Raw genomic sequence first — 61,536 nt, forward strand, 5'->3', positions numbered from 1 at the left:
GTGAAATCGGTTCACAACCACGCCTGAAATCTTGATTATCACTTTATCATGCGAGAGTATAAAATGTTCTGTGACACCCGAACTTAGCCCTTCCTTACTTGTTTTAATTTAATTTGGTTTTACTTTACATAAATGTCATCTTTTATAGTTTGTTTCTGAATGTTTTATTAAAATAACAGTAAATGTATTCATAAAATAATACCACTATTTTTGGAAAAACATACATATCAACGACAATTATTTTGGGAAAAGAAGATAAAACCAACATTTCAGATAATTTATTTAATGCATAAGCTTCCAATGTTATCATCAAACAAATATTTAGCGCGGCAGCGAGAAGTTGAAGCTGGGTTAAAAGTCGGAAATTTAAACACAATTTCGCTTCTAAGAGTTATAGATATGTCTTCCACAACTGGTTTTCCAAAAACCCAGTTGTCTGGAGATAGTCTACGCAAATAATTTATGTTGAAGGTAGCATCGCAAAATACCTCTACAATTTCGCCAATGTAATAAAAAGGCTTCATACCATTTTCCCCAMAGTTTACCAAAACGTATTCTCCAACCTTTAAATTCTCATCATCCAATAACGAAAATTTTAGCAAACAATTATCTTTGTTGACACATTTCTTTGAGCTGCCTGATCTCCGACTGATAATACTTTCGTCAGATGATGTAAGGTATTCATTTAATGAACGCTTATTTTGTTTTGATTTTTATTTTTAATTTTTTGATTTTTCTTGCTTTCTGTTGAAGATTTTAGAGAACGTTTGGAAAACTGAGTGATTCTCTTAGTTTGGAAATCCAAAGCTCGATTTTTTTCTGGTAACTAGTGAGGATTCGCGAAGATCCACTTTTCTGTGTTATGTTTTGCGCCAAGCGCGCAATAGGCCTCAAATGTTCTGGTGTTAAAGTTTGTGTTGGAGTTACTTCAGAAGCCCGTGCAAGCGATTGAGAACTTATAGGAGTGATCACTAGTGTGTTTGGTAGATATATAATTGGTAAATTATCTTGCTCTTGGTATATATATTATGCTTTCAAGACTACAATGTGAAGCGTGATTATCCAGTAAAATTAAAATTGGTTGCTCTTTACAGCAGTTTCTGTTCTTTTGAATATGCTTCAGTACGTCTGTGAAAAGTTCGGCAACCATCCACCCAGATTTGGAGTTCAAAATGAGAGATCCTGGGAAACATCCGTGTGAAAACCTAACGTTTGCACGTATTCTTGGAAAAACATACACTGGCGGCAGATGGTTTCCACATGCATTCATTATGCCAACCATGGTCACCAAATTCCGCGCTCTGCAGATGCAACCTGTGCAACCGAATGTTGTCCTTTCGCAGCAAGGACCTATAATGAGAAAAGAAAATAAAACAAAGATTTATAGGTTTTTTGCCTTAGGAGTGTGCATGACAGTGGTTACGCCAGTTTAATCTAAATTGTATATGTCTTTAGGCTCAAAAGAATATTGTGCATATATCTGACTCAAGTTTTGAAAAAATTCCTCCACCACTGCTTTTGTAAAACCCCTGAGCCTAGCAAAGCTTGTTTTTTCAGGCTTTCGTAGTGTGAGGGATGGATTTCGCTTCAAAAAGCCGTAAAGCCAACTTTCTCCAGCTGCCTTGTTAGTTTCCCAAGTAGATGGACATGGTATGTTATTAGCGGCAACAAATTCTCTCTTGAACTCTCGCTAGCGTTTGATGGCTTGTGTATTTAGAGTGATAAATTAAATTTTCATCACAGCTACTCTCATTTCCAGAATCTGAGTCGTTCCTCAAAGGATCTAGTTTCTTCAATCGCATGATCAAAGTTGTTCTTTTCAATCCGTACTTTTTCGCTGCTGACTTTTCGCATCCTCACTTATCTGACATCGGTTGGTCTTTTTCTTATAGTTGCGCACCATTGCTAATGTAATACTTAGCATTAGAAAATTTCTTAATTTTTTTAAAATTACCAAATGTTAAATGGGATACACAAGTCAAAGGTGCCCCATTCCACTCACCGTCTCGTTTTTTTTATATTTTGCAAATTCTATTACACTTCAGATAAACACAGAGACTGAAGTCAAATGTGCCCCAGTGTCAAATGTATCCCGTCTTACCTACATGACTTCGCTACGTGTCCAACGGCTCCACAACGTGTACATAGAGACGACCTGTAAACGGGGTAGGAACATTTGTGCGCCATGTGTCCCAGATGGAAACACCTGAAGCAACGGGAAATAGGTGAGTATTCCTGGAGGCGGCATACAGACCACCTGATCTTTATTTTGCCTACCTTGAGCGCAGTCTTGGCGTTCTGGGCACGTTTTTTCAGTAAGTTTTCATGATTAGAAAATGTATCTAAATACTTTCGACAAGATTTGCTGATTTCGTCTTTAACAAAAGGCATATTTAAGTCTTTGTGGATTTCGAAGTTGCTCACATACCAAGGAGCACTTACAATGCTTCTTATAGTTTCCGATTGATATCGTTGGAGGATTTCAATGTTGGATATACTCGCCGTACCCCATAACTGCATTGAATACGTCCATACTGGCTTAAGAATTAACTTGTAAAGTCGAACTTTATTTTCAAGGCTAAGTTGTGATCGCTGACCTAAAAGCCAGTACATTTTTTTAGTTTTAAATTTGAGTTGCTTCGTTTTTTCTTTTATGTGTATCTTTCAAGTCTGTCCAAATAAAGACCAAGGTATTTCACAGTGTCACTTTCCGGTATTATGGAGCCATTTAACGTTACGGGAGGATATTTCTCAGTCCTTAACGTAAATGTTATTTGAACAGATTTCTGTGTATTTACTTCCAGCTTCCAATTCTTTAGCCATTTTTCGACAATATTAAGTTGTTATTTTAAGTGAAGTGAGGCATCACAAGGATTAAAACTGGTGGCTATAAATTCCTATCATCAGCATAAGTTGCTACCTCTAAGCCGTTAGCGATCGGTTGGTCAGCTGTAATTATTGTAAGTAACACGGGGCCCAAGACGCTCTCTTGGGGAACTCCAGCGTCGAATAAAGCTCAGAAAATGCATCTTTCTCTTTGACATAGAACATTCGATTGCTTAAAAATGATTTTATAAGTAGTAGTAGTAAGGCGCTGGAAACCATTTCTTTATTTTATGAAGTAATCCTGGGTGCCATACTTTATCAAATGCTTGTTTAAAATCTAAAAAGACCCCTGCGCAGTATTGCTTACATTCGAAAGCACTCGTGATAATTTTAACAACTCGATGATATTGCTCAGGAGTTCCATGCCCTCTTCTAAACCCATCCGGTGTTCAGGTAATATCTAAAATAGGTAACATTCTCTTTAAAAATATCTTTTTAAATATCTTAGAGAAGGTCGCCAGTAAACTAATTGAACGGTATGAAGAAGGGCAGTGCTCCGCTTTATTGGGTTTTGGAATCATTATTATTTCAGCGCATTTCCGTTGACCTCGGATTGTTTTCGAGTCTGAGCATAGCATTTTAGATGTAAGTAAATAGTCTGATACATTTTTGGGGCAGATGTCCACAAGTAAGACCATCAATTTTATCAAAACCAGGCAATTTTTTAAGTTTAGTTTTCTTTATCTCATCTGGCAAAGCGATTCTAGGAAGTTTTGTACTTCAATAGTGTTTTCATTATCTGGAATTACATTTGGTCCAAAAACTGAATGTAAACGATAAGCAAAAGCTCCGGCTTTCTCTTGATTATCGCTGCACCTGTGACCATAACTATTTTCTAATAATCGTGTTTCTCCTAGTGGATCTCTTTAGATATTTGGTTGCCTTCCACAGGTTATGTTCACGGTTGTTTGCATGGGGATCTAAATTGCTTAGATACTCTGATGTTTCTTGATCTTTTATTTCTCGCAGTTTGGACTTCAAATCATTGGTTGTCTTGTTCTTTTGTTAAAAGGACTCCGACTAATCTGCCATCTTTTCCTAAGTAGTCTTTTCTCTTTTATTAGCCGTCTTAATTCAAGGGGAAGAATTCACTTCATGAATAGTATTTGTAAGATTTTCAACTGCTAAGTCAATTTCATCGTCAGATTTTAAGGGTATATCTAAACTAGATTCACAAGCGAGTTTCCAAATGCTGCTATATCCGTATTTTCCATAATAATCTTGTATGGTTTTTCTATACTTGACACCGTAGTCCCAAAAGTTACAATTATTGGTGAATGATCAGTTTAAATTAAATATTTCCTTAAGGTGGAGTTGGTGTTGTGATATACCTTTGTACACAACAAAATCTAACAGGTCCGGTCTTTTTCGAGGGTCACAAGGCCAGAATGTAGTTTTTCCGGTAGAAATAGTGGAGTAATTGAACTTTGTTATACATTTAAATAGCTCAGTTCCTTTGTGGTTACTCAGTCTAGATTCCCATCAAGGATGCTTGCCGTTATAGTCCCCTCCAGCAATAAAGTGGCTACCGAGACTTTGAAAGAATATTTTATAGTCATCTAATTTAAACGCGAACCGTGGAGTTAGGTACACCGCTGCTATAGATACATCAATATGCATACATTTAATTTGAATGGCTGCTTTAAGAGAGTTTTTAACAATTGCTGCTGCACCTCCATGTACCTTATCAGACGGATGGTTAGCATTTATGACTTCATACCCTTTTATATATATATAATATATGATTTTTTTGTAAAGTGATTTTCAGAAATTAGCATTATGTCAATGTCTTGAGATTTTATGAATAAATTTATTTCATTATTGTGCTTTGAATGTCCCTTAGCATTCCGTATAGCTATACGAATGTCTACATACATAATTTATTTACAAGGAGCATTGTCGTATTAAGTAAATTGCTTATTTGCTCAGCTTGTTTTTCTAGAAGTTTTTAAATTCTTGACAATGCATCGCCTTGATTGTTTATATTATCATTTCCCACTACCTGAGCATAAGTTGGCTGATCGTTGTTGAAGTTTAAGTTATTTAATTGACTACTTGGCCTTATGGAGTTTGGCTGGCTATAATTGGACCGGCTATTTTGAGATTGGCTTTTATCCAAAGCATTGGTAGCAGACTTTTTGTTGGGTATAATTTTTCGATAAATTGTGGAGCCTTTATAATTGGCAGCATGATTCCCGAAGCAATTAGCACATTAAGTTGGAATGTTTTTGTCTTTTACAGTTGTCACTTGGGTGTTGTAGCGAACATTTAACACATTTACATTTTTTATTGCAAAATGATTTTGTGTGGCCGAATTCCTGGCAACGAAAACATTGAACGATATCGGTTACCTTCTTTGGTGATTCTATATTAACAGCGTTCTCAATATGTTTACGTTGTAAATTTCTGCGTTAGTATTATCTGGCTAAAGATCTAAGAAAAACATATTTAGTGTGTTAAATTTTTCAAATACATCTGATTTAGATACTATCGGTATAGCGAGTGCCTTTCTTGAAAAATCATCAACAAACACCAACAAAAAGCTTGCACCGCTGAACGATTTTGTACTAATTGGACCAATCACGTCCGAATGTATAACGTCTAAACAATTTTTAGCACGACTACCAGCCGATTTAGTTGTTATTCTAGTTTGTTTACGCTTACAACATACAATACATTCCTTTTCACTTGCGCCGTTGTAATTAACTACAAGCGTTGAATTCTGCACCATGCTGTTTTTGCAAATGTGTCCCAACCTTCGATGCCATAGTTCAGAATTATCAATAGTTGTCATTGCTTTTCCAACTGGAATTTTAGCACAATCTAATTTGTACAAACCATTTTCAACATATGCTTTTGCAATTAATCTGTTTTTTTTCATCAAGGATTTTACATACATTCCCTTCGAACATCACCTTTTTGTTTTGCTTTGTTATTTGCCGAACCGACAAAAGATTCGCGCAAAGACTGAGAACATACTCGACATTTCGAATATTCGTTTTGACTTTGTGTCTGTTTACATTTAAAACCAGGCGACTTCGCCTGCGTTGTTAACAGGAGCTCGCTCTCTGCTCTCGCTAATTTCAGATCGTTTGTCATATGTGACGTTGCGCCAGAGTCAACATACCACACATTTTCGCCGCTCTGAGAATGCAAACACGAATTCGCTAATATCGCGTTTGAAAACATTGCCGTCTTGCTTTTACTCATTTTACTTTATTCTCATTTACTCTCTTTGATTGCAGAGACTTGTGACACTCTTTACGCATATGGCCTTCCTGACCACAATTGAAACAACGAAACTTTCCGATTAGAACTTTTGTCGTACCTTTTCTGTTGGAAATTCTTCGAATACAAAGCGTTGTCAGTAGGATCTTTGCTACAGTCAAATTTTACATCTTGCAACAACAAACTCTTAACGCTATCGACAGTTAATTTCGCTTTCGAATTCTCCACAGCCATAACGAGTGCTTGATACTCATTAGGCAACCCAGCAAGCAATAATGACGCCAGCAGTTCATCACCTACGTCCAGACCTGCATTTTGCAACTTGATTGACGTCATGACCATCTCGTTCACATAATCCTGTACGGATTGAAATTGTTCCAGCTTTAACTGCACCAGCTGCTTTAAAAGCTCTACCTTGCGAGTTAAACCACTGTCTTCATACGCGGCCATTAACGAATCCCATGCATCCTTTGCAGTCACTACGTTTGCAATATGCGAAAAATTACTCGGCTTCACCATGAGCGTAATCTCCGCCAGTGCCCGTTCATTGCTGTCACGATCTTTTTCCGTTGAATTTTCGGATAAACCGTTCTCCGTTATTTTCCAGCAACTCTTTAGGACCAAATCCGATTTTGAATTCCGCTTCCAATAATCGAAATTTTTACGTCCACGAAGTTTTTCAAATGGAAAACTAAGAGCACTTGTCGCCATTTTCCTTTAAATAAAATTAAATTCAAATAAAATTACTTTTAGCAATAGGCAAATAACTTGTTGAGCAATAGGCCCATAACCTGTTGAACAGAGTTACGTACAAGCAGTTTCAATGAAAGATGACGACTGACTTTATTGAATATAATATACATAAGAACAGTATAAAAGGAATAAGAAGTATAGTGATGCCAGATTTACAATATTTCATAACAAATTTGCTAAAAAAGAAAAAAAAATTGTGATTTCTGGTTGTTCGCTAAAAACAATAACTACAATAATAAGTAACCATTGGGTCGCTGGAAAGTGCAACAGCATGAATGACGACGATGATGATGCCGTTATGGGATGGCAAAAAATGAAAGCGACCAGCGAAAAGATCAATGCAGAATTCTCCAAATGTGACTAGAAAACAACCGGCACTGGATTATGGCGCATGCAATTTAATATTCTAAACTAGATTTTACCCGAGACTTCGTCCGCATAAGTTTTTTCTCTAGGCTGTAAGTCCTCCTGCAACAATGTCCCACTATCGTGTTATGGTCCTCAACTTCACATCAATTCTTAAAAAACAACCTAAACACATAATGGATAGTTCGGAATGTTTCCTTAGTAATTATAAAAAGTAAATAATGTAAATCGGTTTAAAATACTACTAACTACCTACCTGCCAACCCCCGATGTTAGACAGTGTGACATCCCCAACATCGTCTGCATAGGAAGTACTAACTTACCGTGCGATTCTGTACGGTGGTACAGTATCAAGTCTCTAAATTTGATAGAGACAATTTTTGAGACTTGAGACGATTTTGCTATTCTGTAAGTGACAGTCACAAAATCTATTACATTTAATAATTCAGAGATGCTTTTAAACTTGGATGAGAATAAATATGTCGATAACAAAAATTAAATTTTCTATAACATAGTCAAAAAAGATAATTATCAATCAAAATAAAATTATATGTTCATTTATTTTCATAATATTTTCGACATTTTTGTAAAATTGATTTATTTTTAACCTTTTTGTGTTTGAGTTGCTTACAAAATATAAAAAAATGACAATCGATTAATATTAATGATGATCTCTGCTCAGTATATTCAAAATGGTTTTTGGTTTTGTGACTTGTTTGGTAGTTAGGTCTCAAATTTGGGGCAATGTTTCAGGCTAAAGATAGAGACTTTTTAGTGAATAGTAACTAGTCACAAATTGAGATTTTACCACAAAATGTCTCAAATAGAGATTAGAGACTGCTTACAAAATCCCGCTATAAAACAAACCCAAGGTCGCACAACATGTCCACTTGAAAACAATACCATACCATGTAACATAAACAATGTGCTACATACATATGAACATGCACATGAATTGAGAATTATCAAATGAAAGCGACTGCAAAAATAAAGAATAATACGTATCTGAGTAAACCTAGAGATATGAATGATTGGTTAAGAAAATACCTACATCTAATAGCTACCTTAATTATCTAAGAATAAAAATATGACTAAGTACTATCTATCTCTAAATTTCATCAAAATCCGTTCAGCCGTTTAGGCATGATAGAGCAAAACTCCCAGCAAAAACCATAAAAAAAATCACTAATTCAATTCAGTTTTCTGCCTACTTCTTACCCCCTAAGTACGATGACGTGATCATTTCGATCTTATATCCGTTTTTAGGTAACCATCCATTACCTTACTAAATTCCATCAAAAGCCGTTTAGACGTGAAAGAGCAAAAGTCCCAACAAAAACGACTAAAAATCACTAACTCAATTTAGTTATATGCCTACTGCGTACTCCCTAAGAACGATGGCGTGATTATTTATAGCCTATGACCATTTCTAGGTTATCCTTTATCACCATAGCAAATTTCATCAAAATCCGTTCAGCCGTTTAGGCGTTACTTCCGCATTTATATATTTATATGGAATATGGATATGGATAACGATGATAGAGAAACATTCGATGAAGAAACATTAACGAAGAACACAAACCCTGATAATAATAATGTACTTAATGATAAAAATGCAGTTGAACAAGAGCGTGAGAGAAATGAAATACTGGAAACTCCAAAACCCCCACCAATTTTTATAGGCGACGTCTGTGAAATTAGTGGTCTATTAAGTTATCTTAAAACTAAAATGAATGTCAAAGGATTCAGCTATAAATCACAACGTGATAGTAATGTAAGAATCATGGTTAAGACGGTCGATAAATATAGAGAACTCATCAAAGAGATGAGAAAGATAATATTAAATTTCATACGTTTCTACTAAAGCAAGACAGAGCCTTTCGTGTAGTAATCAAAAATAAACTTAAAATAAATTTTAATATTTACGTTCAATTAGAAATCAAATACTTTTTTATTTTGTTTTGTTTCGTATTTCAATGTATTTGAAAAAGTAAATTGGAGCTACACCAGTGATGTTATTTTATAAAATTTCTATTCGTTTCGTATCGAGTCCGACGATCCGCACACTCGACACGTTACGAAATTTCACTCGATACGATTGCTTGCTCAAAAGAATATATTTTGAGCTGCACCGAAATGTGTACTCTTTATTTCTACTCTTAAGACTAACTTATTACATGGTTCTTACTTCTATTTATACTAACTAATATGTTTATTTATTACTAGTTGATAGTTTCTTTAAATACAGATTATATTATTTGTTTAGGATTGTTTGTTGTAGTGATATTGCATTTGAAATTGTTACAACTCAAGGTCGTTTGCATTCTGTTTACTGAAACAAAAGGTTGTTTTTATGTTTGTTACTATTATAAGGAATTCGTTCCTTAAATCTCGAGACTGCCGCGATTCGGGCCCTGATTTGTTTATGAATGTTCGCATCAGCAGAAAATACCCGAAGTGATGCAAACTGATACTTCAATGATTGAAATGATCGACAACGTTCGGTTTGTATATCATCCCCTAAACACTGATTTACATAAGTGAACGATGTTCTATTTCAAATACATATGTATGTACGTATGTATATAAGTTTTCTCCCTACGCACTGGGAGGATTTAAAAAAAACAATTTTTTTTTTTTTTGGAGACGAGCTCCGTTCTTTATTCGATGCAACGAAAATACAAACAGCTTCTTATAATTAATTATTACTTCTATTTATACCATATTTTATAACTTAGTTCTATATTATATTTTGTTGTAGTTTTGTCACCTGAGCCGCGCTGTCACTTCTTGCTGATAAGCAAAAGGTCGTCAGCGGAAGTGCATTTCCGCAAATGCACTAATTTTAGTGAAGTTGGCGATTTCGTAATAAAAGTTATGATTTTGTTTAGTCAGCTTGGAAACAGAATTAATTATATAGTCACATAATAACCCTATATACTTTACCTATACTTATTCTAATCGTACTCTTGATTCTACCTTAGTCTTACCCTTATATTTAATTCGCGCACTACAAATTTGAAATAAAAAGTTTTGGAAAAAAACTTAAAATAAAAAGTTTTGAAAAAACAATTTTAAATAAAAAGTTTTGGAAAAAAAATTTAAAATAAAAAGTTAATTACATAAAGACATAACGTTCGAAAAGAACACGTGTATTAAAATCAAATTTATTGTAATTAACGTGACTCGAAAAGAGAAAAGCTTAAGAACTTATTTTAAGAAAGAAAGTTAAAAAACAAAAAAATTTAAATAAAAAGTTAATTACACAAAAGACAAAACGTTCGAAAAGAATACTTGTTTTGAAATAAAACTTGTTGTGATTAACGTGACTCGAAAGAGGAAAGCTGAAGAATTAATTTCGGAGAGAAAATTTAAGAAAAATAAATTACTTTCAAAAAAATAACAAGTAATAATATTGAAATCCAAAAGAAATTTAAAAAAAAAAATTCCGATATAATTGTAAGAAAAAAAAAACAAAACTGTAATCAAGAAGCCGTTTTAAAAAACAGTCAATAATCCGTTTTAGAGAGAAATCATTCTACGATTATTTGAATGGGCACTCAAAAAGAGCTTACGCCAGAACAGAAAAAAAGTAACCAAATCAAAATTAACTAATAAAAAACAACGAATAAAAAGCAGGAAGAACAAGAGAGGTATTGAAGTTATTACACGACAACGAAGGCAGTAAGAAAAAAGGAAACTGCAAAAACAAATCAGAGCAGTACAACGCTTGCATGAAGATGTATAGTTAGAGCACAAGAGAACAGCACTTTTTTTCTCTTGTCGAGAGGTCAAGATCACCTTTGGCCGAATTCATCACCTTCATCAACGCTGCAGCAAATCTTGGAAAGAAAAGCAATTGGAAGTCAAGAGAAAGTTGGTCATACTTATGTACATACATATACATATACATACACCTGGATACGTATGTATATAATTTGCATTAAGAGCAATACAAACACACCTTTGTGTACATACTCGTTAAAGCTCGTAGTTTTAAAAAAGTAAAATTTATCCATTTATTTGGCATTTTATTTAATTTAGTTTAGCAAATATGGATAGTTTGAATATTAACGTAAAATTTAAGCTCATTTCCACCAACATAAATAGCATTCCTCCATATGACGGAAACAGAGATGCACTATTAAATTTTGTACAGCGTATAGATTACATGTGTCCAATGTTAGACAGTTTTACAGATGAAGAATGTAAAATTCTATTAGTTGGCCAGATTAAAGATAAAATTATTGGAAGTGCTAGAAGATCCATTTTAATTAATGGAAATTCACTTAAATTACCACAAATAAGAAAAGTCCTTATAGATAATCATGGCGAAAAGAATTCAGCTGATGAACTCATTGACAAAATTAGAATTTGTAGATGTACTTCTACAATTGAAAATTTTTATAATTCCCTTAATACTTCATTATGTCGGTTAAATAACGCATCAACTTTTTGTGGCAATAGCTCTTCTAGTATAAATAGTGAAAGCAATCCTAGGATTGGTTTAAACTCATTTAAATATGGTTTACCCGAGCGTATCAAATGCATTATTGTAAGCAGTTATCCAAAAACTTTAAAAGACGCGTATGAAATTATAAAATCAAATGGTTACTTGAACTATAAACATCACCAAACAGCTCATGGAAAGAATAACTGTGAACATAATGTTAATAACATGAATTTTTCTTCTTATAGGCAACATAATAATTATAAAAGAGAAGCTAATATGAGCAATTATGTTAATCAACAGAATAGTCAGCTATTTAATTACAGCAATAGAGCAAGCGATTTGTATCTTTTAAATTGGGTTATGCAGGTGTTAAAAATGGGGTGCGAATAAGGAATTGTCCTGGAGTTGAAAGTTCCAAGTTTGTTGAGTCGTCGCTTATGGGTCTTACTGGCTGAGAATTTAATCAAGTTTCCATGCTAATATTGTAACAAATTCTTCCAAAGAGAATTTCTGCAATTTTACGATCTTTTTTAAATGCTTTTTACGCCTGCTTCCCATAATCCACCCATATGTGGAGCTCCTGGGAGGCTGAAGTGCCATGATGACAATGGAGAGATGTATATAGTTTGAGCTCGAAGTGTATGTAGGGGTTCTCGCCGATCTTTAATTAGCAACAGTGAAGCTGCTATAAAGTTTGTTCCGTTGTCAGAATAACGACTGACGGGCCATCCACGCCTTCAGTGAATACTGCAAGAAAGGCTTTCGTTGTGAGATAGCTAATGAGTTCGAAATGTTTTTGCAGGGGTCCATACCGTACCGTCGATGTCAATAGCAGCAAACGACCGGATTAGAATAGTTCTTTCATTTAGAAAAGCTGCCACTATTTGGATTTGTCGAGCCATCTTTTCGGAAATGTATTTTTTGGGTTTGAATAATTCACTTCATTCGTATTGTTTTGAACTCTTCCGGGGTTATTTCGTAGTTTGAGTAATCAGTCTCTCCTCTCAGTGGTAAGGCATTTACGCTAAACATGAATAATTAAGCGATAAGACGAATAGCTCAAGGGAATGAAGAAAACTTTTCGAGAAAATCTCCTTGGGTTGCTATCGCAAGCGTTTTAACGGGTTTGAATTCCAAGGTAGTGTTGTATGTTTTTTTCCGTTGCTGGAAAATGCTTCTTTTCATGTTATAGCTATTGTGTGTGTACATCCTCTGCTTGACCAACTCTGTGGGATTGTCTTGACTTTCAACATGGTTCCAATTATAGGATCCCAATTTCTCGGTGTCGAATCTTCAGCGATTCGGTGAGAAACAAAAGTTCTCCATGAACATGATGGTTTGTTTAACAAGCGAGAATTATGGTGGAGTCAGTCGAAAAATAACTTTTATATTGAGTTCGGTTTTCTTGGGATAGAGTAGAGTCAACAAGGTTAGCTAGGAACCCGCTCCCCAGAGTTCCTATCTGGGTAGGGATACGGTTTTAATGAGGGCGACTCTTGTTTTCGACACTGAAAGAGTTGTGCATATTTTATGTCCAACTAAAACCCTACTGTAGAGTTTGCGGCATATACTTTTCCTAGAGCATCAGACAAGCCGCGGCATTTAATAATGGCTTCAGGATGAGTGGCTTTAGACTTTCATCCCAGTCCCATTTATCCAGCCATATTTATTGCATTATTATTTTTGCCGTGATTATTATTGGACTAAGCCAACCGGCTCGATCAAACAATTTTTCTATGGCTGATAAAATTCCACGCTTGGTGTGTACGGGTTTTTACCCCACTGAGTTGGCGAAGATGAAGAAGTAATCCCTTTTTGAGTTCCATCGAATGCCCAGGGTTTTTGTGCTTTCGGGTTCAGAAAGTTTAAGTGATTCCGTTTCTAAGAGATGATGCTGTGGAAGTCCTTTCAGAATGTATGAGTCTACTTCATCGGCTAACTTCATGAGGGTACGTATTGCTAGATACCGTGCACAATTTATGCCGAAAGTGACTGTTTGCAATTAGAAGGCTTCTATTGTGTCTGCCAGGGACTTTCTAAATAGGATCCTTTGGAACCGAGTATGATTAGGTTTACAAGTATTTGACGGTACTATTTCCGAATATCCGCATTAAAAAAGAATTGGAAAAATCACCAATTTATTATCAGAATAATAAGGTCTTTCTGCAAGGTAGGACCGAAATGTAGGACGCCATTTAAGCTTTTGTGATTTGACGTGGGACAAGATGCATGTAATACCACTCACAATTTCGTGGTAATACGGTCGGGCTTAATGACTGCGTTGGGTCGTTTTAACAGAAGAGTCATATTTTACGTTCTTCATTTGTCCGAGTTCCAAATATTCCATAATTGCCTTCCATATTCTGCCTTTACCTCTACATTTTTAAGTAAGGTTCGTTCATTTCTCAGGAACTGGGCTAACGCGATGTGCCGAGAATACCACATATCAATTTTGTTGGGTCCTTTGAAGGGTAGGGTAACTACTTACGATGGGTCGTTTTTTGGAAAATTTACTCACAAATTTGGTATGATTTGCAAACTACAGATTGCATTGAGGCAGCTCCTTTTCGTGCAGTCAAAAGCAGCTTTGAAATCGACGAAGAGGTGCCCTGATTATCCCACAGAAGTTTGATGATATGAAGACATTTTTAATTCCAATACGATTACTCTCAACTAAAAGCTAAAATTAGAAAAAATTATAAATATTGTCCATAAGATTGGAGGTGGTACGTGAACATTTAATTAGTATGTGGCATGTTAATAGTATGTAAATAGCTAAAATCGATTTGCAAACATTTACAAGCTTAAATACAATACAAATAAAAATTGGAGAAATTTTTACTAAACCCGTTGAAGTGAAGGAAAATACTCACACCGAGGGAAGGAATGAATGTCGCTCCTTGCGGCATTCAACCTTGATTTGTGTTGGTAGTTATTGATGCAGCCATGAAATTTAATAGACTTTTGTATACCTTGTATCAATTTCTGTCATTTTAATAACTTCAATTTCTGTGTTCTTTTTGACATATTCATACTAATACTGACACAAACTGTGTAGTTTTCTTTAGTGTTGAATAATTCGCACTTTTCGAGGCTAGAGCTTGCATCAGCATTATTGACTTCCGCGCATGTTAAGGTGAAACATGTTGCATTGAAACATAGAGAAAACGTCTAAACAAACGCAATCATTCCACCTTTATTTCTGATGTATCAATTTGCAAATTTTTAAGTTTGTATGAATTTCACGCGAAAAAAAATAAAAGCAAAATAATTTAAAAATAATTTAAAATCAAAGCATGTAAAATTAAGTTGTTGTAAAATTTTTCTTCTTCGGCGTAGACACCGCTTAGGCTATTATAGCCGATTTAACAACAGCGCGCCAGTCAGTTTCTTCTTTTCGCTACGTGGCGCCAATTGGATATTCCAAGCGTAGCCAGGTCCTTCTCCTCCTGGTCCTTCCAACGGAGTGGAGGTCTTCCTCTTCCTCTGCTTATCCCGGCTGGTACAGCGTCAAATACTTTCAGAGCTGGAGTGTTTTCGTCCATTCGGACAACATGACCTAGCCAGCGTAGCCGCTGTCTTTTAATTCGCTGAACTATGCCAATGTCGTCATTTATCTCATACAGCTCATCGTTCCATCGAATGCGATATTCGCCGTGGCTAACGCGCAAAGGACCATAAATCTTTTGCTGAACTTTTCTCTCGAAAACTCGCAATGTCGACTCATCAGTTGTTGACATCGTCCAAGCCTCTGCACCATATAGCAGGACGAGAATTATGAATTCTTCATTCAGCAGGCTGGACAACTGTTCCCTCCATAATTTAAGTATGCTCTGGGCATCGGTGACTAGATCACCTTTGGGGGTTCTACAGAGTATGCTTCGATCTTGAAAAATTCTGTAAGCCGCCGCATTTTTTCGTAGAATTTTCGAGCATTACCCCTGTCGGCCAGCTTATCAAACTCTTCGTACTCACGCATTTCGGCCTCTTTCTTTTTCTGTCTGAAAATGCGTCTCGCCAGAGCAAAAAATCTAAATTTGACATGTGTATTGAGTTATGTGCAAAATGTCAACCAGAGGATCGAAATTCTTTATATTGATTAGGGAGACACGCCCACTTGAGTATATATTCGTTATAATGTTTGTTAAAATTACTTTCATTGCCTTTAGTATATGGGGATAGGGGTAATTCGTATATATGGTAAACTTCCAATAGAAAGTTTCAAATTATATGACAAATGTTACATCGACCTAATTTTTTTTTTTTTTTTTGTTTTGTTGGCATTACTACATATTATTAATATGTCATATATATACGAATAACATGCTCCGTGAGTTTCAGTAAGACTAAATATCACCAATATGTGTAACTACCATATATGGAATTTTTTATCACCCGATTTGATCCAACTTCAGATTAAAGATTTTAGAGAGCAGGTATACTAATGTTTTTTAAAAATGTTTAGCCCGCAGGTGTCCTTACTATATATTGCGCAAAACTACTGTTTTTTGTCTTGGTTTTGTGCAGCGTTATGGCAAATTATAAGAGTGGTCAGTGTCCAGATAGTTTTTTCACCAAAAAGTACGTGTACGAAATGTCGATATCTCAACATTTACACATTTACAGTTCGTAAAGACGGCAGAACGGACAAACAGACAGACATTCGGATTTCAATTCTTTTCGTCATTCTAAACTCTTATTGTTTTCTGCATAAATAAAAAGTTTTGCGTGTGTCCTCTGGTGTGTCCAAGGAAAAAAAGCTCGTTGTCCATTAACTTCGCGTTTTTTTTTTATTCAATTGAAAATTTTCCTTTGCATCGGTAGTAACAGGAGCTCGTTTGGTTTGGACTTGAATCACCAAAGTCACAGTATAGTAATGCTATGTAGTATAGCTATGTGACCAAATCAGTGGACCGCTCTTACGTTAATTGTGGGGCAGCAATACTGAAATCAATAATAATTCGGTCATCGTTGGCTAATGGTATCGGCAAGCAGTTTATTTTATCCTTAAGGAAATAAAACAATGAAATTACGTGAACAGTTGTTTGTGTTTATTAAATTTGATATTTCGTGTATCCACCACCAGTGTCTACCAAAAAGATTTTTGCGCATTTTTCGTTTAATAGCATTACAAGCTGATCTCACTTCCGACCATAAATCATCTAAGATTCCATTGTCTCCAGCAATTTATCTTTTCAGAACATCCCAGATTTGTTAAATAGGGTTAAGGCCGGGTGATTTTGGAGGCCATGGGCGTATTTTATAACCGTTGTCATGCAGCCACTTAGTGGAACTTTAGACTAATATTTTGAGTAATTTTCTCTCCTTTTGTAACCCAAAGTAATTGGAGGTGGAATCGAGGTTTTAGCTTTAAATGTCAATTTAATGTTGCAAATCCAACATCCTAAATACTTTTCAAGAGCTCCAACACCTTTGACCATTCTGCAGCCCACACCTGAATCCATTCCCTTATACTTAAATATATAAATGCTGACGATTTGTGCAACAGACACAATTCTAGTTAAAGTAATGCCGAGTCAAGAATAAATTAGAGGGAGAGAGATACTTAAAAAGTTGTTAATTCGGATAAAAAGTAATAAAGCGTTAAGTTGTTGGAATTAGAAATAAAGATAAGTGTACAGCTATGAGAACTTTTATTTAACGAGATATGTGTTCCAATATTATGGCTATCAATTAACGACTTGTGTTTTTATACTGAATTTTCATATTTTACACTCATCAAATGTGACAATATCGGACCTTAGAGATAGTACATTTTTATACTCCTTCAACCACTTTCTACAAAGTATGATAGCTTTTTCACATAACGGTTGTATGTATCCCCTAAAACTAAGCGAGATAGATGTAGGGTTATATTATATATATATAAATGTTGAAATCCGGTTAATTGTCTCTATGTCCCTCCGTCCGTGGAAGCTGTAACTGTAGCTGTAAAACTCGCAGTAGCCAGGGGCACCTGTGGCAAATTTTTTTGAAAAAGTGGTCGTTGGCCCGTTCTCTAAAAGGTTTATAGTAAAAAGAAGTAAAAATTTGCCATCGGCATGGTATAATAATGCTGTATAGGTGTCAAGGTAAAAATTGGACGACAGGATTGGCACTACTCACTTTTTGGTGAAATCCCCGACAGACCGATTTCGACAAAATTTGATACGTGGCATTTTTTTCACATTCCTATGTCATGTTGTGAAAATTAGCAAAAAATCGGACAATAACCACGCCTACTTCCCATATAATTTCATTTTATTCTTTTACTTTCCAGTACACAAATCAAGAAACAATTAATAAAATGGCATTAAATTTTGCACGAATAATGCCTTTAGTTATGTCATGTTATGACCAAACATTTTTCAAATTGAATAAAAACTGTTAACGCCCCTAGGTACCGAATATTTAGATGCCAGTACCTATAATTGACTTTCATTGGAAAATATCTGTCAATGTCTGAGGATTATAATAAAAATTCAGAGATAGTACTCCTTTGACAATGGTATGTCTGTATGTCCAAAATAAGTTGAATCGTAGTGGCCATATACCCAATATAAAAATAATCGAAATTTCGTGTGAATCTGCACCGTATATATCGGTCAATATGTGAGTTATTTCTTATCTTATATAACCAGCTCATCTTTGACATTTTATACGGGCCAGTACGTAAGATGTCTCTCCAAGAGTAAGTCTCATGGTTTCTTGAACATACTGTAAATTGAACATTAAACGAATAGTAATGATTTTACGAATTTCCTTACTTGCATGGCTTATTCTAATTAGTTTCTGTGTTTTTCGAATTTTCTTCTCTATTGTTTTATATCCCAAAAAAAAATCCAACTCGCCAAAACCTTTTTATTCACTTAACCGTGTTTTCTACCAACCCGCGCAACCTTGTAACGAAAGTTGATAAATGCGTAACATTTTTGAAGTCTTATAAAATTTAAAAATTTATTGATCGCATGTGTCATTTATTGACTGCTTAAAAGTAATAAAAGTCTCGTATTCACACACAAAACGTAAGTTTAGCAATATCATAAACAAACAGGGAGTTCAGTGGCCAATGATTCAGAGTAGACCCAATGAAGCTACCAGTGACAGCGACATTAAAAAGGGCCACGAAAAATTATACAAAAGCAATAACAACAGTAGGCCACGATTTACGCTGAATCCCCAGACAAGCCAAACAAAATAAACCTTCACATTACGAATTTCACTTTTTGGCCTATATTCGACACTATAAGCCAGCATATGTATGTATTATATATACGCGAAAAATGAAATCGCCTACGGTCTTCGCACGCACTGACTTGCAAACACATTAAAGTCGTATGTCAACCACAGTTTGGACAAACATTTCTGAAAACTTATGTATACTTTGAGGCAACTGTAACTTGTAATATTTCAATCAGGCGAACAAAATGGCCAAAAGCGTTATCCGAAACAAGGTGCACGATGTGTTGACCCTCTCATGAGCGATTTGAACTCTATAAAAGCGAAGGAAAGAGCTAAAAAGTTCATAATGTTACCATAAATAATAACGGTGAAAACGGTCAAGCAAACAACTGAGGATGAAAAAATACTCAAATAAAGAATTTTCAACTGGACCTCCAAAATAATAAAATCACGAATGCATATATTCGAAGAGATTAATGACGAATTGACTTGATCTCCTTTTTACACGGTTTGTTTTACTCAGATTTTTTTTTGCACGGCTTTTTATAACCTCCTAGTTACCTCTTTATATTTTGTTTTTTACTTCTAACAGTAATAAATACATAAAGCCATGTAAAATGAGCTTTTTTAACACGTTTTTTTTTTGTTTTTGCACGGATTAGTTTTTAAATTGGTCCTAATTTTGTTAATGTTATTGAAGGTTGAATTTAGAGCACTATGAAATTGTAAAATGTTTCAAACTATGTAGGTAAATACATATGTCAGTCATGTCATATGAAGATTTGCAGATACAGGTATGTGTCCACTGGTGAAAATTCTGCCAAAAATTCATAAAAGTGTACCGTAAATATTTTTATATTTTAATTATTTATTTATGTTTTAATATCAATAATACTTAATGTCTACAAACCACAAATGCGAAGAAAAAATATTAATGTTTTATTTTCAGTGCTGAACAAGCAAAACATTCTGGTAACTGCACTTCCACACAGTAATACCTTATGTGGTGATTTCGTGGGAGAGTCTTGTTGGGTGTAGGTTGGGATTAGTGGATTAAAGCTCCACACTTCGGCTTTCGATGCTTCCCCCTACTACAAAAAAACAAGTTAGGAAAAGCTAAGTTCGGGTGCAACCGAACATTTTATACTCTTGCAACTAATAAGAAATAAGCCAGAGAAATATTTAAGGGGTAAAACCAATAGTTATATATGTATGCAGTTACATAGGGGCTACATTTTCCCTCAAATTTATCTATTTTAAGCACAAATTGCATTGCGATAACTCACATATCGGCCGACATATGCGGTACAAAGTCACCCCGAAATTCGTTATATGGGGCTAAAGTAGGTATTGATCCGATTCAAGTCATTTTTAATTTACGGACATATCATTACAAGAAAAAGATTATCACTTAATTTCAGTTATATACATATATCACTCATTGACCGGCATTTTCGATAAAAAGTCAACTATGGGTACTGGAGTATAAATATTCGGTACCTAGGGGTTTCAACAGATTTGATTGGATATAAACAATTTTTGGCCATAGGGTGGCACACGCGTGAAAGTTTTTATTCCGTTATATTATTTGCGTCGTGATTTGTGTACTGGAAACTGAACGAATCAAATGGAGTTTTAAGTAGGCATGGTTGTTGTCCGATTTCGCCAATTTTCACAATGTGACATTAGAAAGTAAAAAACAGCCTACTTTCTAAATATTGTCGAAATCGGTTTGGTCGGGTCCTAAAATATGGGATGTCCCCAAAAAGTAGGCGGTGCCACGCCCATCGTCTAATTTTCAGACTAGCTCCCATTAAGCTCTCTTATACCATCACCGTGGTAAAATTGAATATCTCTGGTGTATTTACTAAATGATTTATGGGTTTTTAATAGTATTTAACAGTACCATTATATGTGTAGTGAGTGGGGCTATCTTCCGATTTCATCCATTTTCACACCTTCAGTAGAAGTTTTTACCCTTCATTAGAAGTTTTTATATGATTTTTACTCAGCAAATTTGGTTATAGTAGCTAAATTTGTTTAGGAGATATGTACATTAAACTTGTTAGAGGGCGGAGCCACACCCACTTACACAAAAAAAAAAAAAAATTGCCCAACATGCCACTTTCCACTGGGATGTTACAGTCTAATATCTTAATTTAGTCCTTAGTTATGGTCCTTTATGTGTTTTCGGTTAATTGCTATTTGTATGTAGTGGTCCGATTACGGCTTACCCCCGAAATGTTTTTGTACTAAGGAACCTACAGGCCAAGTTTCATCGAGATATCTCAATTTTTACTTAAGTTACAGCTTGCATGGACGAACGGAAAGACAGACAGACACTCGGATTTCAACTTTTCTCGTCATCCTGATCATTTATATATATATAATCCCCTCTCGATTAGGTTTTAGGTGATACGTACAACCGTTAGGTGAACAAAACTATAATGCTCTGTAGCAACTGGTTGCAATAGTATAAAAATGAGGGTTCCATTCGACAATCAGTAATTTCTGGGTCAGCACTTAGTTTAAAAACAACTTATTGTCGAAATTCTACTTTGGAGAAAACTGAAAAACATAAAGTGTTATGGACTGAATCCAGGAAAAAATCCACAATCAATAAGAAAATAATTAAAGAGAAAGCATTACGAATATACAACCAATTTCAAGGAGAATTGGCATCAGCAGACAAAAATGCTGCAAAAAACTATCTTCATGAACTAGCAAAGACCTGATATATTCAAATATTTAATGCCGACGAAATGACATTGTTTTGGAAGCAAATGTCAAAAAGAACATAGCAAAACCTCAAATAAAAGCTGATGGCTTTAAAGCAGACAAAAATCGACCTCCTTGCTTTGCAGTAACGCCTCTGTCTATAAAATGTTAAATACACTCTTAATCAACAAATCTTTTATGCCAAGAGCTTTCAAAGGTAAGGACATTAAAGAACTTTGACTTCAACTTCTGGCGAATAAAAAGTGCAAATGACGGCAAATCTGTTTAAAGTTTCGTTTAGTTACTAGTTTGTTCCTTAAGTCTAGAAATATATGACACAAAAAGGTTTAAAATTCAAAATATTTTTGCTAGTTGGTAATACACCTAGCCACCCAATGCTGCTATATCTGAGTTTCAATTGCTGATTTTGCCGCCTAATCCCACTTCTCTGATTCAGCCACTCTACTCCCATCAAGCAAACGGTAAGATGTATTTACATCCACTGAAAGAAACATGTTTCTTTTGCAGTTCAAAGTGGAGCTTCAGTGATTGTAAATCAGGAATTTGTTCTGAAATTATAGGTCTTTCAAATAAATAATATAGGTGGCGATGGTCTTAACAACATTTAAACGGCTGACATTGATGAATTAATGCAAGAAGGTCCTATTGATGATGACGACTTAATTGAAACCATGGCAATTGATTTTAATGGCTAATTTAATTCGTGAGGGTTTAAAATTCGCTACAAGTTTGGAACAACATTTTCTTGATAATGATCCTGACATGGAGCGTGTGTTACAATTCCAACGTAAACTTAAATCAAGAATTATCTAACCAACTAAGAAAAACTACTACCGATATTGTGCAAATAGATGAAATCGGATGAAAACCCCGCTCATTACCCATCTAACGGTACTGTTCAAAACTACTAAAAGCAGTGATATAGGAAGGTTTTATGGGGTCGGAGTCAAAATTTGACGATGGGCGTGGCACCGCCCACTTTTTGGTGAAACCCCATATCTAGGGAACCGTCCAAACCGATTTCGATAAAATTTGAAACGTGGCCTTATTTCCATATCCCTATGTGAAAATGAGTGAAATCGGACAATAACCACGCCTACTTCCCATATAACAAAATTTTAAATTGCACTTGATTCGTTCAGTTTCCAGTACACAAATCAAGATGCAATTAATATAACGGGGTAAAACTTTCCACGAATAAGGCCTTTAGTATACGCCACACCATTGCAAAAAGTTGTTCAAATCCAACCAAAATTGTGTAAGAACCTAGGTACCGAGTATGTAGACTCCAGTAACTTTAGTTCACTTTTGTTCGAAAGTATCAGTCAACGTGAGGGATATGCAATAGAAATTCGGACAGAATTCTTTTCCCGTAATAGTGATTCTGTGTATCTAAAATGGGTTGAATCGGATCAATACTTCCGTGAGACCCCATATAGCTCATATAAAGATTTTCGAACTTCCTGGTGACTTTATGCTGAATATCGGCCAATATTTGAGTTATCTCAAAGAAAATTTCAGAACGTATTTTACTCATAACAGTGTATCTTGTAGATAAATTTGAGAGCCTCTATATTACTAAAATTAGGATTTGCGAACATCCGGCTGACTTGACTTTATATTATTGACTTTACACCTTAAAGTATATCCATGCTATTGATTCTTGCAAGTTGCAAGAGTATAAAATGTTCGGTTGCACCCGAACTTAGTCCTTTCTTACATGTTTTGATTATTTTTCTTTTTGTACTTATGGATTGAATTTAAACATTAATTTTCTTTTAAATTGGAATTGTTCTGTTTTATTATTACTTACTGGAGTTTAATATAATTTTTTTTGCACGGTTTTTCAAGAAAATATTTGAATTTTTTTATTTTGCAAGATTTTTTAAGGTTCTTTACAAATTTACATAAGAATCATGTATTTTTTTACATGTGTTTGATTCACACGATTTCTTAGGAACGTACTTACCGTCCAAACAAAGATTTTAAAGATTTTACTGTATATACATTTTGCCAACACTTGAAAATATATTTCAAGTTAATTTTTTATGGATGTAACTATATTTTTAGGTTTGAGAAATAATGTAAGCTGCCGAAAATTGATTACTCTTTTGATCTCTACAAGGATAAGAGCAGAAGAAAGTCGGAGAAGACACTCCGCAGGTTGGGGTGCTATTTCCGCTCATATGGACTTTAGTGGTGAACAATGTGTTCAGGAGCTTAGCGGCAAAGCTCCCACGATAGTGGCCTACACACTACTGGCAGTATTATGATCACCACTTGCATTTCAGTCCAGAATTGAGCATCGTAAAAAATTCATAAAGATATAATCTGCTTGTTTTCCCAAGGAAAATCATCTAAGAAATCTCATTTCAATAACATTCAGTTTCAATTAAAAATGCAAAACTCTTCCACAGCGTCCAGTCGAAATCCCGTCCTTATGACGGGACTAATGTACATACATATGTACGTAAGTATCTTCTAACGCGTGACATTAAAGTCTCTTCATGACTTGCTCAGTAGTTGACGATAGCGAAGTGCGGTTGTAAGCGACTTGTTTCAGAGATCTTCCGCTACTTTTAAAGGGATCATGAATTTACTATAAAGCGAAGTGCGACTTTACTCTCGAAAAATTATTATTTTCCATGTATTTATGGTAATCGCGTTTGCAGATATCTGAAAAGTTGAAGGACCAGTTTGCTTATTTACAGACAAACAAACGGATATAGCTAAATCGACTAAGCTACTCAGGACAGTACAATTCGGAAGCCAAAATAAAGTAAGTTAACGATGACGAAAAGGCTCAGGCGTAGCCAGCAGCCTTGGAGCAGCATCTTTTTACACTTATTATTACACGATTTTTCTTGTTTTTTTTAAAAATCTGCAACATAATGTAGAGGTAAATCTCTTTGTACGATATCTGAAAGATAATTCGGAGGAGTTTAAATGTTTGTAGACTGGGAAAATAACTCATATACAATAACTCTTCCTTCAACATTATTTAGAATTTTAGAATTAAAACTCAGTTCAGCAGATGGACTTATATAAAAGCACATTTAGTCTAACTTTACAGCTAAGTCCTGGTATACAGAAAAAACATTTGGTAATACAAAGGAATCCTGAAAAAAATTAGTACATATTATGAGGCGCATTTAATGAATAATCCAAACCAATATTGATAAGGATAGCTTTGATTGCCGTATGAAGAAAGAAAAATTAAAAAATCCTGCAAAACATCAAAAACAAGAAAAAACGTTAACTTCGGCTGCACCGAACCTAATATATCCTTCACAGGTGCATTTATTTTAGTAACTATATGTTCACTTTGTATGGAAGCTATATGCTATAGTAATCCGATCTGATTATATTATTACCTTAAGCAGTAATCCATATTAAATTTCGTGAAGATGCCACGTCAAATGCGAAAGTTTTCCATACAAGCCCCTGATTCCGATCGATCAGTTTGTATCGTAGCTATATGCTATAGTTAACCGATCTGAACTCTTCGGAGATTAAATTGTTGCTTTAAAAAATAATCTGCACCAAATTTCGTGAATATATCTTGTTAAATGTGTGAGTTTTTATAAGAACTTGATTCCGAACGTTTAGTTTGTATGACAGCTATATGCTATAGTTAACCGATCTGAGCAATTTCTTCGGAGATTACATTGTTTCCATAGAAAATAATCTATACGCAATTTCGTGAATATATCTTGTTAAATGTGAAAGTTTTCCATATAAGAACTTGATACCGATCTCTAGTTCGTATATATACGGACGGACGGACAGACAGACAGACGGACATGGCGGAATCGACTCAGCTCAACATACTTCAGATATATACTTTATAGAGTCTCCTGCGCTTCCTTCTTGGTGTTACAAACTTCGGGACAAACTTAATATATTCTGTTCAGGGTATAAAAAACATTTTAACTTCTGTTAAAATAATTGGGAAGGGATACTTAAGGAGGGAGCCTGATTTAGAAGCTTCAAAAAATCAATTTTTCTGAGGATGTCCTTAGGGGGGAAAAATTTATTGATTAAAACGAATTTGTGGAATTTATAGTTTTATATTTAAACATCATTCTCACATTTTTTGAATACAAAATCATTTATATTTTGCTTTGGGTATCATCTCGCAAGTGCATTTGTCGGATGGCGGGCAGGATGCAGGTCGTAATTTCTATCTGAAACAAAAAATGTAAATAGATTCATATTTTTTAATAACATATCTACTAGTTAAACTAAAAAGCTCTAAAAAAAGTGTACAATTTTTTAAAACTTGAAAAATACTTTTTTTCCGCTTTATGTTGTTTAAAAATATGTTCGAAAATTACTTTTCTTAGTTTTTATGTCTTTTTATGGCACTTGCAATTTTGCATTGATTGGCAGTGTATTTCGCCAATAAATCATTGAAATTAAATGCATTGGATTATTTTTTACACTCTTGCTACCAGTTGCTACAGAGTATTATAGTTTTGTTCACCAAACGGTTACACGTCTCACCTAAAACTCAGCGAGCTAGATATATGTATGTACATATGTCGGTATATACATATAAGTGATCGTCATGACGAGAAAAGTTAAAATCCGGTTGACTTTCTGTCTGTCTGTCCGTTCGTCCGTGCAAACTGTTACTTGAGTAAAAATTGAGATATCTAGATGAAACTTGGCCTGTGGTTTCCTTAGTACAAAAAACATTTTGGGTTCATAGATGGGCGCAATCGGGCCACTGCCACGCCCATAAATCGCCATAAACCGAAAACACATAAAGTGCCATAACTAAGCACCCAATTAAGATATTAAGCTGTAATTTTGTACAGAGAATCTCAGTAGCAAGGGGCATCTGTGGGAAATTTTTTTTTTAAGGCTGAAGCCACTTAATCTATAACAATGAAATTTGCTGAGTACAAATCTCATAAGAACTTCTACCAATAGTGCGAAAATGGATGCAATCGGAGGATAACGCCCCTCACTCGCCATACTGTTAAACCGGTACTGTTAAAAACTACTAAAAGCACGCTAAAACAATAATTAAATATGCCAGAGACTTTCAGTTTTAGCAACGAGATGGTCTGGAAGAGCTTTATGGGAGCCGATGAGAAAAGATGAGAATGGGCGTGGAACCGCCCACTTTTCGGGGATCCGACTAACCGATTACGATAAAATTTAGTACGTGGCATTCTTCTAATATTCTTATGTCACGATATGACACTTCCATATAGCACAATTTTAAAATCCACTTTATTCGTTCAGTACTCAACTTTTTAAACTTTTTACTGTTTAAATATTCCCCTGTCTTTAATTCTCGCAAGTTGCAATAGTATAAAATTTTCGGTTGCAGCCGAACTTAATTCAATATCCCGAATCTAATGCAGTAAAAAGTAAAGATTTGTTGAAAAATTACTTACCTTTGCAAAATTTTTCGCGAGCACCAAATTTATTTTTCCATTAAAAAACAAACAAACAGCTGATGCGATCTTACCGAGTAACGATAAAATTATGAATGTCAAATTGATAGTTCGTTACTCGGTAGAACGACAATCTATTAATTTTATGAAAACAAATGCACTTAAAAAATGTTGGTAGTGTACCTGGAATGGTATTATGACATTATTTCTTGACATACATAGAAACACAGAATCAAATTTTATTTTTGAAAGAACATTATTTGGCATTAATTTGTTGAAGATTATTTCTATCAAATGTTGGGCACGGCTACGTCTCTGATGGTCCATTCATTGAGTTCAATTTTCAATGACTCGTTCGAGTATTGCGACTGGTAATTGGCAAATGGCACTCGTGATGTTTTGTTCCAAACATCCCAAAGATTTCAAGCATCAAATGGTCGGTTATAATAACGGTCGCCAGGTATAGACCGATGATTTCATCGGCCATCATACCACGACAAATCGTTGTTTTTTCTTAATGAAATGGCATCTCTTGAATCTCTTCAGGTTGATACTCATGCCAAGTGCCTCCATTTTGCAGGTTTACATACTCATTTATCCAGAAATGGGACTTATCGCTGAATAAAATTTAACTCGTAAACGTCGGATCTTCTTGGAACCTTTTAAGAGATCATTAAAGGAAGCGATGTTGCTTGAGAAGGTCAGGCGGCTTCAGTTCTGCCACAAGCTGTATTTTGTACTTTTTTCAATTTAAGATCTCGACGTAAAATGCGCCACGTTGTTCCATATTTCAGAACGACTTGCTGCGAACGGTGTAGAATCAACTCTCCACGGTCTTAGTGTACACTCAGAGCTAGGTCTGCTATGTTTTATTCACTGCGAACTGGGATGTCAATAAGAATCTCCGTAAACACGACCCCACAAAAAACTAATCCTGCGATGTAAAATTTTTGAGGCTAAGCCAAAGAATTCATTATTTCGGTGGGTGTATAGCCCGCAGTGCCATCTTGTCGGAACCGGAGATTGTCCTCACCAACATCCTCCGATTCAGCAACCAAAAAGTCATTAATAATGGCTTTCCTCATTGACTTTTGACTTTCCTCATTGGCTAACTCCCTAAATAATGACTTTTTAAAGATGTCACAATGTCTCAACAATGTCTATTCAGTGAAAAAATCGGAATAGGTGGTCATCTCGTTATCTTAATGGAACTTGGTACGCATATAAACTGGCACCATTCGAAGTTTGGTGTTGTAGTTCGGCGTAATATTCTTATTCCATGCCCAAAAACCGCCATTACTCGAAAACGCCCGCCCTCTAATTGTTTCAATGTATATATCTCCTAAGTCACTTAAGCTTTAATGTCGAAATTCATTCAGGACAAATTCCTTAAGGCCCGGTTCCTCTTTTTGAAAAAATCGAAACATTTTTTTTCTTTTTTTTTTCATAAATTGCTACTGTATACTCGTGGAAATAGTATAGATATAGTCCCGAAGGTCAGCAAGACCGAGAAGCAGGTTAGAAGAGTAAGGAGCGCTGCGGGTAATCCGGCCGCTCGAACGCCTTCGGTTGCGGCAGCTACTCCGTGCCTTTGGTTTAAACTGATTATTCTCCGAACCACGTTTTTTCGAATGGATGGCACTTTCATTTCAAAACTGTTGCACTTATCGATATGAACCGAACCGCATTTTACTCTTTAGATGTCTGGCTATGGCCTTAAGCAGAACCAGAAATATTCATTATTATTTAAAAAAGTTATAAACAATTAAAAGTGAAAAAAGGGTTAAAAAAAGTCAAAAGTCCGCCATTTTTTTTTTATTGAAAATGTTTCATTCTGCTTGAGGCCATAGCTAATTCGATAAAGAACATGAAACCGTTTTGGCGTTTGCTTTCAGATAATTCTTTTCCAACAAATGATGTCATCCATCTACGGATCGGATGAGTTTCAGCAGCCATTTTCAGGACCGCCATTTTGAAAAAAAAAATTTCAAGTAATTTAATATTATATATGTAAAAAGAATTGATTACTCAAAATGTTTTGTAATAAAAATAAAACGTATTAAAAAAATTACGTTTTTAGAGGAACCTGGCCTTAAGCACTCCTTCCAATTCGTAAAAATTGATGAAATGCGTATATAGCCCGGCCATATAATAGCTATGTGAAAAACTACTAAAAGCGCGCTAATCAACAAACAAGTACGCCAGAGACTTAAACTTCTACACCAGAGAAGGGACGAGAGGGCTTTATAAGAGCCGGGGTTAACTTACGACGATGGGCCAATGAAATAAATCGCACTACTTGCTATAAAACGCAATTTTAAATTCCATTTGATTCCTTCGCTCTCCAGTGTACGAATCTAGTTCTGGCAATACCACATACCATTAACAGCCCACATACCCCTTTCAGACCTAGCTTAATCAATTGCGAGATCTGCTGTTTTTTGCCTTCAATGACTTTCAAATATTATTTTATAGCTTTGTTACCGATATGTAATGATTGTGCGTTCTCTTGTGGTCTGACTCTAAACAAAAGAAAACTAAAAAACTGCACAAAAGAAACAAAAGAGTCAGCTGTTTGAGAACGTCATCCGATAAGTGTAAACATGCGGCCACATAGTGAGTATTTATTTATTTTGTTTTACATAAATTTAAATCAGAAGTACTGAATTTTGTTGATAAATAGTAAGTGTGTTCGATCTTGTCACATTGTTGAATTGTTTAACATTTTCAGGCAGCTAGGTGTTAGTAAAGTTGACATATCACAATTGTGCTATATAGGCACAGCATGTTTTCTTAATGTAAACTCACGTCTGTGCTATCTTACATTTTTTTTTACAGGAAATACTTTGATTTGAATATTGATAACGACGTTCAAGCTGCATTAGAGCTCTTAGACGGTTCTGATGCAGATTTCAGTGACGATATTTGGGTACCATTCAACATTTTCCCAGAATCTCCAGCAAGTGATGAAGATGATAATGAGAATGCAACTGCGTCTGCGACTGCATCAGCAATTTCTCAGGACGATTCAAGTGTAGCAGCTCCGCAAACATCACGGCCAATCATTATTTCTAATATTTTGTTAAATGCAGCACAGCCATCATCTATCAGAAATGTTTCACTAAATACGACTCAGTCATGCACGTCCACAAGTAATACAGTGAAAAGACGCCAACTATGGAAAAGTTCTCCATTTGATTGCAACGATCTACCCATTGCATCTGGTTGTCAAAACGTAGTGAAAACACCATTTTAGTACTTCAAGAATTACTTCCCAGAATCGCATTACGAAATGCTATAAAATTTACAAAAATGTACGTTATGAGGACACGTGGGCAGGAAGTCCGATACAACCTGTGATCGATTTAGTAAGAAACCGTTGCAATAATTTAGCAACTGAAATATTACAGTATTCAATGATTATTCCATATACTGGAAGATGCCCTGCGCGTCAAACAATTCGATCAAAACCAAGACCTACTGGTCTACAAAATTTCATATGTGCAACTGCAAAATTAGGAAAATGGTGATTTAGAGGAGCCGTCATCTGATTCAACCCATTTTTAATAACAGGCATACTGTTATCAACAAAGGATTTGACGTGAGTTTCTGTAAAATATCTTACACATTGACTGTTACTTTTGATAAAATATTCGCTGTAGGAACTAGGGGTCTGCATATCCGATATATACAGATATACATATATACATATATGACATGAAGTTGAAATCTTTTGGCTGTCTGTCTAACTTGAGTAAAAATTGAGTTGGTATGCAGGTTTCTTAGTACATAAAAGTTCAAGTTCATAGATCAGAAACGCAAAAATTTGCCACCGGGATGGAATTACGACGCTATACGGACCAAAGTAAAAACTTGACGATGAGCGTGACAAAATTTGGAACGTAACATTCTGTTCTTATTACTATGTCACACAGTGAAATCGGACAATAACCACGCCTACTTCCCATATAGCAAAATTGTTTTTACTTTCCAGTTCACAAACCAAGAAGCAATTAATATCACGGGACAAAACTTCGCACGAATAATATGTTAGCGTGCGCAACCTTATGATCAAAAATTGTTTAAATCCAACAAAAACTGTTCAAGCCTTGACTTGACTTTTAATCGAAATGGTCGGGCAATTTGTGATATGTATAACTCAAATTAAGGAATAATCCTTCTCTTTCAATGGTATGTCTGTTTGGTTGATTCGGACCAATACTTCCCTTATCCCTTAGATTTTTGAACTCCAGGTGACTTTATACCGCAATATGTGAGTTATCCCAATGAAAATGCGACAGCGCGTTTTACACATAACAATGTATCTTTGTGAATAAAATAGTTAAATTCGAGCGAAAACTTGGCTTAGCCCCCATTAGTCAAGGTTTTCGAACATCCGGATGACTTTACTCTATATGATTGGTTTTACACCTTAAAGTTTTTGATTTTTGCAAGTCGCAAAGTATAAAATGTTCGGTTGCACCTGAACTTAGTACTTCCTTACTTTCCGATTACGCTCTACGAACTCGTCCTCCACGTTTGGCTCGTCTCGTCATCCTGATTATTTATATCTATACTACCTTACATCTAACTTCATTAGTTTTATTTGACACAAACAACCGTTAGATGAACAAAACTACTATACACTGTAGCAACATGTTGCAAGAGTATGAAAATAGTCCTATGTAAACATGCGCAGATAACATTACAAGTTTTCCAAAATTAAATGGGAAAATGAGCGAACAGTCATACCCAGTCCTACATCTACATTTATATCACCATTTAATTAATTGTTTATTTCTTAACCCAGCCAAGCGAGTGACAATTTAGGTAAAAGTTTGAGATAGTATTTACATTTTACTTTGATGGTGGCTGATTTTTGATTTTTTCCTTCTTATCCTTGATTATCGTAGTCACCGCTTACGCGATTATAGCCGAGTTAACAACCGCGCGCCAGTCGTTTCTTCTTTTGGCTACGTGGCGCCAATTAGATATTCCAAGTGAAGCCAGGTCCTTCTCCACCTGGTCCTTCCAACGGAGTGGAGGTCTTCCTCTTCCTCTGCTTCCCCCGGCGGGTACTGCGTCGAATACTTTCAGAGTTGGAGTGTTTTCGTCCATTCGGACAACATGACCTAGCCAGCGCAGCCGCTGTCTTTTAATTCGCTGAACTATGCCAATGTCGTCGTATATCTCGTACAGCTCATCGTTCCATCGAATGCGATATTCGCAGTGGCCAACGCGCACAGGACCATAAATCTTTCGCAGAACTTTTCTCTCGAAAACTCGCAACGTCGACTCATCCGTTGTTGACATCGTCCAAGCCTCTGCATCATATAGCAGGACGGAAATTATGAGTGACTTATAGAGWTTGGTTTTTGTTTGTCGAGAGAGGACATTGCTTCTCAATTGCCTACTCAGTCCGAAGTAGCACCTGTTGGTAAGAGTTATCCTGCGTTGGATTTCTAGGCTGACATTGTTGGTGGTGCTTACGCTGGTTCCAAGATATTACGAAATTATTTACAACTTCAAAGCTGTCTTGACTGTCAACAGCGACGTGAGTGCCAAGTCGCGAGTGCGACGACTGTTTGTTTTATGACAGGAGATATTTCGTCTTGCCCTCGTTCACTGCCAGACCCATTTGTGTTGCGTCCTTGTCCAGTCTGGAGAAAGCAGTACTAATGGCGCGGGTGTTGAGGCCGATGATATCAATATCATCGGCATACGCCAGCAGCTGCACACTCTTATAGAAGATGGTACCTTCTCTATTTAGTTCTGCAGCTCGAACTATTTTCTCCAGAAGCAGGTTGAAAAAGTCGCACGATAAGGAATCGCCTTGTCTGAAACCTCGTTTGGTATCGAACGGCTCGGAGAGATCCTTCCTAATTCTGACGGAGCTTTTGGTGCTGCTCAACGTCAGTTTACATAGCCGTATTAGTTTTGCAGGGATACCAAATTCAGACATCGCGGCATAAAGGCAGCTCTTTTTCGTGCTGTCGAAAGTAGCTTTGAAATCGACGAAGAGGTGGTGAGTGTCGATTCTCCTTTCACGAGTYTTTTCCAAGATTTGGCGCATGGTGAATATCTGGTCGGTTGTTAATTTTCCAGGTCTGAAGCCACACTGATAAGGTCCAATCAGTTTRKTGACGGTGGGYTTTAATCTTTCACGCAATACGCTCGACAGAACCTTATATGCGATGTTGAGGAGGCTTATCCCACGGTAGTTGGCGCAGATTGTGGGGTCTCCTTTTTGAGGATTGGGCATAGCACACTTAAATTCCAATCTGTGGGAATGCTTTCGTCCGACCATAGTTTGCAAAGAAACTGATGCATGCTCGTTATCAGTTCTTCGCCGCCGTGTTTAAATAGCTCGGCCGGCAATCCATCGGCCCCCGCCGCTGTGTTGTTGTTGTTATTCAGGCGGGTAATTGCTATTCGAACTTCTTCCTGGTCGGGCAATGGAACGTCTGCTCCATCGTCATGGATTGGGGTATCGGGTTCGCCTTCTCCTGACGTTGTGCGTTCACTGCCATTCAGCAGGCTGGAGAAGTGTTCCCTCCATAATTTAAGTATGCTCGGGGCATCGGTGACTAGATCACCTTTGGGGGATCTGCAAGAGTATGTTCCGGTCTTAAAACTTTCTGTAAGCCGCCGCATTTTTTCGTAGAATTTTCGAGCATTACTCCTGTCGGCAAGCTTATCAAGCTCTTCGTACTCACGCATTTCGGCCTCTTTCCTTTTCTGTCTGCAAATGCGTCTCGCTTCCCTCTTCAACTCTCGGTATCTATCCCATCCCACGCGTGTTGTGGTCGATCGTAACGTTGAAAACCAATGGTTTCGGTTGCAGCTCTACATAAGGAGTTTGAAAAGAGTTTTGTTTTTTTACCAACCGCACTAAATTCAGGAACAACTCGTTTCACACATATATGTACTGTGCATCAGAAGCTATGTTGATATGATGTATTTCCATTTCTAAAATACTTCTATGATTCCCACGACCGTTTTTACCATGTTTCACTATATTTGTTGCTCATTTTCTCTGCCTTTTAATAGCCAGGACAGTACATTTTAAATTTGCTATGAAGATTGTAACACGTTGAAGGAAACGTCGGAGATCCTATAAGATATATGTGTATATCAGTGAACAGCGCGATGAGCTGAGTCAGTCAGTCAGTCTATTTGCCCGTCTGTAAGCGCAAACTGCTCTCTCAGTTTTTAAGATATCGATCTGAAAGTTTGCACTCGTCCTTTTTCCCTTAGAAGCTGCTCATATGTCGGTAGATCTGAAATCGAATCACTAAAGTATCGAACAAAAAAACCGAAGCAGCGCACTTCGTGGACTTAGTTTTTGGAAGTAGCGTCTGCTGACATTTACTTTAACGTTACTACTACGTCACTTATCTTTGTTTTTATTATTTCAAAGACCTATAGTACAAACACGCTACAAAATCAAAGAAAAGAAAATTTTCAAATATTGCGATCTGTGCTTTCTCCATTGCGATAAAAACAGTGTGTAAAAAGTGTGACGATAAAGCAAACGAGGCGAAATTGTTAAACATTCAAGTTGATGACATCTCAGTTACAGCAACTTGACAGCGAAAGCATTCAGTAAAGCGGGCAATGACAATGATGCTGGGATGAGTAGAAATGGCTTTGACAAAAACAATGATGACTCCAGCTACAATTATAGTGTCACAATCGCCATCGACCTTGCAGTTGCTGACGACTACAATAGCGGTAATGCCACGATTGGTAGGTCAACGTGCAATGCTCCACTTCTCAACAAAACCAAAATCTATGTAACAAAGTAAAACTAATCTGCTAAATTACTATTGTCATCATTTCCAATCGATTAATGCGGTATGCTGAGAAGAATATATAGAATTAATAATAAAAATAAAATTTCGCACCACAAAACAAAAAGGTAAACAAACGGTAGGGTAGCTTAGCTCAACAACAACTATCAATGCTACGGTATTTAAGTCCCGTAATACGGCATCAGCTAACCTCATCATCGAATCAGGTGCAAACTAAACTTCAGGTTTAGGTATGTTGACATGACAGCAACAACAACAAGAGGACAATGACAACACTTTTACAGCACCCGCTAACGACAGAGTTGCAATAAGAACAAACTTAGCAATCAACGTGATCTCGTTTAGCAGAGATCGCAAAGATTGGCGGCGAAAAGTTTTATGTAACCATCGTTTGCTTCACCGTAATAATAGAACATAATCCCTTTAAACGTCTTCCAAAGATTTCATTTTTGCAATTTAATATCCACGGTCATTTCTATAATTATCATTGTTAACTTACGTTCGCATATACATATACGTAATTTTTCGACCCTAAGACGAGACGAGTTAAAATCCGCATGTTAGCCTGACGGTCCGTCTGTCTATGCAAGGTGTATCTTAAGCAAAAATTGATATTTCGCAATGAAACTTGGTACACGTGTCTTTTGGAAAAAAAAATGAAACACGAGTTCATAGACAACAACAGCGTAACTCTTTGATGGGTGACATTACATTTTTGAAGTAAAAAATACTATAGTGTTCCGGTATCTTTATAAGTTTTAGTTGCAACAACAAAACTGATCACAACAAGATCTTCTGAGGAGTTACATCGCATAGCAACAACGACATTTTGCGTCTTGTAAAGCTATAAATAAATTGTTGTTGCGCCCACATAGAAATACTATACAACGAAATATATTATATAAGGTTTTAGCTTAGTAATGTAGACGTGAGCGAACTTACACGAGAAGTAAATAAGTGAAAAATAAATAATTATATTTTTATACTCTCGCAACAAAGTTGCTAAAGAGAGTATTATAGTTTTGTTCACATAACGGTTGTTTGTAAGTCATAAAACTAAAAGAGTCAGATATAGGGTTATATATACCAAAGTGATCAGGGTGACGAGTAGAGTTGAAATCCGTCTGTCCGTCCGTGCAAGCTGTAACTTGAGATACCATGATGAAACTTGGTACACGTTTTTCTTGGCTCCATAAGAAGGTTAAGTTCGAAAATGGGCAAAATCGGCCTACTGCCACGCCCACAAAATGGCGGAAACCGAAAACCTATAAAGTGTCATAACTAAGCCATAAATAAAGATATTAAAGTGAAATTTGGCACAAAAGATCGCATTAGGGAGAGGCATATTTGGACGTAATTTTTTTGGAAAAGTGGGGGTGGCACCGCTCCCTACTAACTTTTTTGTACATATCTCTAAAATTACTATAGCTATGTCAACCAAACTGTATAGAGTCGTTTCTTTTAGGCATTTCCATATACAGTTCAAAAATGRAAGAAATCGGATAATAACCACGCCCACCTCCCATAYAAAGGTTATGTTGAAAATCACTAAAAGTGCGTTAACCGACTAACAAAAAACGTCAGAAACACTAAATTTTACGGAAGAAAAGGAAGCTGCATCCAGGCTTTTTTTAAAAATTGAAAACGGGCGTGGTGTCGCCCACTTATGGACCAAAACCATATCTCATTAAGTACTCGACCGATTTGAATGAAATTCGGTATATAATATTTTCTTAGCACCCTGATGACATTTACCAAATATGGGTGAAATCGGTTCACAACCACGCTTGAAATCTCGATTATCACTTTATCATGCGAGAGTATAAAATGTTCGGTGACACCCGAATTCAGCCCTTCCTTACTTGTTTTTTCTATCATTGTAAATTTTTAAGGGTGCCTAAATATTTTTCAGCTCTACAAATTTTCTGCTGAAAATAATTTACCACTTGTTGCTGATTCACAACTGTACTGCACATGAGCCAATTGACAAATTACAGACAGATGATGGAAGCAATGCGGCAATACTCTTACCACCTTACGTGACAGCTGTTTGGCAGCCCATGGATGAAAATCCCATAAAACTCTGTAAGCAAGGATACCGAACTAAACTCTTACGGAATGTTGTAGCACAAGAAAACGTTTCGGTTGAGAATATTTTGAAAGGACATTCAATTCGCAATGCCATATTGCTGATTAAATTGGCATAGGATGAATTGCCAAGAGCCGTGCTTATAAAATCTTGGAAAAATATAATACAGTGAGTGGGACGATGACCAGTACGACAGCGAAGACGAAATTCCATCGATCACATTGATTAGATCCAATAGTTCTCCCGATGATACACTTCATTAGGTACAACCGTTATTGTCCAAGTTGGGTAGTGTTGACGACGATAAAAATACGGAAGATGATGAAAATTTCGAATTGCCCGGCAATGAAGTTTAAGAACCAGTTATAGGAGAAGATAAGCAACAACAGAAAGTAAGTTTTTCGGAAGCAGTTGAATGCATCAATGCCTTGTTAAAGTGGTATGAAAACAATAACGATCCAAATCAGGAGCTACAGTATTACATAATAAAATAAACAAACTAGTCTCGACCGCTTCTTGAAACCATCCCTTATAAATTAATATGTACATATGTATGAATAATGTTTAAAAGTACAAACTAAAACTAAGTTTCTGTTTTGTTACGAGTAATAGTGAGTCACCAATATTATGTTAATTTCCGTGTTGTTTTTTTTTTTTTTTTTTGTTTTTCTCAAATTCGAAAACCCTTTTTCGTGATTCTACTGGATATCTGTCTTATATTATAGATCATTAACTTATTTAGCTTTCTTACGATATTTTACTTCTTGTCAGCGATATATATAATATAATATATGATGTGGCAATAATTGCAAACTATTGTACAATTACTTCTGTCGCTCAAAAAATAAAATTGCAACAGAACAGCCGTTCTCGGCCCGAATAATGGCACTGACATGGCGATGGCAGCTCGTACTATTTGTCATAATAAAAATATTCGCACAAAAGGCGCACCGCCGCAGTCGTATTTGTTTAGGGCATTTCGGCATTTGGCTTACTCTCCTCGTTCCAATATAGTAAGTTTAAGTAGGTTCCCTTCGTCGTGGTGTGGTGTAGCGTGCCGTGTCGTCTTCTATGATTCCGACGCAGCGCTGAATCGTGGGTGTGGGTGTGTTTAGCACACTTTATAGTCATTAGCCGCCTTTCTTCCTGCCGTTCGTCGTATACGCCTATTGTTGTCATCGCTTTCTACGGTTGCTATATATTTTCCACGAGGGACGTGCTAAGTTCAAAATATTAACTTTTGCTTTTATAAGTGAAAATTTATGCCACAAAGACTTTCGCCTCATAATCGTCAGCGGCAGGCGCATATTGCGCTGCATTCGTTTGTAAAGAAAGCGCTTAAAGTCACCTGACGATCAAAGTTTGAATAAAATCCATTTTGGATAACAACTATAAGCTATAGCCATACTGAGAATTATGTTCGGAAATTGTAGTAATGCCTTTGAAAACACTCTACGCCTAATTTCGTGACGATATGTTGACAATGAAAGAAAATTCCGCACAACACTTGATTCCGATTGTTCAGTTTGTATGCCAGATATTTGCTAATAGTAGATCGAAAGAGGCGGTAAACAAAATTTCAGATCGATATCTCAAAAACTGCGAGACTCTAAGGGTTTACAGAAATACTGACAGGCAGACGGGCACAGCTATATAGACTCCCCTCATCACTGATCATTTATACATATATAGTGGCAAACTAAATATACTACTGAAGTTCACGCAAGTGAGGAAAGTTCTCTAATCGCCATTCACTTGGGAGTGGCCAGAAACGAATCTTTTAGATATGTCTCAAGCAGCTCACGACTTCTGGTCTTTGACCAAGCCTAAGAACATACGTTCATAGGGTTGTGCCCTGGGTTTAGGACCCGCCACGAAAAAACATCCCAATGAAAATTAGCAATCAGCCTCGGATGAGAGACCCCCCTTTTGATGACGACCATGGCAAACGAAATAAGGACTACGAAGTGAGGGCATACACCTGGCATGTCCGGTCCCTTAATTGGGAAGGTGCCGCTGCCCAGCTGGTTGACGTCCGCGTAAAAATAAAGGCTGATATCACCGCCGTCCAAAAAATGCGATGTACGGCACAAGGACAGAAACAAGTAGGTCCTTGTGGCATTTACTARAGTGGCCATATAAAGGAGCGCAAGTTTCGTGTGGGATTCGTGGTGGGAGGGAGACTCCGTCGCCGAGTACTATCATTTACTCTGGTGAATGAACGTCTAGCCACAATCCGCGAGGTTCTTCAACATAGCGCTGATTTGCGCCCCCGCCCCGACGGAAGAGAAGGACGATGTGACCAAAGATGCCTTTTATGAGTGCTTGGAGCGCACTTATGAGAGCTGCCTTCGATACGCCAGGGTGGGCAAAGAAGGTATCTTTGGCACTACAGACGGTAAATTCAGCCTCAACGAGGAAACATCCCCAAATGGGTTGAGGCTGCTCGACTTCGCCGGGGCCCGAAATATGGTTACCTGTAGTACTAGATTCCAGCATAAGAAGATACATCACGCTACGTGGCTGTCTCCGGATCGAAAAACCACCAACCAGATCGATCATTTTGTGATAGACGGAAGACACGTCTCCAGAGTTTTAGATGTGCATGCGTTCCGAGGTTCTAACATGTACTCGGACCACTATCTTGTTGCAGCCACGATTCGCACCCGCCTCTGTGCAGCAAAAAACACACGCCAATAAACACAAGGAAGGTTCGACGTCGAGAAGCTGCAATCACAACAGACAGCCGAACGATTTCCTACTCGGGTTGCACTCCTCCTCTCTGAGAGCACTCGTCAACAACTCGGTATAGGGGAACTGTGGGACGGCATTTCAAACTCCTTACGTACAGCTGCAACCGAAACCATTGGTTTTCGAAAAGTTCAAAAGAGCAGCTGGTATGACGAGGAGTTCCGTGTCGCAGAGGATAGAGTTGCCTACCTCGCAACGTTACGATCGTCCACAACACCTGCGGGATGGGATAGATACCGAGAGTTGAAGAGGGAAGCGAGACGAATTTGCAGACAGAAAAAGAAAGAGCCCGAAATGCATGCAAGGCGAACCCGATTCCCCAATCGATGACGATGGAGCGTTCCATTGATTGGAATTTAAGTGAGCTCTGCCCAATCCACAAAAAGGGAGATTCTGCACGAACTTTTGTGAAAGTACATTGTCAGATGTGAAAGCTTACCATACAAGAACATGATTCCGACCGTTCAGTTTGTATGGCAGCTATATGCTATAGTGGTCCGATATCGGCAGTTCCGACAAATGAGCAGCTTCTTTAAGAGAGAATGGCGTTTACAAAACTTCAAACAATAGCTCGTATATATACAGACAGACGGACAGACAGACATGGCTAAATCAACTCAGCTCAACACACTGATCATTTATATATACACTTTATAGGGTCTCCGACGGTTCCTTGTGTCGTGACAAACTTAATATACCTTGTTCAGGGTATAAAAATATAGTGTCGTTTGCTGTCCCTGTTGGTCTACTTTTGCAGCGTCCCCTTGAAAGAACCTTATATAAAGATTTTTGATCTTCCGGATGTCTTTAGCCGAATTTTTAAAATCGATTTTTGCATACTCTAAGGCCCTACCACTGCAGAAACTCGATCGATCTTATAAAAAACATGTGTAGACACCGATGTTTAAGTTCGTTCTTTACAAAGTTTATACCGGTTTCTATAATTTTACAATATGTTGCTTCAGTATTATACAACCTAGTTTACCTAACGGTTGTGCATATCACTCGTCCTGGCAAGCTGTAACTTAAGTAAAATTTGAGATATCTTCATGAAACTTTGTATGTGCCTTCCTTAGCAAAGTTCGTAGATAGGCGTAATCGGACCACTGTCACGTCCACAAAACGCTTTTCTCATTCTTTTTAAATTCTTATGCCACATTGTGAAAATGGACAACATCCACGCCTACTTCCCATATAGCGCAATTTTAAATTCCACTTCGTTCCAATTAGTTCAGTGTACAGTACACACATTAAGAAGCAATTAATATAACAGGATAAAAGTTTACGTAATGTCTTGACTATATGCCACCTTATGCCCAAAAATTGTTTTTGTTAGATTTGGCTAAAAAAATTTCAAAATTCATGTTTGTACGAATCATTTGAATATATGCGTACAATTTTAAACAGATTCTTCTTCACAAATAAAACAATTGCTAAGTATTTGGAATAGTAGAAAAGAAGTGCAACCAAATATGCAKTGAATAATCTACTGGCTCAGTAATCAGTCATTGAGTATGTATTATACCACGTGCATCCTAAATTACTGATGTCATGTACTTTCCAGCCACATTTTTCGTCTTTCCACGCCTGAGAACCGGTTCATCATGTGCAGTCCACTAGAATAACAGTCGATTGGACTCCAGTGGGAAATGATGGAGCTATGTTTCTATCACCGACAACAAAAATTCGGCTTTATTCCGATTAGAGCGCACTCAAACACTTCTCAGAGTCATATATTCGTTGTTTTTGTTGGCTTATGAACTTGCGAGTCACCCACTTTGCACAGAGCTTTCGCTTCTTTAGAGCATCATTTTCCTCGGTGCTGATTTCGCCTGTTTCCAACTTAGCAAACATCTTTTAAACGGTGGATTTCCCTGAGCCCAAATTCACCAGTATTTTCCCCCAAAAAGCAATGCTTAATTAACACATGAAATTTTTTTGTAAACTAACTCAAGTTGCTTCACAGAAATACTATATCTCATTAACTAATAATTATAATCCAACTAAAGAAATATTATATATGGTGGTAATAGTATAGTAGTAGTAGTAGGACGGGTCCTGTAGTATATAATATGATATAAGATAAAAATAATTAATATTAGCAGTTCTGGATGGGATACAAACCGAGAGTTGCAGAGGGAAGCGTGATGCATTTGCAGACAAAAAAAGAGAGATGCCGAAAGGTGTGGGTACGAAGAGCTTGAGAAACTTTCTACGAAAATATGCGGTGACTAACAGCATATTTCAAGATCGGAGCATTCTCTTGTGGAACCTTCAGAGATGATCTAGTGACTGATGCCCAGAGCATAATAGAAATATGGAGGGAACACAGGAAATGGTGAACCCAATTCTCAAATCGATGACAATGCCGCAAACGTTCAACTGAACGACCATGAAGAAGTTCGAAGAGGTACTACCCGCCTGAAGAACAACAAAACGCCGTGGGATAAGTCTCCTACCCATCGCATATAAGGTTCTATCGAGCGTATTGTATGAAAAATTAAAGCCCACCGTCAACAAACTGATTGGCGGGCGGCTACGCTGGCTAGGTCATGTCGTCAGAATGAAGAAAAACACTCCAGCCCTGAAAGTATTTCACGCAGTACTCGCCGGGGAAAGCAGAGGAAGAGGTAAACCTCCACTCCGTTGAAGGAACCAGTTGGAAGAGATCTGGCTTCACTTGCAATCTCCAATTAGTACCACGGTAGTTACAAAAATTTTGACCGCTTTCTTTGGGCAAGTATGTTTCGTTATATTACTGTATACAACAAAATCATCTCTCCATCGATTGGCCAAAATTTCCCAGCAATTCGCAATGCCAGTCTTTATAAAAAACTCGTTTGCAATGTCTCTAAGTTCACTTAAGTTGTGACCTTCAAACTAGGCATCATGTAATTCATCCCTAATAGCGTCACACGTTTCGTATATGATTTCTAAGTTTATAAGCTCAAGAAAGTATACTAATGCAACAATTATTTTAGCCGCAACAATTATTTTAGCCGCAACAATTATTACTGACTTTTCAACTGACTTTTTATTGGAAAACCGTTTCATGCACTTTTTGACAGTGAAAACAATAAATTGTAGCTTTGTAAAAATCTTCATCTTACTTCTCTTTTAGCAGATTAATACACGTTTTTAAAAACCTATATCTTGGTGTATAAGTTTAATCGGACGTACCAACCAGCTTCGGTTGCTTCCGATGTGCTCAGGTACAGTCTTTTTTACAATACTTGTAATTTAAGAATCGTCGTCCCAAAATTAATTAAATTTTCCTGTTAGTTAATTTTTATTTAATTTCTTTAAATTTAAAAACACCCAATTTCTAAGAATTATATACTATATACCGCATGCCAAGCCACAATTAAAATGAGCTATTTGATATGTCGTTGCGCATTAAAAATATTCAAAGCTGTCTTCAAGACGGCATTTGCCGACAGGAATGTTCCATCGTCTTTGTGTTCAGAGCTTCATGTGTGCAATTTTTTAAAAAACATTTTTTATTCCTCTAACATACTTTCTTATAGTTTACATACTTTTCGATTAAGATTTACTTGCTACGGGTATTTAGTTTTTTGCTATGTCTTTTGGTGTTCGATTAATAGTTTAGAACTAGTTGCATGCAACTTCTACTTTTTCCTGATACAACAAAAGCATGATTAACTGAACTGTTAACCGGGTTAGTTGTGTTTCATTTTTATTACCGCGGTTGGTTGTTGCAACCACCTCACACTAACCCCACTTGCCACGTTTTAGTTGTAAATATAACGACGTAGTTGATCGGTGTCCCTGCAATGCCTGTTCTCTGTTCTTATAAAAAGTTATAACTTTGACGCAAATCGTAGTGTCTATGTTGTTGTGAAGACATGATTTGTTGTTTTACGTTCAGCCAATTAGCAGTTAACACTATTGGACACCTGTTCTACTCAGTGCTGCTATTCGGCGTTTGATAATGGTTGGCAACATGTCAGCTGACGGTTTAACTACTTTTTAATTGAGCTGCAACATGTACATACACAAAAGGTGTAACAAATGCAACCAGACGACAACTGTTGTTTACTACCATTCAAGTAGACTGCGGGCTGAATCATATTGGCAAAGCGCTGCGTTCGCTTTTTTGTAATAATTCTATATTTTTCTGAGAATCTGTAAATCTCTAATATCTGCAGCAACAATTTATGCGTTTCTATATGGCTATCAATATGTAGGCAAATTTCTACTGGAAAAGTATTTCCTTAACCAAACAACTAGCAGAAGTGAGTACAAGCTAAGAACGTAAGTTGTATTTTTTTCGCAGAAATGATTATACGATGTCATTTGAAGAAACTACTGTTAAACTGTATAATTTTATTTGATTTCATTAATCATCTTGAATATTTAGAGTGTTTTTATTAACATATTGAAAAAAAAAAAATTTATTTGAAAAAATTTAATACTTTATTACTATTTTTATATTCACTCGAAGATGGAACCTCAGAAAAAATGCACGTGGGTGGCCCGGGTGATTTTGTCTCTTGATGTTATCTAAAATCAAATATTCTTGTCTATTCTCTGGAACTCTGGTCGGAGAAGTTAAATTGCGAGGGTAAATAACAAAATGGCGGACTTTGAAAAAAAAGTCCTTCTATTTTATCAAAGAAAGGGTTGTAAAATAAAAAGTTTGGAGTGAAAAAGATTCTCGTTAGTTCCGACGAGAACTATAACTGTGTAAAACGGCCTGTTAAATTTTGAAAGCAATCGGTTCAGTAGAAAAAAGTTATGACCTGGGCCGAACAGAAAAACAATGTTTTGAGAAAAACGCGTTTAAAGTTCAACCACTCCGAGAGAAAGGACTTCGAGGCGCTCTAGGAAACTCGTTATAACTTCCGAAATATTTCGAATTTCTGTTTGGAATTTTCAAAAAATGGTTTTTAAATTAATTTTTATTAACTAAAAAGAAGTTAGCGAGGTTATTCAAAACTGTATCTATACATTTGCTTGTTAATGTCAGCTAGTATTTCGCTTTGGGAAAGACGTTTTCGCATTTTTCTTCTTCCTGATAGCTAGCAGATACCAGCAATATAGGCACAAACCTAATTATTAAAAGAACGGCATTCATCAGTATGACAAAGTACAAAAGAAAAACATAAAAATTCTTTCATCCGCTTTAGGACTACCAGAGGTTGGGCTGTTACTTTTTTGAACTTCTGATTTCTTATTTAACTTATTACAATGCTTTCTAACTATGAACAAATCGAAATCAGAAACTCCTATTATGAGGTTAAGGACAGAAAAATAAGAAAACAATTTCTTATCTCATAAAAAGTCATTTTGACTATTGTTGAAAAATTACGTTTTAAGTGTGTAAAATATGTTTGTGATACAATGTTTTATAGAATTAACTAGCGTACCACATCCGGTTCGGTAAATTTGTAAAAACTTAAACATACTACAAAAAATACAATTTTTAAATTACCAAATAATGTAATATTTTATCACTTTTTAATTAAGTGCTCTACGTTTTCGTATTTCTACCATTTTGGTCAACAACTTTTTGCAATTTGTTCTCAACAGACAAAAGTTTTCTGATTTCTCGGCGAAAAACAGCGACAAGTAATTTTCACAAGCTTCTCTTAAATCCAACTTTACTCCATTGACCGAACCAAATTGAAGTCCGATGATACAAAGTCAGAGCTGCACCACAACTTCCCAGCTAAGCTTTCCCAGTTTTTGCCGAGTCATCAAAGATGTGTGTTGTCTAGCGTTGTCCACAAAACTCGGAGCAGAACAGAGAACATACTTTTACAATGTTATGCCATATCTCTACTGCTCTACCGACAAAGTAAGAGCATAGCAATAATTCTAGAAATTTTGCTGCGACGGAGTAGTAAATGAAACCCCTGCTGGATTTAAACGTGGTCATACAAGACGTGAAGACGGTCAACGTGAAGGACGTCACTACTTCGACTTCGAAAAAAATCATTTCTCATCAGAACAAAGCACTGTGTCACAAGAGCATTTTGACAATGGCACAAACAGTATTTCTTCTAAAATGAAAAAAGTAATATTTATCAATTATTTATTTTAGTATTGCAAAAAATAACGAACGAAAACAACAAACGGAAACGCAAAAATTTTGTGAATTATGCAATTCTGTAAGTTCTGTTCAGAAAACAAAACGCTGATTAAAGCACAGATCAAATTCTGAAGGCATTAAAAAAATTATCATTTAGTTAATTTTTTTTCTTTACTACAATCAATCTATGGACCAATAGCAATTCATTGTAAAAGGATATTTGAAAAATCCTACATCCGTTTGGCTGTCCATTGGTCACAAACGAACAGAAAAAACGCTACTCTTTTATATATGTATTAGTTAACAGTAGTTAACGTACTGCAGTTCCCATGCTGCAAAAATTCCAAAATTGCAGTCTGCATCGTTCACTTCATGCGCGATCAAATTAAATGTTTCGTCAGCTGTTGTAATTCGATGATCAGTGCAATGCGTGGGAAGTGCTTATGGAAGCAATTAAAGACCGACGCAAACGGCAGCAGCGACGGTAAGAATGGTAGGCTATCTGTAAGCTTACAAATTATCAAATAAATCAGTTTTAGAAGGAAACTCAAAGTGTTCATTTCAAAATAACTTCAGGTAGGACGACACCGTCGCTACCGTAAAAAGAAGAAATAGAAATTTAAAATAATTTAATAAGTGGTAACTCGAACAGGCAACTGTCCGAAGTAAAATAACTTCGAACAGGCAAGTGTCAGAATAAAATAACTGGCGCCCAACCGGAAGAAACCCATGGAGAAAGGACCATCACCATCAACTGGAGGTAGAGGAATCAAGACCCCACCGATAAATTATGTAAGTGAAACTTTTTTTCTCTCCGCCTTCTGTTTATAATTATATTAGTGATAATTTGACAATTAGTGGTTAGTGTGGTTGTAATAAACAGGGTAGTACTTTGAACTCCTGTTTCCCATTTTTGGTATTCTTTTGTGCACTTACGTCCGCTGCCCGTCCGTGCCATCTTAACTACCTCGCATGAGCAAACTTGAAACTAATGAACTGTTGGACAGACTTGACAACCAACTTTTGACAAGCAAACGTCTCAGGCGCGAACAAGACATGAATGAACAACAACTGCAGGGTATTATCAATGCGGCTGTCAGCGCCGCACTACAAGTACAAAGGAAAGACTTTGAAACTAAGCTAGAGGAGCTTACAAACCAGTTTCAGGTTACAACTATGGCAACTGTTGAAATTAAGACTTACGAACCAATAAAAATCATAGACGGGGTAGAATGTCATGAAGGCCTGGATGCAGTTAAATCACTGCCAGAGTTCGATGACTCACAGGAGCAATATGTCTTCTGGCGGCAGGCAGCTATTGCCGCGTATGATATAAATATTTAAAACCTACTTCGTTATTTCAAAACACTACCAAGCTGTCCTCATAATTCGCAACAGAATTAGTTGATCGACTGATGCAGTTTTAGCATCATTCAACACGGTCCTTAATTTCGACGCTATCATTAGCCGTTTAGATTTTACATACTCAGACAAGCGACCATTGCATCTGCTCGAGCAAGACTAACAACGCTAAGGCAAGACAATTGTCGATTATTCAATTTTATGAGAAGGTTGAGAAAAGACTCACACTTCTCACAAATAAAACTACAATGACGTTTGATACCGACAGTTAGGTTAAAGAGAAACCTCACGGATGTTCTTTCTGCGGCCCAGCCCAAAGATTTGCCCTCGGCTCTTGCAATGGCCCAGGAAATAGAAGGAAATCACGATAGGCACCATTCGCGGCCCAGTTTGCAAGATCGTTGGAGGAAAAAACCGCAGACAACCTCAAACCCGATCTTATCAGAAGCAGTCTGACATTCAGTACAGGACTGGAAAAACTCCTTATTTCACCAAGAAACAATTAACTCGCTCTCCAAAGCGCGACCAAGTTGAGAAAATGGAATGAAATGGATGAAAATGTTAGGTAAGAGCACTAACTTTCCAATCTGTATTTCGCATTATGACACACGTGATCGTAACGCTTAAATCGAAATCTGGCATGATGACGTACGTGAGCGAGTATATAAACGTATCCGTTCGTTCAAACGCATACTAACAATCGTAATAGACAAATTAATTTAAATGCGAAAAATTTTTTTTTAATTTTAAGTTTTTTATAATTTTTAGTAATAAAGAACATAAACAGGAAACCAATGAATGGCATATCATCATTAAAAATTAAAAAAAAAAAATTATATGAACAAAATGTTTGTATTTTTGTTGAAAAATAAAAATAAAATTATTTGCAAGGTTAAGGACATATACATTTTTGAATTAAATTCATTAAAGAATACTTTATTTAGTTAATTATCGTTTGGTCGATTGCGGTGAAACGGTTCGCTACCCCGGTGTCCATTTCTTGTGTGTGATAAGAATCGCAATTTTGAGGGTCGTTACTTATTGTAAATTTTATGCAGATGTTATGTAATGTCTCACAAACGTTAGCAAATCAGCACACTTTTGTTGGATGATACCTTCCTCTCTTGCCATTTCCTAAAATTCTCCATCGTCTTTTTAAGATTCCAATGCTTTGTTCAACGATACATCTACAAATAATATTTTATTAATGAGGATTCATAATTTTTTTTATACCTACGCTATTGGTACGATCTCTTAGCTATCTCCGCACTATTTTTTTATGTCCATCACTTTCACTACAACTCAAATAAAATAAAAAAAAAAAAGTTGGATTAATTTTGATATTTAATTATCTTTTGTTAGTTTATTGAAAATTTCGCAACAGTTTTGACAGGTCCACATCTATTGTGACCTAAAAAAAACGATCCAAAGCAGTGTGGAATTTAAAAACTATTCAGCCCTATTCTGCATTTCTACTCGAATCGAAATTTTCTCCGATTGGCAACTTTGGTATTCTGCGTTTCGATTCAACTTCGAAAATTCCAATTATATGTATTCTGTATTGCGATCGTAATTACGTTTTTGTACGTTGAAGTTTTGTTGGCGGAAAGCCGTTATACATTAATTTTCGTGCACTTGAATAAGATAATTTCCTCAAATATGTAWGTRAAACTKTATGATTATAGTTGTAAAKGGTATAATGGTGGTRTCCTTGGTTTTTTGTACTTTAATGATGCTTTTTGATATATTTGTAGGTCAAAAACAACAACACCAGAGCAATATGAAAAATTGGCTGATATAATGGCAACCAAACGAGATATTGCGCAGGGCTTCCAACAGCGACCGAAGGAAGAAGTGAAGGAGTTTTGGGAGGAAATTGCAAATGCCCTAAATGCACTTGGTCCACCATCAAAAGACTCCAGTACATGGTGAAAGGTATTGTACTACTGAAAATACATTTTTTAAATACTTCAAACGTTTTGTTACAGGTGTGGATTGACTGGAAGTGCTATATAAAACGCAAGCTGTCTGCAAATAAAAAGGAGATTATGAGCACAGGTGGAGGTCAATGTCGCTTGCAACGTATAAGCCCACTTGAGGAGAAGGTTATAGCTTTGAGGGGGTTGGAAACTTGTACAAATGGAATAAGATGTGCGCGGGATTATGGCGATAGTGCGCAGGTACAAGACGTTGCCCAAATGGAAATGGACATTTCCGCATGTTCGGAGGACCGAAATGAAACTCCTTCATGCAGCAGATTTAGCAGCCAGCGCAGAGAAAGAACTGATAAGGAGAGCGCTTCTTCCTTACTCAAAGAACAAATAGCTCTCCAGAAACAGTTTTACGAGGACAAAAAAACCATAATGAAGCTGCAGTTAGTAAAATGGAATAAATGGTGACATATTTACGTCGCATGAATCGTTCTTTAGAATGTATGGCGGACACCGCATTGAAGCAACTACAAGAACAGAAACGATACAATAAAATTAAGGAAGAATTGGTAAGGCAAAAAGTGGAAATAAAGATGCAGATGCTAAAGCTAGATCCAAATTATAAATCAGATTCGAAGTAATTTAGTAAATAACGTAAATTTTGTACCTGAACTTTTTTTTTAGTTTTTTGTTTCAATTATCTTTAAGAAAGAAGCTGTGAACTGAACTGTTGTAAATGAACTAAATTCAATTTATTATCTTTAAGTAACAAGTTGTGAAATGCACTGAATGCAAATTATTTTTTTTTAATATACGAATAGTATATATACATACATTTTAGAATTTAATAAAGATGTTTTTATTATTGTACTCGTTTCTCAAATATATTAAAAAGTAGAGAGTATATTGTCTCGAATACGATTTGCTATGGAAGTATAATCGGGGTCACTGCTTTGCTCTTCCTTCTCCTCCTGACGGCTTTCAAAATTAAATTCACTTGCGTTCAAATCTTCCACTTTGTAGTAAATGCAAATGGTTTGGAGGGCACAGGCAACGTTTATTACTTGACTGACTTTGTGTGGTGAGTAATGTAGTTCTCGAGCACCTAACAAGCATCGGAAACCGTTCTTCAATACCCCAATAGTCCGCTCTACTATATTTCTTGTTGTGGAGTGCCGCATGCTGTAATTACTTTGCGGGCTGCCTTGAGTTACAGATCGATACGGAGTCATTAGCCAAGGCTGCAATGGATACCCCGCATCACCTGTTAATAAAGCGAATAACTATTCAAAACTTACTTTAACACTTTCTTTCACCTTCCCGATATCGCCGTTCCATATGCGATTTAAGCTTGCTTAAGCCCCATACATGCGAGTCGTGATTGCACCCAGGATACCTGGCATCAATGCTTTTTATACGCATTCTGTTATCGCACACCTGAAAAGTGAAATTAAATTGATAAAACTAATGAATATTGAATTATGGAACTGATGCGATGAACATTATTCTCACCAAAATAGCATTGATGCTATAAAATCCTTTTCTATTGTAATATAGAAACCCCTCTTCAGATGGCTTCACTATTTTTATGTGGGTACCATCAACACATATAATTACTCCTGGAAAACTAGCCTTCGCATAAAACTCTTGCTCCGCTTGCATTTTTTCCTCTTCACTCTGGTCAAATTTGATCCACTCACGGCAAAGCTTTCTTTGCATGACTTCGAGAAAATGAGACAGTGACTTTGACACAGTTGACTGACCCATTCCGACGTTATAATCAGTACCAACTCCATGTTGGTAACTGCCTTCCGCAAAAAATCTCAAAGCAGCCACTACGCGATTAAGCGGAGATAACGACGTCAAAGTACTTTGTTGAGTTTCTTCCGCAAAAGTATCTAGGACATACTTGAAAGCGTCCTTATTAAGTCTAAAGTTTTTTTTGAATCTAAATAAGTAAATCAATGAATTAAGATTTATCTCTTTCAAACTCAATTTCTTACAATTCGTCACTCATCTGAAATGGATCATACATATCTCGCAATCTTCTCCTTTCAACTTTCGCGTCAGCATTCTCGTATGCGTTGCCGTCCTCCTCAAGAAATGTCGCCGCAGCTATCGATTCCATTACGGAATTATATGTACATATATTTAATTTATTTTATTTAAGCACCAATAGTTTTTCCACAAATTTGTATCTGTTTGCTTTATTTTGTTTCAATTTCACACATTCCAAGGCAAACAGCTGACTTCGAAAGAGCTACAGCTCTTCCTCTTCTTCTTTCAATCCAATCGTTACTCAGAATACCTACTTTCGATTCAGGCGGAGCGTAGAGCGCGAACGTAATCGAAATGCAGAATAGGGCTGATTGTGAATTGAAAAGACATTACGATACGTTTGCTATCGTATGTCATAATGCCAAGCATCGCATACGATTGACGTATCACGTAATTTTCTTTCGTATGTTTGCCGATCTGTGCACGGATGTAACGATTCGACCCCAGATTACGCATAACTCAAGCCTACCTATAGCACATCCCTTTAACAATAGTCAACCACAAGGTGGGTTCAAGAGACCTGCGAATTCTCAAAGAGCGTCGGACTACAGACGCCAGAGGATTAATCATTTGACGGAAGAAAGAAGCGAGGTGTATGAAAACCAATACGACATCAATGTGGTAAATGCGCCATCGTTGCACAGTACGTCAAACGGACAAGTGGAAAGATTCCACTTCTCTTGTAAATCGTCAGACAGATACAAGACCTAGTTGAACTCTTTCTTCAGGCCGCCGTGGAATATAATAGGACGTTCCATTCAGTGGCGGGCATGAAGCCGATTGAGGTTATCCATGCCAGCTTACACATTTTCCCGGATATTGCTGCCAGACTAGAGAAACCCCAACAAGAACAACTGGAGCGGAGTAATGCTTAACGCCAACATAGAATCTTCGAAGTTGAAGAAAATGTCCTGGTAAGGTCCAACAAGAGACTAGGCGACAAAATCACTCCACTGTATGTCGAGGAAAGGATAGACGCTGATCTAGGAAAACCCGTTCTTATTAAAGGGAGGGTCGTCCACAAGGACAACCTCAAGTGAAACTCTCGACATAATACCTTTTTCATAGTTGACAGCTTCCAAATTAACGGACTACTCGCACGCGGACTACATACCGATCCTAGACGGTACTGCAGTGATTTGGAACAAGGCAAGGTACATAAGGCATATATCAAACTTAACGGAATATGGACAATACATACAAGAAACCACAAACTTGATTAACGTCTTCCCACAATCACACATGAGGAAGATCCTAGAAGTAGACACCAGGCATTTACGAACTTTATTAATGACATTAGGAGTACCCCATAGGCATGTTCGGAGAATAAACTTTTTGGGCTCCGCCCTGAAAGTAATAGCCGGGACGCCTGACTTTAATGACTTACTACAAACAAGACTAACGGAGCAGGAGCTAATACAATCAAATAATACAGTCAAACAATAGGCAGATCGTCATTAATTCCAAAACGCAGGAGCAGATTAACGCCCTCACGAATACCGCCAATAAGATTATCGATGTAAAAAAAAACACTAGAAATTCAAAATTTAATAATTGCAATCACACTAGCTAAATTTAATTTAATAAACCCTGCTGTTATCGATGCAGATGATTTGGAGGCGATTATGAAGGAGAGTTTCACAGGAGTTACAATAAGCCAATTGTTTAGCATAGCTAGAGTTAAGGTTTTAGCCAGTAAGGAAATTATAAGTTTTATTATCGGTTTCCTTAGACCTAAGTTATTATGTAAGAAGATTACTATTTTTCCCGTATCGCATGCTGGCCGTATACTGCATTTACCGGACAACACTAATGGTAACGTTCTGTAAAGAGGCCGAAACTGAAACTTGCTAACAAAGCCTACACTCCGGCGCTGTGCCACCAAGCCCAGCGACTTATCCCCATTGTCGTCGTCGACGATGGTATAGTTTTGATAAACGATGCAATAGTCAAGGCTAGCATAGATAATAGCCCTGAAATGCTTATTAATTGCACTTATCTGGTTACATTTGAACGCACCACTTTTATCAATGGCACCAAATACGTTACTCCCAATGGATACCCGAAGAGACTTCCACAACAGTCCGCTTCAGCACGGATCAACATAACCTCCCATCATACCCTACTAAGCCTACTATTTCTCCACAAGGTAAGTGAAGCAAACTTGCGCCACATCGCTGAATTACGTATGTATACGAACGATTGCTACACCACTAGTAGCCGCAGTAATTTGTGCCACAATCGCCGTAGTCCTTGCTGGATCAATCATCTTACTAAAGCGCAGGCGGCGAAGAGAAACTTCTAAGCCGGTGCGTCAAGTGTTGGAAAGGTTGGGTATGGCCGAGGACGACCATGTTTTGAAGGAGGGAGTAATTAACAGTAGTTAAGGTACTGCAGTTCCCAAGCTGCCAAAAATTGCAATGCTTCCTGTCTGCATCGTTCACTTCATGCGCGATCAAATTAAATTTTTGGTCAGCTGTTGTAATTCGATGATCAGTGCATGAGCTTAGCACATGAGCGAGGGAAGTGCTTATGGAAGCAATTAAAGACCGAATAAAATAACTTATATACATACAATAGATAAACTGTATTGGCATCATACTTCAGTCAAACGAATAAAAAAATCGTTCGTTGAAATATTCTTTCCAGCTATATTATCCTTATTTTCCTTGCAATTTTTTTGAAAGTCCCGTTGGTTAGAATGTACGGTATAAATCCACGTAGTGTTATTGGGTAATAATTTAGAAGCTAAAGAAACACTGTTAAAAAGTTGTTGATTATTACAGTCCTACCTTTCATAAGGTTCCAGTAGTCTCATTTATTTCGTATATCGTTTAAACAACCGAAGCCAGTCAGAATTTTAACCCAAAATTGTAGTGTGTAAATGTACATCTGGCCTGCGTTGCAAACAATTGCTCATGTACTTTCATATATGCTTCTGGTTTGAAACAGTTGTGGCTGTTGACAACATATGTGTTTATTTCCAACAATTGACACTAACCCAAGTTTATCAGTTTGCAAACGTTGACTCATTAAAATTTCCGTAAAGCCATGCCTACTCATAGCTTTAGAACAAAAATCATATTTTGTTCCATAAATACTAAACCGCTTCATCGTTAATACAGTAAATTTAACAATGAAAGTTTTCGGTATATCCTGTGAAAGGACCCTAAAACTCTAGACGTTTGTAATTGGGTGCAAGTTCTGATGTGCTTTGATTTTGATCAATCAATAGTAAAAACGTAATATTTCTTCTAGAATATGCCGTAGATAAATATTTTACTATGCAACCTTGGTCACTTTCCAACCACATCACCTCCTTTTATTTTGTCAAAATACTTTCTCTTGCTAAAACTTCAAATTGTGTATATTGCCCACTTTAATTATCTTCTTCAGAACTGGAAGGAAATCACATACATATTAATTTTGTATATTGTGCCTTCTCCGCCGCTCGATTTTTCTAACGATTTATCGATTTTTCAACTCAAAATAGCTCTTGCCAACAGGTGATATTTTGGACTGAGTAGTCAATTGAGAAGTAAAGACCTACGCCCATAAACAAAGAAAAAACTCAACAAGTTACTTATCATCCCCGTCCTACTATATTGTCAAGAGGCATGGGCGATGACAACATCTGACGTGTTGGCGGTACGAGTTTTCGAGAGAAGAGACAGCGGCTACGCTAGCTAGCTCATATCGTCTGAATGCGTGAAAATACTCCGGCTCTAAGAGTATTCGACACAGTAACTGCCGGGGGAACCAAAAGAAATGAAATACCTTCACTCCGTCGGAAATACCAGATGGAGTAGGATTTGGCTATATTTCGAAACTATAATTGGCGCTAATTCGCGAAAAGGATGAACGGCTGGCGCGCCTGTTGTAAACTCGGCTATAACCGCGTAAGCAGAGTCTACGCCAATAAAGAAGAATAATCGAAGCGGCATTGAATTTAGAAGATTTTCTGTTACTTCCGGTAAAATATTTTGTCATTCTTCTGCATTCTTTTTTAAAGTGTTCAAATATCCTCATTTATCCATTATCGATTCAATAAATTTAAGCTAACCCATACTACCAGTCGCCATGCAACCCCACCTCACAATTCCAACACCACCGTGTTCCACTGTACCAACAACATTTTGATTTTCAAGGGGAGATACTCCACTGCAAGATTTACTTTCATCCGAAAGTTTTGCTTCCAGAATCCTGGAGACTTATTTAGCTAATTCAATGAGCTTTCGTCTCTCTAATATAATAATATCCAGAAATGCTGTCGTAATTTGACGACTAACTTTCACCATTTTTATTATTTATGGTGCTATTCTCGGAATTTGCTCATTTTTTTAAACTATCGCCATCTTTCAACAATTTAATAATTTCAGGTATAAAAGTACATTTTATACTCTTGCTACTTACATAATCCTTGTGAGTGAAGTATTTTCAGGTCATAAAGTCAAGAGCGAGCTTTCACCAGATGTTAAAAACTACTAAAAGCGCAACAAGACAATAACTAAATACACCAGAGACATCAAATTTTATCTACGATGTAGGAGAAGAGTGCTATATGAGAACTGATGTCAAAATTGGACGATAGGCGTGGCACCGCCCACTTTTTGGTGAAATCTCATATCTCGGAATCAAACCGACCGTTTTCAACAAAATTTGGTAAATTGCATTATTCTTATGACCGAAAATGTCGGTACTACCTCAACTCCCATACAGTCACTACAATAATGATTTTCGTTTTTATGACAAACCATATGTGTCTCAGTATTTCAATTATATACGATATGTAGTATATGTACATATATATAAAATTTGTGAGATTCCGATTCTCTCTTTGACATTTTACACCAAAAAGTCGACGAAAGTATCATTTGCCTTACTAATACCACTCTTATGAAGATAAGCCAATTTAATACAACCACGAGTGCATATGACTATGTGTAAACAGTAAATATAAAATATTAGGATGTTACGAACGATGTGTTCTACTTTCTAACGTGTGAACTGACGTGGCGCGTTGTGATTGGTCTAATAAGCAAAGCGGGAGCAATTATTCTAAGTCCTCCTTGCTTACGCATGAACAGACGTGCCGCATTCTGATTGGTGCAATTGGGGAACCGGGAGCAATTAGTCTATTTAGCAAAGTAGACAATGGAAAAAATAATCATACCGTCGATAACGTTCAGAGGATGCAGTTGAGACTAAATTTTTTAATTAGCGCTTTATTTAACATTATATTTAACCTTTATTTAACATTGAATTACTTTTAAATCGGCATTAAGTGTTATTTCAGTTAATTGCAAAAAATGTCTCGCATTTTTATTAACATCTTAAAAATTTTATTCCACCCTCATCGCGCACTACATTTAACGTAATCGTCCAGCGCGAATAAGTTAGAATCGTCTGCTGCACCTGCCAATTTCGTTCTGGGTCCTAATTGTGCTGCAGCCGCCAATCTCACTACCTCAACAAGCATTCTAATTGTGAGCAACGTGGCGGATAATAGTAATACTGAACATTCCAGTGACACACACTGAGAGTTCGAATGCAGGCGTATCAAATGCAGCACCTCCAAATGTGAGTCGGGTGTATACGGTATCCCCCCAACAAGGGCATCACCGAACTGCTACTGCGAAAGGAGGCTATATTAAGAGAACAGCACAGCTTTTTGGATCGCATAGTTGCAATGGGTTTTGATGACGACTTTGACGAAAGGCAATATTCAATGCTTAGGATCTCAACCAAGTTGAAGGATAAGACTCTTCTTCCATCCCAAATGCTGCAGCTGCCACCACAATTTGTGGCGTCATTTAATGCAACCGCTCCTGTTCTAAACGATAATGCAAATAACGGGTCTTCGCTACCTAACAGTATTCCAACCGGAATGTTAACGGATCAACAAGGTGAAACCGATATTCAAACATCGGTTCTTCAATCGTTATTGAACCGAATACAGTCACTTAACAGCAGTTGCGACGGAATTCAACACAAACTTTTAAGACAGTTGTCTTTTGGTTCTTCAACTTTCTTCTCGTAACAGCCTTGCTAAAGAATTACACAAATATGATGGTAAAAACAGCGAGTGGCCGTTGTTTTAAGGCCGGATTCTCTGACGAAGGGAATCTTCTAAGACTGCGACAGGCATTGGAAGATCCAGCGGAAAGGCTCTTGAAAATCTGCTATTGCATTCTTCATGCGTCAATCAAGTTATGACCACTCTTCAAATGAGATTTGGTAAACCAGAATTGATCATCAGTGTTCTGCACCGCCAAATTTGGAAACTATCGCCACCATCGGAGAGTCACTTAGAATCTATAGTCGATTTCGCCGTAGAAGTGCAAAACATCTGTACAACGATGTCAGTATCAGGTCTGACTGGTTATTTGAACAATCCCGAATTTGAACAGCGATTGGTTTCGAAATTATCTGGGCTTCTACCAGCGTATTGGGGAATGCATAAGCGGAGCCTAACAGCATGCAATCTACAAAACTTCAGTGATTGGCTCTTTCAATATGTTCTCTTTCCAAAGGATTTAATACGATAGTGCAAAGGAGGGGCACTAATCATCATTTTAATTCGGTAAGATGTATCGTTTGCGATGGAAGTTGTAGTGAAGTTTTTAAATGTGCCTCTTTCAAGGTAATGCCACGAAGTCAAAGGTGGCGAGTTGTTCGTAAACTAAAATTATGTCGTCGATGTTTGAAAACGATGGATAAAGCCGGCACTGAATATATACACCACGTTTTTCACATCTGTGATTGCTCTGCTCAAGCTTGACTGCTTGAAATCACCAAAGCGTACATTTGCCTCGACAACTTAGGTGTGGCAACCAAACCTATTGCCTTAATGTCTAAGGAGGATGAGGTTGCTTTGGAGCAACAACAAAAATTCATCGTTCACACTGAAAGCCGTTTCGAGACCAGCTTATTGTGGAAGCAGCCGGACATTAAAATCCCCGATAGCTTATCAATGGCTTTATTACGGGCGAATTGTCTACGGAAAAGCATGCAACGACACCACGATCTGGCTGAAACTCTTCATACAAAGATACGCGATTATATTCAAAAGGGGTAAATCAGACGTTTAGGACCCCTCGACTCCCAATAAACCAGGAAAGGTTAGACTAGTCTGGGACGCAGCTGCGAAGGTAAATGGAGTATCCCTACACAGCATGCTGCTGAAAAGTCCAGGCCTAACAACTCCTCTACACTCGGTGCTCTTTAAGTTTCGACAAAAGAGATTTGCTGTCACGGCCGATATAGCTGAAATATTTCACCAAGTTCGTGTACGACAAGAAGACCAAAACTTTCTACGTTTTCTTTAGTATGAACCAAACGCTAATGAGCCGACTACATTTGCAATGACAGTGATGACGTTTGGGGCCACATGTTTACCAAGCTGCGCGCAAAATATAAAAAATAAGAATGCAAAAGATTTTCAAGAGAAATTTCGTTTTGCCTCAAAGTGCATTATTGAAAATCATTTGCCCTGAATGAGGATCCGCTCGATAAGCTATCTCTCGATCTTGACCGTGAACTGCCTACTGAAAAGGTTTTAGGCATGTGGTGGATTACGTCGAATGACATTTCACTTGCCCGCTAAGTAGAGAGATTCTGACATATTTCTTCATCAAATGCGACCTACAAAGCGCGAGGTTTCGAGTTTGGTCATGACTATTTACGATCCTCTTGGACTCATCAGTTTTTACGTAATATATGCCAAGGTTATCTTACAAGAGATGTGGAAAGCTGGATGAGACTGGGATGTTCCAATCACTGATGACCAATTTGCCAAGTGACTAAGATGGCTCAAATTAATTCCAAAAGTAGAGAGTCTAAGAATTCCAAGATGTTATATGGAAAATGTGTTTGGCGGAGTTCCACAAATCGAATTACACACCTTCGTTAATGCAAGTGAAACCAGCTACGCAGCAGTTTGCTACCTTCGATACTCGTATATCGATACGGTTAGCTGTACAATGATCGCAAGCAAAAGAAGGGTGACGCCATTGAAGCTAATATCCACACCTCGTTTAGAACTGAAAGCAGCACTTATAGATGCTCGCCTCGCCAAATATGTTATCGAATCGCACTCTATCCACATTGATAAATGCGTTTACTGGTCAGATTCCCGAACGGTATTAGCGTGGCTACGATCCGATCATCGGCGCTACAAACAATTCGTAGCCTACCGGGTTAGTGAAATTTTAGAGCTGACCGACGTCAAGGAATTGCAGTCGATGGTTTAGAGGGCCATCATTCTTGAAGAAAGTTCATCCTAAAGCTATCACCTTACTTGGATCATCCGGCTTATTGAGAATAAATGGTAAAGTTCAGATAATAGGGCGACTAGATCAAGTATTATTGCCCTCAAATCATCATGTTACGTACCTTATCATTAACCACTTCCATGTAAAGTATCATCATGGAAATTTGGAAACAGTGGTGAATGAGATAAGGCAATTCTATTGGATCATAGAACTACGAACAGTGGCTAATAAGATTCGACGTATTTGTCAACATTGTAAAAACAGAACATCTCAACCTCGGCCACCTATGATGGCCTCCCTGCCCGCATTCCGGACCTCAGTATTTAGTCGACCGCTCTCCTACGCAGGCGTTGACTACTTTGGTCCCCTCCTAGTTACGGTCAAAAGAAGAACCGAGAAGAGATACAGAGTATTATTTACCTGCCTAACGACCAGAGCAATGCATCTTGAAATCACAGACTCCTGCATTCTAGCTGTACGTAATTTTATGGCTCCTAATCGCTTACGTATGAACTGACGTGGCGCATTCTGATTGGTCCAATTAGGAAACCGGGAGCAACTAGTCTATTTAGCAAAGAAGGCAATGGGAAAAACAATCATACCGTCGATAATGTTAAGAAGGTGCAGTTGAGACTAAATTTTTTAATTAACGCTTTATTTAACTTTTTGATTTGACCTTTATTTAACATTGAATAACTTTTAAATTCGGTATTAAATGTTAATTCAGCTAATTGCAAAAAATTTCTCGCATTTTTATTAACAATGCAGTAGCCGCAAATGCAATTGACCGTCTTTTACTTTACTCCCAATAATTCGCTGACTATTTATTATCGAAATGTTAGAGGTCTTAATACGAAACTTACTGATTTGTATTTAAACATCATTCATTGTAACTTTAAAATCATTGCTTTCACAGAGACTTGGCTAAAGCCTCACATTTTTGATAATGAATATTCAACAGCGAATTCGATATCTATAGATATGACCGGCTGAACAGAAAAGGAGGTGGTGTCTTGTTTGCTGTTCATTCTTCAATTCCATCTGTAGAAGTCTATGTTCCGCATGCAGACTTCATAGAATTTAAGTGCATTMGAATTTGCGCTAATAGTGGCCATATCTACTTAACTTTATCTTATATGTATACCGCCTCACTCGGATATATCCGTTTATATGCAGCATGCTTCATTAATAAATAATATTTTCTCAATAGGTAGTAATACTGATTCCATGATTGTTTTGGGGGATTTCAATTTAACGTGCGTATCATGGAAATCTATTGATGACTACACCATTCCTATTAGTACTCGCTTATGTTTTGACGAGTTTTTAGATAAAAATGTCGGAGTTGGGTCTTAACCAAGTTAATTTAATTTCGAACGAGTTTGTTAAGTTCTTAGATCTAATCTATGTTGATAACGCTTCAATGTTCTCTGTTGTCCGATGTGATTCTTTGGTTCGGCCAGAGGCTTTGGAAATTAACATCGAAACCATAGCCAACTTTGCTCAGAATAATACACAAGACCTTTGTTGTTGAATTACGAACTTTCTAAAGTTACTTGGCCAGATTACAGTGGCAACATTGAATTTAGTGYTTCCCACTTTAATGAAACTATTTTAAACTTGTTTGAAAAATATGTTCCGAAGTGTGTTGTTACTCATAAAATGAGTTCWAATTTATGGTTTTCGAAAGAATTATGTAAATTAAAAAATAGAAAATCTCGTGCTGGTTTAGTTTAGTTTAGTCTGGTTTATTTGCTGACTGTTCAAAATATTCTAAATTGCTCCGACAATTTGCTGAACTTAACAAAATATATTATAATAATTATATAAATAATATTATACGTAATCCAAAATTGTTCTATGGTTTCGTCAACACTAAACGCGGGATTTCTAATTTTCCGTCCGCTATGAAATATAAGTCTAGTATGTGCATTGACAATCACAAAATTTCTAATATGTTCGCTGAATTCTGTCATTAATGCACCTACCATTTCCGAAGCAGACGTCTTATATCAGTAAAATATATTAGAACAATTATACAATTATGGCCCAGATATGATTCCCTCGTGCTTTCTTAAGAAATKTGCCAAATATATATACCAACCCCTAACAAAACTATTTAATTCATCTCTTATGCAAGGCTTATTTCCATCCATATGGAAAAAGTCATTTATAATTCCTTTGC

At 36.8% G+C, this 61,536-nt stretch overlaps 1 protein-coding gene and 1 long non-coding RNA gene across 3 annotated transcripts; one reads left to right on the plus strand and one right to left on the minus strand.

The window, feature by feature from the left end:
* The first annotated feature begins 29,584 nt into the window (after window positions 1–29,584).
* LOC108976559 lies at window positions 29,585–37,536 on the plus strand. Its single transcript, XR_001993959.1, has 3 exons — window positions 29,585–29,634; window positions 29,857–30,619; window positions 36,745–37,536. It is a non-coding gene; the product is annotated as an uncharacterized LOC108976559 (long non-coding RNA).
* Window positions 37,537–49,884: 12,348 nt separating this feature from the next.
* LOC108976558 (putative nuclease HARBI1) lies at window positions 49,885–51,259 on the minus strand. Of its 2 annotated transcripts, none has more exons than XM_018945754.1 (4): window positions 51,024–51,259; window positions 50,533–50,968; window positions 50,337–50,457; window positions 49,885–50,284 (listed from the first exon to the last, which is right to left on the minus strand). In XM_018945754.1, exons 1-4 carry the CDS (start codon window positions 51,146–51,148, stop codon window positions 49,908–49,910), a joined length of 1,059 nt encoding a protein of 352 aa, XP_018801299.1. In that variant the 5' UTR covers window positions 51,149–51,259; the 3' UTR covers window positions 49,885–49,907. The 2 variants fall into 2 exon arrangements, with proteins under 2 accessions (XP_018801299.1, XP_018801298.1); XM_018945753.1 differs by having other exon boundaries at window positions 50,337–50,484.
* Window positions 51,260–61,536: the final 10,277 nt, after the last annotated feature.

Source organism: Bactrocera latifrons, unplaced genomic scaffold (genome assembly GCF_001853355.1).
Source record: "Bactrocera latifrons isolate USDA-ARS-PBARC rearing strain unplaced genomic scaffold, ASM185335v1 scaffold_78, whole genome shotgun sequence".
NCBI classification, from domain to species: Eukaryota; Metazoa; Arthropoda; class Insecta; order Diptera; family Tephritidae; genus Bactrocera; species Bactrocera latifrons.

Coding starts and splice junctions, on each gene's coding strand:
- LOC108976558 (XM_018945753.1), bottom strand. CDS start 51,148: ATGGAATCGATAGCTGCGGCGACATTTCTTGAGGAGGACGGCAACGCA. Junction 50,485..50,532: donor ATAGCATCAATGCTATTTTG/GTGAGAATAATG, acceptor AATATTCATTAG/TTTTATCAATTTAATTTCAC. Junction 50,285..50,336: donor GGAACGGCGATATCGGGAAG/GTGAAAGAAAGT, acceptor CTTTATTAACAG/GTGATGCGGGGTATCCATTG.